This window comes from Taudactylus pleione, unplaced genomic scaffold, assembly GCF_031769625.1.
Source record: "Taudactylus pleione unplaced genomic scaffold, aTauple2 ptg000174l, whole genome shotgun sequence".
Lineage (NCBI taxonomy): Eukaryota > Metazoa > Chordata > Amphibia > Anura > Myobatrachidae > Taudactylus > Taudactylus pleione.
The window spans coordinates 5,647,509-5,719,597 of record NW_028284576.1 but is presented as its reverse complement, the minus strand read 5'-3'; the positions used below and the strand labels follow the sequence as shown (position 1 = coordinate 5,719,597).

General features: G+C 36.3%; 5 non-coding genes across 5 annotated transcripts; all 5 read left to right on the top strand.

Annotated features, from left to right (window-relative positions):
* The first annotated feature begins 17,228 nt into the window (after window positions 1–17,228).
* TRNAA-AGC (transfer RNA alanine (anticodon AGC)) lies at window positions 17,229–17,301 on the top strand. Its single transcript has one exon. It is a non-coding gene; the product is annotated as a tRNA-Ala (tRNA).
* An 11,202-nt stretch (window positions 17,302–28,503) lies between these two features.
* TRNAA-AGC (transfer RNA alanine (anticodon AGC)) lies at window positions 28,504–28,576 on the top strand. The gene has a single exon. It is a non-coding gene; the product is annotated as a tRNA-Ala (tRNA).
* Window positions 28,577–33,346: 4,770 nt separating this feature from the next.
* Window positions 33,347–33,419, top strand: TRNAA-AGC (transfer RNA alanine (anticodon AGC)). Its single transcript has one exon. It is a non-coding gene; the product is annotated as a tRNA-Ala (tRNA).
* A 3,156-nt stretch (window positions 33,420–36,575) lies between these two features.
* TRNAA-AGC (transfer RNA alanine (anticodon AGC)) lies at window positions 36,576–36,648 on the top strand. Its single transcript has one exon. It is a non-coding gene; the product is annotated as a tRNA-Ala (tRNA).
* A 9,603-nt stretch (window positions 36,649–46,251) lies between these two features.
* TRNAA-AGC (transfer RNA alanine (anticodon AGC)) lies at window positions 46,252–46,324 on the top strand. Its single transcript has one exon. It is a non-coding gene; the product is annotated as a tRNA-Ala (tRNA).
* Window positions 46,325–72,089: the final 25,765 nt, after the last annotated feature.

Here is a 72,089-nt window from a genome sequence, read left to right as displayed (position 1 = left end):
GAATTTTTAGCTTATTCTCTATATCTTCTTAGGACTGATCACTTGTTTTCAATTTGTAAAGTTCTTTCTAGTATTATCTAACACTAGCTGGAAAGCCATGGATGTAGAGTTAGTAAAGTCATAGCTGTTAATTTCCATGTAAGTTTGTGTATTGAGGTAAAATGAAGACAAATGCCTGGTAAATTTTGTCAAATAAAGAATCCTCCTCCCACCGAATAACAAACACCATAAAACGTCCCTGGGTGGGCTTGAACCCCCAACCTTTCAATTAACAGCCGAAAACACGCTAACCAATTGCCCCACAGAGACACATGAAAATGCTTCTAATGGATATTATCAGTAAGGGAAGATGAACCAGCAGAACTGAACTTAAACTGCTTTAAAGTTTCTAACTTGGATCATTTCTTACAAATGGACACTATAATATGAACTTGTGCAAAGTAAGAAATAACAGGATTATACCCTGTGAATTGAGAATTTTGTCAGTGTGTGAAAATATCTTAGTCATGACGGGGGCGAATCAATCCAGTTATAAAAGAGTTGAAATAGGGGGATTTCAGTTAGTCCAAGGATCCAAGTATATGAGAACTTATTTGCAATTTTATGAAAAATTCTGGTGATGTATTCATAATGATAAATGTGCCAAATTGTATTTATAATAAAGATAGAGAATGGTGGAACTGAGTTTTTTCAATATAAAGCTATATGGCATTTGGTAGCACTCAAAATATGTGTTATAAATTTGTTGGTATACTTAGGAATATCAGAAATATAATGAGATAAAAGGGAATATGACAGGGAGTTGGGCATTACAATTCCTATGAGAAGGAAAGCAAGACAATGTATGCCTGTCCACAATGGAAGTAAGTTGGGACAGTGCCACCAGATGTGGGACAGTTTCCTCAGCCCCACAAAATCTCCAACACAATGGTGATAAAGAAGGAAACATTTTATGAAATCATTAAGGTACTAAATACCAACGATAATGGGATTTCACTAAACTTGAGGCTAATGGATGTTTTTGAGATGTTATCTCTAAATGTAATCCAGTCCTCCTGGTGTAAGTGGTGTACATGGCTTTAACATCAAAGGGGAATTAGCTCAAATGGTAGAGCGCTCTCTTAGCATGCGAGAGGTGGTGGGAACGATGCCCGCATTCTCCAGATGAGATTTTGAAACCAAAATTTACTGCAATATATTAACTGTGGAATAACATTCCTGACCAAAATTCTTCACTGTTTTTATTTTCTTCTGATGCCCCAGAGGAATGCTGAGTTACATATAGTTATCTTGAAAATTGCATGCAAACAATTTGGGGTTGATTCAAAGAGCTGATACACCACATTTCCTGTGAGTAACTGACTATAAGCCACACTTATGGTAGCTCCAAACTTGCAGCAATTTGTTGTAGCCCCATAATGCTGCATAAAAAAGTGATATCGGGTTGCTAGGGGTCCAATTTCAACTGCTGTAACTGGTGTTACTATACTGTTGCAAGGTTAACTTACCCACTTTGTAAATAATTGAATCAACTTCTCAGAATTAACCCAGTGGATCCCAGTATCTGGTTTATATTAATAAATTTTTCTTATTCTTCTGGCTAAAAGTCACTGTGAATTTTTAGCTTATTCTCTATATCTTCTTAGGACTGATCACTTGTTTTCAATTTGTAAAGTTCTTTCTAGTATTATCTAACACTAGCTGGAAAGCCATGGATGTAGATTTAGTAAAGTCATAGCTGTTAATTTCCATGTAAGTTTGTGTATTGAGGTAAAATGAAGACAAATGCCTGGTAAATTTTGTCAAATAAAGAATCCTCCTCCCACCGAATAACAAACACCAAAAACTTCCCTGGGTGGGCTTGAACCACCAACCTTTCAGTAAACAGCCAAAAAACATGCTAACCAATTGCGCCACAGAGACACATGAAAGTGCTTTCTAATGGATATTATCAGTAAGGGAAGATGAACCAGCAGAACTGAACTTAAACTGCTTAAAAGTTTCTAACTTGGATCATTTCTTACAAATGGACACTATAATATGAACTTGTGCAAAGTAAGAAATAACAGGATTATACCCTGTGAATTGAGAATTTTGTCAGTGTGTGAAAATATCTTAGTCATGATGGGGGTGAATCAATCCAGTTATAAAAGGGTTGAAATAGGGGGATTTCAGTTAGTCCAAGGATCCAAGTATATGAGAACTTATTTGCAGTGTTATGAAAAATTCTGGTGATGTATTCAGAATTATAAATGTGCCAAATTGTATTTATAATAAAGATAGAGAATGGTGGAACTGAGTTTTTTCAATATAAAGCTATATGGCATTTGGTAGCACTCAAAATATGTGTTATAAATTTGTGGGTATACTTAGGAATATCAGAAATATAATGAGATAAAAGAGAATATGACAGGGAGTTGGGCATTACAATTCCTATGAGAAGGAAAGCAAGACAATGTATGCCAGTCCACATTGGAAGTAAGTTGGGACAGTGCCACCAGATGTGGGACAGTTTCCTCAGCCCCACAAAGTCTCCAACACAATGGTGATAAAGAAGGAAACATTTTATGAAATCATTAAGGTACTAAATACCAACGATAATGGGATTTCACTAAACTTGAGGCTAATGGATGTTTTTGAGATGTTATCTCTAAATGTAATCCAGTCCTCCTGGTGTAAGTGGTGTCAATGGCTTTAATATCAGAGGGGAATTAGCTCAAATGGTAGAGCGCTCGCTTAGCATGCGAGAGGTAGCGGAATCGATGCCTGCATTCTCCAGACAAGATTTTGGAACTAAAATTTACTGCAATATATCAAGTGAAGAATAACATTCCTGACCAAAATTCTTCACTGTTTTTATTTTCTTCTGATGCCCCAGAGGAATGCTGAGTTACATATAGTTATCTTGAAAATTGCATGCAAAGAATTTGGGGTTGATTCAAAGAGCTGATACACCACATTTCCTGTGAGTAACTGACTATAAGCCACACTTATGGTAGCTCCAAACTTGCAGCAATTTGTTGTAGCCCCATAATGCTGCATAAAAATGTGATATCGGGTTGCTAGGGGTCCAATTTCAACTGCTGTAACTGGTGTTACTATTCTGTTGCAAGGTTAACTTACCCCCTTTGTAAATAATTGAATCAACTTCTCAGAATTAACCCAGTGGATCCCAGTATCTGGTTTATATTAATAAATTTTTCTTATTCTTCTGGCTAAAAGTCACTGTGAATTTTTAGCTTATTCTCTATATCTTCTTAGGACTGATCACTTGTTTTCAATTTGTAAAGTTCTTTCTAGTATTATCTAACACTAGCTGGAAAGCCATGGATGTAGAGTTAGTAAAGTCATAGCTGTTAATTTCCATGTAAGTTTGTGTATTGAGGTAAAATGAAGACAAATGCCTGGTAAATTTTGTCAAATAAAGAATCCTCCTCCCACCGAATAACAAACACCATAAAACGTCCCTGGGTGGGCTTGAACCCCCAACCTTTCAATTAACAGCCGAAAACACGCTAACCAATTGCCCCACAGAGACACATGAAAATGCTTCTAATGGATATTATCAGTAAGGGAAGATGAACCAGCAGAACTGAACTTAAACTGCCTTAAAGTTTCTAACTTGGATCATTTCTTACAAATGGACACTATAATATGAACTTGTGCAAAGTAAGAAATAAGAGGATTATACCCTGTGAATTGAGAATTTTGTCAGTGTGTGAAAATATCTTAGTCATGATGGGGGTGAATCAATCCAGTTATAAAAGGGTTGAAATAGGGGGATTTCAGTTAGTCCAAGGATCCAAGTATATGAGAACTTATTTGCAGTGTTATGAAAAATTCTGGTGATGTATTCATAATGATAAATGTGCCAAATTGTATTTATAATAAAGATAGAGAATGGTGGAACTGAGTTTTTTCAATATAAAGCTATATGGCATTTGGTAGCACTCAAAATATGTGTTATAAATTTGTTGGTATACTTAGGAATATCAGAAATATAATGAGATAAAAGGGAATATGACAGGGAGTTGGGCATTACAATTCCTATGAGAAGGAAAGCAAGACAATGTATGCCTGTCCACAATGGAAGTAAGTTGGGACAGTGCCACCAGATGTGGGACAGTTTCCTCAGCCCCACAAAATCTCCAACACAATGGTGATAAAGAAGGAAACATTTTATGAAATCATTAAGGTACTAAATACCAACGATAATGGGATTTCACTAAACTTGAGGCTAATGGATGTTTTTGAGATGTTATCTCTAAATGTAATCCAGTCCTCCTGGTGTAAGTGGTGTACATGGCTTTAACATCAAAGGGGAATTAGCTCAAATGGTAGAGCGCTCGCTTAGCATGCGAGAGGTAGCGGGAACGATGCCCGCATTCTCCAGATAAGATTTTGAAACCAAAATTTACTGCAATATATTAAGTGTGGAATAACATTCCTGACCAAAATTCTTCACTGTTTTTATTTTCTTCTGATGCCCCAGAGGAATGCTGAGTTACATATAGTTATCTTGAAAATTGCATGCAAACAATTTGGGGTTGATTCAAAGAGCTGATACACCACATTTCCTGTGAGTAACTGACTATAAGCCACACTTATGGTAGCTCCAAACTTGCAGCAATTTGTTGTAGCCCCATAATGCTGCATAAAAAAGTGATATCGGGTTGCTAGGGGTCCAATTTCAACTGCTGTAACTGGTGTTACTATACTGTTGCAAGGTTAACTTACCCACTTTGTAAATAATTGAATCAACTTCTCAGAATTAACCCAGTGGATCCCAGTATCTGGTTTATATTAATAAATTTTTCTTAATCTTCTGGCTAAAAGTCACTGTGAATTTTTAGCTTATTCTCTATATCTTCTTAGAACTGATCACTTGTTTTCAATTTGTAAAGTTCTTTCTAGTATTATCTAACACTAGCTGGAAAGCCATGGATGTAGAGTTAGTAAAGTCATAGCTGTTAATTTCCATGTAAGTTTGTGTATTGAGGTAAAATGAAGACAAATGCCTGGTAAATTTTGTCAAATAAAGAATCCTCCTCCCACCGAATAACAAACACCAAAAAAGTCCATGGGTGGGCTTGAACCACCAACCTTTCAGTAAACAGCCGAAAACACGCTAACCAATTGCGCCACAGAAACACATGAAAGTGCTTTCTAATGGATATTATCAGTAAGGGAAGATGAACCAGCAGAACTGAACTTAAACTGCTTAAAAGTTTCTAACTTGGATCATTTCTTACAAATGGACACTATAATATGAACTTGTGCAAAGTAAGAAATAAGAGGATTATACCCTTTGAATTGAGAATTTTGTCAGTGTGTGAAAATATCTTAGTCATGATGGGGGTGAATCAATCCAGTTATAAAAGGGTTGAAATAGGGGGATTTCAGTTAGTCCAAGGATCCAAGTATATGAGAACTTATTTGCAGTGTTTTGAAAAATTCTGGTGATATATTCAGAATTATAAATGTGCCAAATTGTATTTATAATAAAGATAGAGAATGATGGAACTGAGTTTTTTCAATATAAAGCTATATGGCATTTGGTAGCACTCAAAATATGTGTTATAAATTTCTGGGTATACTTAGGAATATCAGAAATATAATGAGATAAAAGGGAATATGACAGGGAGTTGGGCATTACAATTCCTATGAGAAGGAAAGCAAGACAATGTATGCCTGTCCACATTGGAAGTAAGTTGGGACAGTGCCACCAGATGTGGGACAGTTTCCTCAGCCCCACAAAGTCTCCAACACAATGGTGATAAAGAAGGAAACATTTTATGAAATCATTAAGGTACTAAATACCAACGATAATGGGATTTCACTAAACTTGAGGCTAATGGATGTTTTTGAGATGTTATCTCTAAATGTAATCAAGTCCTCCTGGTGTAAGTGGTGTAAATGGTTTTAACATCAAAGGGGAATTAGCTCAAAGGGTAGAGCGCTCGCTTAGCCTGCGAGAGATAGCGGGATCGATGCCCGCATTCTCCAGACAAGATTTTGGAACTAAAATTTACTGCAATATATCAAGTGAAGAATATTATTCCTGACCAAAATTCTTCACTGTTTTTATTTTCTTCTGATGCCCCAGAGGAATGCTGAGTTACATATAGTTATCTTGAAAATTGCAGGCAAACAATTTGGGGTTGATTCAAAGAGCTGATACACCACATTTCCTGTGAGTAACTGACTATAAGCCCACTTATGGTAGCTCCAAACTTGCAGCAATTTGTTGTAGCCCCATAATGCTGCATAAAAAAGTGATATCGGGTTGCTAGGGGTCCAATTTCAACTGCTGTAACTGGTGTTACTATACTGTTGCAAGGTTAACTTACCCCCTTTGTAAATAATTGAATCAACTTCTCAGAATTAACCCAGTGGATCCCAGTATCTGGTTTATATTAATAAATTTTTCTTATTCTTCTGGCTAAAAGTCACTGTGAATTTTTAGCTTATTCTCTATATCTTCTTAGGACTGATCACTTGTTTTCAATTTGTAAAGTTCTTTCTAGTATTATCTAACACTAGCTGGAAAGCCATGGATGTAGAGTTAGTAAAGTCATAGCTGTTAATTTCCATGTAAGTTTGTGTATTGAGGTAAAATGAAGACAAATGCCTGGTAAATTTTGTCAAATAAAGCATCCTCCTCCCACCGAATAACAAACACCAAAAACATCTCTGGGTGGGCTTGAACCACCAACCTTTCAGTTAATAGCCAAAAACACGCTAACCAATTGTGCCACAGAGACACATGAAAGTGCTTTCTAATGGATATTATCAGTAAGGGAAGATGAACCAGCAGAACTGAACTTAAACTGCTTAAAAGTTTCTAACTTGGATCATTTCTTACAAATGGACACTATAATATGAACTTGTGCAAAGTAAGAAATTAGAGGATTATACCCTGTGAATTGAGAATTTTGTCAGTGTGTGAAAATATCTTAGTCATGATGGGGGTGAATCAATCCAGTTATAAAAGGGTTGAAATAGGGGGATTTCAGTTAGTCCAAGGATCCAAGTATATGAGAACTTATTTGCAGTGTTATGAAAAATTCTGGTGATGTATTCAGAATTATAAATGTGCCAAATTGTATTTATAATAAAGATAGAGAATGGTGGAACTGAGTTTTTTCAATATAAAGCTATATGGCATTTGGTAGCACTCAAAATATGTGTTATAAATTTGTGGGTATACTTAGGAATATCAGAAATATAATGAGATAAAAGAGAATATGACAGGGAGTTGGGCATTACAATTCCTATGAGAAGGAAAGCAAGACAATGTATGCCAGTCCACATTGGAAGTAAGTTGGGACAGTGCCACCAGATGTGGGACAGTTTCCTCAGCCCCACAAAGTCTCCAACACAATGGTGATAAAGAAGGAAACATTTTATGAAATCATTAAGGTACTAAATACCAACGATAATGGGATTTCACTAAACTTGAGGCTAATGGATGTTTTTGAGATGTTATCTCTAAATGTAATCCAGTCCTCCTGGTGTAAGTGGTGTCAATGGCTTTAATATCAGAGGGGAATTAGTTCAAATGGTAGAGCGCTCGCTTAGCATGCGAGAGGTAGCGGAATCGATGCCTGCATTCTCCAGACAAGATTTTGGAACTAAAATTTACTGCAATATATCAAGTGAAGAATAACATTCCTGACCAAAATTCTTCACTGTTTTTATTTTCTTCTGATGCCCCAGAGGAATGCTGAGTTACATATAGTTATCTTGAAAATTGCATGCAAAGAATTTGGGGTTGATTCAAAGAGCTGATACACCACATTTCCTGTGAGTAACTGACTATAAGCCACACTTATGGTAGCTCCAAACTTGCAGCAATTTGTTGTAGCCCCATAATGCTGCATAAAAATGTGATATCGGGTTGCTAGGGGTCCAATTTCAACTGCTGTAACTGGTGTTACTATTCTGTTGCAAGGTTAACTTACCCCCTTTGTAAATAATTGAATCAACTTCTCAGAATTAACCCAGTGGATCCCAGTATCTGGTTTATATTAATAAATTTTTCTTATTCTTCTGGCTAAAAGTCACTGTGAATTTTTAGCTTATTCTCTATATCTTCTTAGGACTGATCACTTGTTTTCAATTTGTAAAGTTCTTTCTAGTATTATCTAACACTAGCTGGAAAGCCATGGATGTAGAGTTAGTAAAGTCATAGCTGTTAATTTCCATGTAAGTTTGTGTATTGAGGTAAAATGAAGACAAATGCCTGGTAAATTTTGTCAAATAAAGAATCCTCCTCCCACCGAATAACAAACACCATAAAACGTCCCTGGGTGGGCTTGAACCCCCAACCTTTCAATTAACAGCCGAAAACACGCTAACCAATTGCCCCACAGAGACACATGAAAATGCTTCTAATGGATATTATCAGTAAGGGAAGATGAACCAGCAGAACTGAACTTAAACTGCCTTAAAGTTTCTAACTTGGATCATTTCTTACAAATGGACACTATAATATGAACTTGTGCAAAGTAAGAAATAAGAGGATTATACCCTGTGAATTGAGAATTTTGTCAGTGTGTGAAAATATCTTAGTCATGATGGGGGTGAATCAATCCAGTTATAAAAGGGTTGAAATAGGGGGATTTCAGTTAGTCCAAGGATCCAAGTATATGAGAACTTATTTGCAGTGTTATGAAAAATTCTGGTGATGTATTCATAATGATAAATGTGCCAAATTGTATTTATAATAAAGATAGAGAATGGTGGAACTGAGTTTTTTCAATATAAAGCTATATGGCATTTGGTAGCACTCAAAATATGTGTTATAAATTTGTTGGTATACTTAGGAATATCAGAAATATAATGAGATAAAAGGGAATATGACAGGGAGTTGGGCATTACAATTCCTATGAGAAGGAAAGCAAGACAATGTATGCCTGTCCACAATGGAAGTAAGTTGGGACAGTGCCACCAGATGTGGGACAGTTTCCTCAGCCCCACAAAATCTCCAACACAATGGTGATAAAGAAGGAAACATTTTATGAAATCATTAAGGTACTAAATACCAACGATAATGGGATTTCACTAAACTTGAGGCTAATGGATGTTTTTGAGATGTTATCTCTAAATGTAATCCAGTCCTCCTGGTGTAAGTGGTGTACATGGCTTTAACATCAAAGGGGAATTAGCTCAAATGGTAGAGCGCTCGCTTAGCATGCGAGAGGTAGCGGGAACGATGCCCGCATTCTCCAGATAAGATTTTGAAACCAAAATTTACTGCAATATATTAAGTGTGGAATAACATTCCTGACCAAAATTCTTCACTGTTTTTATTTTCTTCTGATGCCCCAGAGGAATGCTGAGTTACATATAGTTATCTTGAAAATTGCATGCAAACAATTTGGGGTTGATTCAAAGAGCTGATACACCACATTTCCTGTGAGTAACTGACTATAAGCCACACTTATGGTAGCTCCAAACTTGCAGCAATTTGTTGTAGCCCCATAATGCTGCATAAAAAAGTGATATCGGGTTGCTAGGGGTCCAATTTCAACTGCTGTAACTGGTGTTACTATACTGTTGCAAGGTTAACTTACCCACTTTGTAAATAATTGAATCAACTTCTCAGAATTAACCCAGTGGATCCCAGTATCTGGTTTATATTAATAAATTTTTCTTAATCTTCTGGCTAAAAGTCACTGTGAATTTTTAGCTTATTCTCTATATCTTCTTAGAACTGATCACTTGTTTTCAATTTGTAAAGTTCTTTCTAGTATTATCTAACACTAGCTGGAAAGCCATGGATGTAGAGTTAGTAAAGTCATAGCTGTTAATTTCCATGTAAGTTTGTGTATTGAGGTAAAATGAAGACAAATGCCTGGTAAATTTTGTCAAATAAAGAATCCTCCTCCCACCGAATAACAAACACCAAAAAAGTCCATGGGTGGGCTTGAACCACCAACCTTTCAGTAAACAGCTGAAAACACGCTAACCAATTGCGCCACAGAAACACATGAAAGTGCTTTCTAATGGATATTATCAGTAAGGGAAGATGAACCAGCAGAACTGAACTTAAACTGCTTAAAAGTTTCTAACTTGGATCATTTCTTACAAATGGACACTATAATATGAACTTGTGCAAAGTAAGAAATAAGAGGATTATACCCTTTGAATTGAGAATTTTGTCAGTGTGTGAAAATATCTTAGTCATGATGGGGGTGAATCAATCCAGTTATAAAAGGGTTGAAATAGGGGGATTTCAGTTAGTCCAAGGATCCAAGTATATGAGAACTTATTTGCAGTGTTTTGAAAAATTCTGGTGATATATTCAGAATTATAAATGTGCCAAATTGTATTTATAATAAAGATAGAGAATGATGGAACTGAGTTTTTTCAATATAAAGCTATATGGCATTTGGTAGCACTCAAAATATGTGTTATAAATTTCTGGGTATACTTAGGAATATCAGAAATATAATGAGATAAAAGGGAATATGACAGGGAGTTGGGCATTACAATTCCTATGAGAAGGAAAGCAAGACAATGTATGCCTGTCCACATTGGAAGTAAGTTGGGACAGTGCCAACAGATGTGGGACAGTTTCCTCAGCCCCACAAAGTCTCCAACACAATGGTGATAAAGAAGGAAACATTTTATGAAATCATTAAGGTACTAAATACCAACGATAATGGGATTTCACTAAACTTGAGGCTAATGGATGTTTTTGAGATGTTATCTCTAAATGTAATCAAGTCCTCCTGGTGTAAGTGGTGTAAATGGTTTTAACATCAAAGGGGAATTAGCTCAAAGGGTAGAGCGCTCGCTTAGCCTGCGAGAGATAGCGGGATCGATGCCCGCATTCTCCAGACAAGATTTTGGAACTAAAATTTACTGCAATATATCAAGTGAAGAATATTATTCCTGACCAAAATTCTTCACTGTTTTTATTTTCTTCTGATGCCCCAGAGGAATGCTGAGTTACATATAGTTATCTTGAAAATTGCAGGCAAACAATTTGGGGTTGATTCAAAGAGCTGATACACCACATTTCCTGTGAGTAACTGACTATAAGCCCACTTATGGTAGCTCCAAACTTGCAGCAATTTGTTGTAGCCCCATAATGCTGCATAAAAAAGTGATATCGGGTTGCTAGGGGTCCAATTTCAACTGCTGTAACTGGTGTTACTATACTGTTGCAAGGTTAACTTACCCCCTTTGTAAATAATTGAATCAACTTCTCAGAATTAACCCAGTGGATCCCAGTATCTGGTTTATATTAATAAATTTTTCTTATTCTTCTGGCTAAAAGTCACTGTGAATTTTTAGCTTATTCTCTATATCTTCTTAGGACTGATCACTTGTTTTCAATTTGTAAAGTTCTTTCTAGTATTATCTAACACTAGCTGGAAAGCCATGGATGTAGAGTTAGTAAAGTCATAGCTGTTAATTTCCATGTAAGTTTGTGTATTGAGGTAAAATGAAGACAAATGCCTGGTAAATTTTGTCAAATAAAGCATCCTCCTCCCACCGAATAACAAACACCAAAAACATCTCTGGGTGGGCTTGAACCACCAACCTTTCAGTTAATAGCCAAAAACACGCTAACCAATTGTGCCACAGAGACACATGAAAGTGCTTTCTAATGGATATTATCAGTAAGGGAAGATGAACTAGCAGAACTGAACTTAAACTGCTTAAAAGTTTCTAACTTGGATCATTTCTTACAAATGGACACTATAATATGAACTTGTGCAAAGTAAGAAATTAGAGGATTATACCCTGTGAATTGAGAATTTTGTCAGTGTGTGAAAATATCTTAGTCATGATGGGGGCGAATCAATCCAGTTATAAAAGGGTTGAAATAGGGGGATTTCAGTTAGTCCAAGGATCCAAGTATATGAGAACTTATTTGCAGTGTTATGAAAAATTCTGGTGATGTATTCACAATGATAAATGTGCCAAATTGTATTTATAATAAAGATAGAGAATGGTGGAACTGAGTTTTTTCAATATAAAGCTATATGGCATTTGGTAGCACTCAAAATATGTGTTATGAATTTGTGGGTATACTTAGGAATATCAGAAATATAATGAGATAAAAGGGAATATGACAGGGAGTTGGGCATTACAATTCCTATGAGAAGGAAAGCAAGACAATGTATGCCTGTCCACAATGGAAGTAAGTTGGGACAGTGCCACCAGATGTGGGACAGTTTCCTCAGCCCCACAAAGTCTCCAACACAATGGTGATAAAGAAGGAAACATTTTATGAAATCATTAAGGTACTAAATACCAACGATAATGGGATTACACTAAACTTGAGGCTAATGGATGTTTTTGAGATGTTATCTCTAAATGTAATCCAGTCCTCCTGGTGTAAGTGGTGTAAATGGCTTTAACATCAAAGGGGAATTAGCTTAAATGGTAGAGCGCTCGCTTAGCATGCGAGAGGTAGTGGGATCGATGCCCGCATTCTCCAGACAAGATTTTGGATCTAAAATTTACTGCAATATATCAAGTGTGGAATAACATTCCTGACCAAAATTCTTCACTGTTTTTATTTTCTTCTGATGCCCCAGGGGAATGCTGAGTTACATAAAGTTATCTTGAAAATTGCATGCAAACAATTTGGGGTTGATTCAAAGAGCTGATACACCACATTTCCTGTGAGTAACTGACTATAAGCCACACTTATGGTAGCTCCAAACTTGCAGCAGTTTGTTGTAGCCCCATAACGCTGCATAAAAAAGTGATATCGGGTTGCTAGCGGTCCAATTTCAACTGCTGTAACTGGTGTTACTATACTGTTGCAAGGTTAACTTACCCCCTTTGCAAATAATAGAATCAACTTCTCAGAATTAACAAAATGGATCCCAGTATCTGGTTTATATTAATACATTTTTCTTATTCTTCTGGCTATAAGTCACTGTGAATTTTTAGCTTATTCTCTATATCTTCTTAGGACTGATCACTTGTTTTCAATTTGTAAAGTTCTTTCTAGTATTATCTAACACTAGCTGGAAAGCCATGGATGTAGAGTTAGTAAAGTCATAGCTGTTAATTTCCATGTAAGTTTGTGTATTGAGGTAAAATGAAGACAAATGCCTGGTAAATTTTGTCAAATAAAGAATCCTCCTCCCACCGAATAACAAACACCAAAAACGTCCCTGGGTGGGCTTGAACCACCAACCTTTCGGTAAACACCCAAAAACACGCTAACCAATTGCGCCACAGAGACACATAAAAGTGCTTTCTAATGGATATTATCAGTAAGGGAAGATGAACCAGCAGAACTGAACTTAAACTGCTTAAAAGTTTCTAACTTGGATCATTTCTTACAAATGGACACTATAATATGAACTTGTGCAAAGTAAGAAATAACAGGATTATACCCTGTGAATTGAGAATTTTGTCAGTGTGTGAAAATATCTTAGTCATGATGGGGGTGAATCAATCCAGTTATAAAAGGGTTGAAATAGGGGGATTTCAGTTAGTCCAAGGATCCAAGTATATGAGAACTTATTTGCAGTGTTATGAAAAATTCTGGTGATGTATTCAGAATTATAAATGTGCCAAATTGTATTTATAATAAAGATAGAGAATGGTGGAACTGAGTTTTTTCAATATAAAGCTATATGGCATTTGGTAGCACTCAAAATATGTGTTATAAATGTGTGGGTATACTTAGGAATCTCTGAAATATAATGAGATAAAAGGGAATATGACAGGGAGTTGGGCATTACAATTCCTATGAGAAGGAAAGCAAGACAATGTATGCCTTTCCACATTGGAAGTAAGTTGGGACAGTGCCACCAGATGTGGGACAGTTTCCTCAGCCCCACAAAGTCTCCAACACAATGGTGATAAAGAAGGAAACATTTTATGAAATCATTAAGGTACTAAATACCAACGATAATGGGATTTCACTAAACTTGAGGCTAATGGATGTTTTTGAGATGTTATCTCTAAATGTAATCCAGTCCTCCTGGTGTAAGTGGTGTAAATGGCTTTAACATCAAAGGGGAATTAGCTCAAATGGTAGAGCGCTCGCTTAGCATGCGAGAGGTAGCGGGATCGATGCCTGCATTCTCCAGACAAGATTTTGGAACTAAAATTTACTGCAATATATCAAGTGAAGAATAACATTCCTGTCCAAAATTCTTCACTGTTTTTATTTTCTTCTGATGCCCCAGAGGAATGCTGAGTTACATATAGTTATCTTGAAAATTGCATGCAAACAATTTGGGGTTGATTCAAAGAGCTGATACACCACATTTCCTGTGAGTAGCTGACTATAAGCCACACTTATGGTAGCTCCAAACTTGCAGCAATTTGTTGTAGCCCCATAATGCTGCATAAAAAAGTGATATTGGGTTGCTAGGGGTCCAATTTCAACTGCTGTAACTGGTGTTACTATTCTATTGCAAGGTTAACTTACCCCCTTTGTAAATAATTGAATCAACTTCTCAGAATTAACCGAGTGGATCCCAGTATCTGGTTAATATTAATAAATTTTTCTTATTCTTCTGGCTAAAAGTCACTGTGAATTTTTAGCTTATTCTATATATCTTCTTAGGACTGATCACTTGTTTTCAATTTGTAAAGTTCTTTCTAGTATTATCTAACACTAGCTGGAAAGCCATGGATGTAGAGTTAGTAAAGTCATAGCTGTTAATTTCCATGTAAGTTTGTGTATTGAGGTAAAATGAAGATAAATGCCTGGTAAATTTTGTCAAATAAAGAATCCTCCTCCCACCGAATAACAAACACCATAAAACGTCCCTGGGTGGGCTTGAACCACCAACCTTTCAATTAACAGCCGAAAACACGCTAACCAATTGCCCCACAGAGACACATGAAAATGCTTCTAATGGATATTATCAGTAAGGGAAGATGAACCAGCAGAACTGAACTTAAACTGCTTAAAAGTTTCTAACTTGGATCATTTCTTACAAATGGATACTATAATATGAACTTGTGCAAAGTAAGAAATAACAGGATTATACCCTGTGAATTGAGAATTTTGTCAGTGTGTGAAAATATCTTAGTCATGATGGGGGCGAATCAATCCAGTTATAAAAGGGTTGAAATAGGGGGATTTCACTTAGTCCAAGGATCCAAGTATATGAGAACTTATTTGCAGTGTTATGAAAAATTCTGGTGATGTATTCATAATGATAAATGTGCCAAATTGTATTTATAATAAAGATAGAGAATGGTGGAACTGAGTTTTTTCAATATAAAGCTATATGGCATTTGGTAGCACTCAAAATATGTGTTATAAATTTGTGGGTATACTTAGGAATCTCTGAAATATAATGAGATAAAAGGGAATATGACAGGGAGTTGGGCATTACAATTCCTATGAGAAGGAAAGCAAGACAATGTATGCCTGTCCACATTGGAAGTAAGTTGGGACAGTGCCACCAGATGTGGGACAGTTTCCTCAGCCCCACAAAGTCTCCAACACAATGGTGATAAAGAAGGAAACATTTTATGAAATCATTAAGGTACTAAATACCAACGATAATGGGATTTCACTAAACTTGAGGCTAATGGATGTTTTTGAGATGTTATCTCTAAATGTAATCAAGTCCTCCTGGTGTAAGTGGTGTAAATGGTTTTAACATCAAAGGGGAATTAGCTCAAAGGGTAGAGCGCTCGCTTAGCCTGCGAGAGATAGCGGGATCGATGCCCGCATTCTCCAGACAAGATTTTGGAACTAAAATTTACTGCAATATATCAAGTGAAGAATATTATTCCTGACCAAAATTCTTCACTGTTTTTTTTTTCTTCTGATGCCCCAGAGGAATGCTGAGTTACATATAGTTATCTTGAAAATTGCATGCAAACAATTTGGGGTTGATTCAAAGAGCTGATACACCACATTTCCTGTGAGTAACTGACTATAAGCCACACTTATGGTAGCAACAAACTTGCAGCAACTTGTTGTAGCCCCATAATGCTGCATAAAAAAGTGATTTCGGGTTGCTAGGGGTCCAATTTCAACTGCTGTAACTGGTGTTACTATTCAGTTGCAAGGTTAACTTACCAACTTTGTAAATAATTGAATCAACTTATCAGAATTAACCGAGTGGATCCCAGTATCTGGTTTATATTAATAAATTTTTCTTATTCTTCCGGCTAAAAGTCACTGTGAATTTTTAGCTTATTCTCTATATCTTCTTAGGACTGATCACTTGTTTTCAATTTGTAAAGTTCTTTCTAGTATTATCAAACACTAGCTGGAAAGCCATGGATGTAGAGTTAGTAAAGTCATAGCTGTTAATTTCCATGTAAGTTTGTGTACTGAGGTAAAATGAAGACAAATGCCTGGTAAATTTTGTCAAATAAAGAATCCTCCTCCCACCGAATAACAAACACCATAAAACGTCCCTGGGTGGGCTTGAACCACCAACCTTTCAATTAACAGCCGAAAACACGCTAACCAATTGCCCCACAGAGACACATGAAAATGCTTCTAATGGATATTATCAGTAAGGGAAGATGAACCAGCAGAACTGAACTTAAACTGCTTAAAAGTTTCTAACTTGGATCATTTCTTACAAATGGACACTATAATATGAACTTGTGCAAAGAAAGAAATAACAGGATTATACCCTGTGAATTGAGAATTTTGTCAGTGTGTGAAAATATCTTAGTCATGACGGGGGCGAATCAATCCAGTTATAAAAGGGTTGAAATAGGGGGATTTCAGTTAGTCCAAGGATCCAAGTATATGAGAACTTATTTGCAATTTTATGAAAAATTCTGGTGATGTATTCATAATGATAAATGTGCCAAATTGTATTTATAATAAAGATAGAGAATGGTGGAACTGAGTTTTTTCAATATAAAGCTATATGGCATTTGGTAGCACTCAAAATATGTGTTATAAATTTGTTGGTATACTTAGGAATATCAGAAATATAATGAGATAAAATGGAATATGACAGGGAGTTGGGCATACAATTCCTATGAGAAGGAAAGCAAGACAATGTATGCCTGTCCACAATGGAAGTAAGTTGGGACAGTGCCACCAGATGTGGGACAGTTTCCTCAGCCCCACAAAGTCTCCAACACAATGGTGATAAAGAAGGAAACATTTTATAACATCATTAAGGTACTAAATACCAACGATAATGGGATTTCACTAAACTTGAGGCTAATGGATGTTTTTGAGATGTTATCTCTAAATGTAATCCAGTCCTCCTGGTGTAAGTGGTGTACATGGCTTTAACATCAAAGGGGAATTAGCTCAAATGGTAGAGCGCTCGCTTAGCATGCGAGAGGTAGTGGGATCGATGCCCGCATTCTCCAGACAAGATTTTGGATCTAAAATTTACTGCAATATATCAAGTGTGGAATAACATTCCTGACCAAAATTCTTCACAGTTTTTATTTTCTTCTGATGCCCCAGAGGAATGCTGAGTTACATATAGTTATCTTGAAAATTGCAGGCAAACAATTTGGGGTTGATTCAAAGAGCTGATACACCACATTTCCTGTGAGTAACTGACTATAAGCCCACTTATGGTAGCTCCAAACTTGCAGCAATTTGTTGTAGCCCCATAATGCTGCATAAAAAAGTGATATCGGGTTTCTAGGGGTCCAATTTCAACTGCTGTAACTGGTGTTACTATACTGTTGCAAGGTTAACTTACCCCCTTTGTAAATAATTGAATCAACTTCTCAGAATTAACCCAGTGGATCCCAGTATCTGGTTTATATTAATAAATTTTTCTTATTCTTCTGGCTATAAGTCACTGTGAATTTTTAGCTTATTCTCTATATCTTCTTAGGACTGATCACTTGTTTTCAATTTGTAAAGTTCTTTCTAGTATTATCTAACACTAGCTGGAAAGCCATGGATGTAGAGTTAGTAAAGTCATAGCTGTTAATTTCCATGTAAGTTTGTGTATTGAGGTAAAATGAAGACAAATGCCTGGTAAATTTTGTCAAATAAAGCATCCTCCTCCCACCGAATAACAAACACCAAAAACATCTCTGGGTGGGCTTGAACCACCAACCTTTCAGTTAATAGCCAAAAACACGCTAACCAATTGTGCCACAGAGACACATGAAAGTGCTTTCTAATGGATATTATCAGTAAGGGAAGATGAACCAGCAGAACTGAACTTAAACTGCTTAAAAGTTTCTAACTTGGATCATTTCTTACAAATGGACACTATAATATGAACTTGTGCAAAGTAAGAAATTAGAGGATTATACCCTGTGAATTGAGAATTTTGTCAGTGTGTGAAAATATCTTAGTCATGATGGGGGCGAATCAATCCAGTTATAAAAGGGTTGAAATAGGGGGATTTCAGTTAGTCCAAGGATCCAAGTATATGAGAACTTATTTGCAGTGTTATGAAAAATTCTGGTGATGTATTCACAATGATAAATGTGCCAAATTGTATTTATAATAAAGATAGAGAATGGTGGAACTGAGTTTTTTCAATATAAAGCTATATGGCATTTGGTAGCACTCAAAATATGTGTTATGAATTTGTGGGTATACTTAGGAATATCAGAAATATAATGAGATAAAAGGGAATATGACAGGGAGTTGGGCATTACAATTCCTATGAGAAGGAAAGCAAGACAATGTATGCCTGTCCACAATGGAAGTAAGTTGGGACAGTGCCACCAGATGTGGGACAGTTTCCTCAGCCCCACAAAGTCTCCAACACAATGGTGATAAAGAAGGAAACATTTTATGAAATCATTAAGGTACTAAATACCAACGATAATGGGATTACACTAAACTTGAGGCTAATGGATGTTTTTGAGATGTTATCTCTAAATGTAATCCAGTCCTCCTGGTGTAAGTGGTGTAAATGGCGTTAACATCAAAGGGGAATTAGCTTAAATGGTAGAGCGCTCGCTTAGCATGCGAGAGGTAGTGGGATCGATGCCCGCATTCTCCAGACAAGATTTTGGATCTAAAATTTACTGCAATATATCAAGTGTGGAATAACATTCCTGACCAAAATTCTTCACTGTTTTTATTTTCTTCTGATGCCCCAGGGGAATGCTGAGTTACATAAAGTTATCTTGAAAATTGCATGCAAACAATTTGGGGTTGATTCAAAGAGCTGATACACCACATTTCCTGTGAGTAACTGACTATAAGCCACACTTATGGTAGCTCCAAACTTGCAGCAGTTTGTTGTAGCCCCATAACGCTGCATAAAAAAGTGATATCGGGTTGCTAGCTGTCCAATTTCAACTGCTGTAACTGGTGTTACTATACTGTTGCAAGGTTAACTTACCCCCTTTGCAAATAATAGAATCAACTTCTCAGAATTAACAAAATGGATCCCAGTATCTGGTTTATATTAATACATTTTTCTTATTCTTCTGGCTATAAGTCACTGTGAATTTTTAGCTTATTCTCTATATCTTCTTAGGACTGATCACTTGTTTTCAATTTGTAAAGTTCTTTCTAGTATTATCTAACACTAGCTGGAAAGCCATGGATGTAGAGTTAGTAAAGTCATAGCTGTTAATTTCCATGTAAGTTTGTGTATTGAGGTAAAATGAAGACAAATGCCTGGTAAATTTTGTCAAATAAAGAATCCTCCTCCCACCGAATAACAAACACCAAAAACGTCCCTGGGTGGGCTTGAACCACCAACCTTTCGGTAAACACCCAAAAACACGCTAACCAATTGCGCCACAGAGACACATAAAAGTGCTTTCTAATGGATATTATCAGTAAGGGAAGATGAACCAGCAGAACTGAACTTAAACTGCTTAAAAGTTTCTAACTTGGATCATTTCTTACAAATGGACACTATAATATGAACTTGTGCAAAGTAAGAAATAACAGGATTATACCCTGTGAATTGAGAATTTTGTCAGGATGGGGGTGAATCAATCCAGTTATAAAAGGGTTGAAATAGGGGGATTTCAGTTTGTCCAAGGATCCAAGTATATGAGAACTTATTTGCAGTGTTATGAAAAATTCTGGTGATGTATTCAGAATTATAAATGTGCCAAATTGTATTTATAATAAAGATAGAGAATGGTGGAACTGAGTTTTTTCAATATAAAGCTATATGGCATTTGGTAGCACTCAAAATATGTGTTATAAATTTGTGGGTATACTTAGGAATCTCTGAAATATAATGAGATAAAAGGGAATATGACAGGGAGTTGGGCATTACAATTCCTATGAGAAGGAAAGCAAGACAATGTATGCCTGTCCACATTGGAAGTAAGTTGGGACAGTGCCACCAGATGTGGGACAGTTTCCTCAGCCCCACAAAGTCTCCAACACAATGGTGATAAAGAAGGAAACATTTTATGAAATCATTAAGGTACTAAATACCAACGATAATGGGATTTCACTAAACTTGAGGCTAATGGATGTTTTTGAGATGTTATCTCTAAATGTAATCCAGTCCTCCTGGTGTAAGTGGTGTAAATGGCTTTAACATCAAAGGGGAATTAGCTCAAATGGTAGAGCGCTCGCTTAGCATGCGAGAGGTAGCGGGATCGATGCCTGCATTCTCCAGACAAGATTTTGGAACTAAAATTTACTGCAATATATCAAGTGAAGAATAACATTCCTGTCCAAAATTCTTCACTGTTTTTATTTTCTTCTGATGCCCCAGAGGAATGCTGAGTTACATATAGTTATCTTGAAAATTGCATGCAAACAATTTGGGGTTGATTCAAAGAGCTGATACACCACATTTCCTGTGAGTAACTGACTATAAGCCACACTTATGGTAGCTCCAAACTTGCAGCAATTTGTTGTAGCCCCATAATGCTGCATAAAAAAGTGATATCGGGTTGCTAGGGGTCCAATTTCAACTGCTGTAACTGGTGTTACTATTCTATTGCAAGGTTAACTTACCCCCTTTGTAAATAATTGAATCAACTTCTCAGAATTAACCGAGTGGATCCCAGTATCTGGTTAATATTAATAAATTTTTCTTATTCTTCTGGCTAAAAGTCACTGTGAATTTTTAGCTTATTCTATATATCTTCTTAGGACTGATCACTTGTTTTCAATTTGTAAAGTTCTTTCTAGTATTATCTAACACTAGCTGGAAAGCCATGGATGTAGAGTTAGTAAAGTCATAGCTGTTAATTTCCATGTAAGTTTGTGTATTGAGGTAAAATGAAGACAAATGCCTGGTAAATTTTGTCAAATAAAGAATCCTCCTCCCACCGAATAACTAACACCATAAAACGTCCCTGGGTGGGCTTGAACCACCAACCTTTCAATTAACAGCCGAAAACACGCTAACCAATTGCCCCACAGAGACACATGAAAATGCTTCTAATGGATATTATCAGTAAGGGAAGATGAACCAGCAGAACTGAACTTAAACTGCTTAAAAGTTTCTAACTTGGATCATTTCTTACAAATGGACACTATAATATGAACTTGTGCAAAGTAAGAAATTAGAGGATTATACCCTGTGAATTGAGAATTTTGTCAGTGTGTGAAAATATCTTAGTCATGATGGGGGCGAATCAATCCAGTTATAAAAGGGTTGAAATAGGGGGATTTCACTTAGTCCAAGGATCCAAGTATATGAGAACTTATTTGCAGTGTTATGAAAAATTCTGGTGATGTATTCATAATGATAAATGTGCCAAATTGTATTTATAATAAAGATAGAGAATGGTGGAACTGAGTTTTTTCAATATAAAGCTATATGGCATTTGGTAGCACTCAAAATATGTGTTATAAATTTGTGGGTATACTTAGGAATATCAGAAATATAATGAGATAAAAGGGAATATGACAGGGAGTTGGGCATTACAATTCCTATGAGAAGGAAAGCAAGACAATGTATGCCTGTCCACATTGAAAGTAAGTTGGGACAGTGCCACCAGATGTGGGACAGTTTCCTCAGCCCCACAAAGTCTCCAACACAATGGTGATAAAGAAGGAAACATTTTATGAAATCATTAAGGTACTAAATACCAACGATAATGGGATTTCACTAAACTTGAGGCTAATGGATGTTTTTGAGATGTTATCTCTAAATGTAATCCAGTCCTCCTGGTGTAAGTGGAGTAAATGGCTTTAACATCAAAGGGGAATTAGCTCAAATGGTAGAGCGCTCGCTTAGCATGCGAGAGGTAGTGGGATCGATGCCAGCATTCTCCAGATAAGATTTTGGAACCAAAATTTACTGCAATATATCAAGTGTGGAATAACATTCCTGACCAAAATTCTTCACTGTTTTTATTTTCTTCTGATGCTCCAGAGGAATGCTGAGTTACATATAGTTATCTTGAAAATTGCATGCAAACAATTTGGGGTTGATTCAAAGAGCTGATACACCACATTTCCTGTGAGTAACTGACTATAAGCCACACTTATGGTAGCTCCAAACTTGCAGCAATTTGTTGTAGCCCCATAATGCTGCATAAAAAAGTGATATCGGGTTGCTAGGGGTCCAATTTCAACTGCTGTAACTGGTGTTACTATACTGTTGCAAGGTTAACTTACCCCCTTTGTAAATAATTGAATCAACTTCTCAGAATTAACCCAGTGGATCCCAGTATCTGGTTTATATTAATAAATTTTTCTTAATCTTCTGGCTAAAAGTCACTGTGAATTTTTAGCTTATTCTCTATATCTTCTTAGGACTGATCACTTGTTTTCAATTTGTAAAGTTCTTTCTAGTATTATCTAAAACTAGCTGGAAAGCCATGGATGTAGAGTTAGTAAAGTCATAGCTGTTAATTTCCATGTAAGTTTGTGTATTGAGGTAAAATGAAGACAAATGCCTGGTAAATTTTGTCAAATAAAGAATCCTCCTCCCACCGAATAACAAACACCAAAAACATCCCTGGGTGGGCTTGAACCACCAACCTTTCAGTAAACAGCTGAAAACACGCTAACCAATTGCGCCACAGTGACACAATAAAGTGCTTTCTAATGGATATTATCAGTAAGGGAAGATGAACCAGCAGAACTGAACTTAAACTGCTTAAAAGTTTCTAACTTGGATCATTTCTTACAAATGGACACTATATTATGAACTTGTGCAAAGTAAGAAATAACAGGATTATACCCTGTGAATTGAGAATTTTGTCAGTGTGTGAAAATATCTTAGTCATGATGGGGGCGAATCAATCCAGTTATAAAAGGGTTGAAATAGGGGGATTTCAGTTAGTCCAAGGATCCAAGTATATGAGAACTTATTTGCAGTGTTATGAAAAATTCTGGTGATGTATTCAGAATGATAAATGTGCCAAATTGTATTTATAATAAAGATAGAGAATGGTGGAACTGAGTTTTTTCAATATAAAGCTATATGGCATTTGGTAGCACTCAAAATATGTGTTATAAATTTGTGGGTATACTTAGGAATATCAGAAATATAATGAGATAAAAGGGAATATGACAGGGAGTTGGGCATTACAATTCCTATGAGAAGGAAAGCAAGACAATGTATGCCTGTACACATTGGAAGTAAGTTGGGACAGTGCCACCAGATGTGGGACAGTTTCCTCAGCCCCACAAAGTCTCCAACACAATGGTAATAAAGAAGGAAACATTTTATGAAATCATTAAGGTACTAAATACCAACGATAATGGGATTTCACTAAACTTGAGGCTAATGGATGTTTTTGAGATGTTATCTCTAAATGTAATCCAGTCCTCCAGGTGTAAGTGGTGTAAATGGTTTTAACATCAGAGGGGAGTTAGCTCAAATGGTAGAGCGCTTGCTTAGCATGCGAGAGGTAGCGGGATCGATGCCCGCATTCTCCAGACAAGATTTTGGATCTAAAATTTACTGCAATATATCAAGTGAAGAATAACATTCCTGACCAAAATTCTTCACTGTTTTTATTTTCTTCTGATGCCCCAGAGGAATGCTGAGTTACATATAGTTATCTTGAAAATTGCATGCAAACAATTTGGGGTTGATTCAAAGAGCTGATACACCACATTTCCTGTGAGTAACTGACTATAAGCCACACTTATGGTAGCTCCAAACTTTCAGCAATATGTTGTAGCCCCATAACGCTGCATAAAAATGTGATATCGGGTTGCTAGCGGTCCAATTTCAACTGCTGTAACTGGTGTTACTATACTGTTGCAAGGTTAACTTACCCCCTTTGCAAATAATAGAATCAACTTCTCAGAATTAACCCAATGGATCCCAGTATCTGGTTTATATTAATAAATTTTTCTTATTCTTCTGGCTAAAAGTCACTGTGAATTTTTAGCTTATTCTCTATATCTTCTTAGGACTGATCACTTGTTTTCAATTTGTAAAGTTCTTTCTAGTATTATCTAACACTAGCTGGAAAGCCATGGATGTAGAGTTAGTAAAGTCATAGCTGTTAATTTCCATGTAAGTTTGTGTATTGAGGTAAAATGAAGACAAATGCCTGGTAAATTTTGTCAAATAAAGAAATCTCCTCCCACCGAATTACAAACACCAAAAACGTCCCTGGGTGGGCTTGAACCACCAACCTTTCAGTAAACAGCCGAAAACAAGCTAACCGATTGCACCACAGAGACACATGAAAGTGCTTTCTAATGGATATTATCAGTAAGGGAAGGTGAACCAGCAGAACTGAACTTAAACTGCTTAAAAGTTTCTAACTTGGATCATTTCTTACAAATGGACACTATAATATAAACTTGAGCAAAGTAAGAAATAAGAGGATTATACCCTGTGAATTGAGAATTTTGTCAGTGTGTGAAAATATCTTAGTCATGATGGGGGTGAATCAATCCAGTTATAAAAGGGTTGAAATAGGGGGATTTCAGTTAGTCCAAGGATCCAAGTATATGAGAACTTATTTGCAGTGTTATGAAAAATTCTGGTGATGTATTCAGAATTATAAATGTGCCAAATTGTATTTATAATAAAGATAGAGAATGGTGGAACTGAGTTTTTTCAATATAAAGCTATATGGCATTTGGTAGCACTTAAAATATGTGTTATAAATTTGTGGGTATACTTAGGAATATCAGAAATATAATGATATAAAAGGGAATATGACAGGGAGTTGGGCATTACAATTCCTATGAGAAGGAAAGCAAGACAATGTATGCCTGTCCACAATGGAAGTAAGTTGGGACAGTGCCACCAGATGTGGGACAGTTTCCTCAGCCCCACAAAGTCTCCAACACAATGGTGATAAAGAAGGAAACATTTTAAGAAATCATTAAGGTACTAAATACCAACGATAATGGGATTTCACTAAACTTGAGGCTAATGGATGTTTTTGAGATGTTATCTCTAAATGTAATCCAGTCCTCCTGGTGTAAGTGGTGAACATGGCTTTAACATCAAAGGGGACTTAGCTCAAATGGTAGAGCGCTCGCTTAGCATGCGAGAGGTAGCGGGAACGATGCCCGCATTCTCCAGATAAGATTTTGGAACCAAAATTTACTGCAATATATTAAGTGTGGAATAACATTCCTGACCAAAATTCTTCACTGTTTTTATTTTCTTCTGATGCCCCAGAGGAATGCTGAGTTACATATAGTTATCTTGAAAATTGCAGGCAAACAATTTGGGGTTGATTCAAAGAGCTGATACACCACATTTCCTGTGAGTAACTGACTATAAGCCACACTTATGGTAGCTCCAATCTTGCAGCAATTTGTTGTAGCCCCATAATGCTGCATAAAAAAGTGATATCGGGTTGCTAGGGGTCCAATTTCAACTGCTGTAACTGGTGTTACTATACTGTTGCAAGGTTAACTTACCCCCTTTGTAAATAATTGAATCAACTTCTCAGAATTAACCCAGTGGATCCCAGTATCTGGTTTATATTAATAAATTTTTCTTATTCTTCTGGCTAAAAGTCACTGTGAATTTTTAGCTTATTCTCTATATCTTCTTAGGACTGATCACTTGTTTTCAATTTGTAAAGTTCTTTCTAGTATTATCTAACACTAGCTGGAAAGCCATGGATGTAGAGTTAGTAAAGTCATAGCTGTTAATTTCCATGTAAGTTTGTGTACTGAGGTAAAATGAAGACAAATGCCTGGTAAATTTTGTCAAATAAAGAATCCTCCTCCCACCGAATAACAAACACCATAAAACATCCCTGGGTGGGCTTGAACCACCAACCTTTCAATTAACAGCCGAAAACACGCTAACCAATTGCCCCACAGAGACACATGAAAATGCTTCTAATGGATATTATCAGTAAGGGAAGATGAACCAGCAGAACTGAACTTAAACTGCTTAAAAGTTTCTAACTTGGATCATTTCTTACAAATGGACACTATAATATGAACTTGTGCAAAGTAAGAAATAACAGGATTATACCCTGTGAATTGAGAATTTTGTCAGTGTGTGAAAATATCTTAGTCATGATGGGGGCGAATCAATCCAGTTATAAAAGGGTTGAAATAGGGGGATTTCAGTTAGTTCAAGGATCCAAGTATATGAGAACTTATTTGCAGTGTTATGAAAAATTCTGGTGATGTATTCATAATGATAAATGTGCCAAAATGTATTTATAATAAAGATAGAGAATGGTGGAACTGAGTTTTTTCAATATAAAGCTATATGGCATTTGGTAGCACTCAAAATATGTGTTATAAATTTGTGGGTATACTTAGGAATATCAGAAATATAATGAGATAAAAGGGAATATGACAGGGAGTTGGGCATTACAATTAATATGAGAAGGAAAGCAAGACAATTTATGCCTGTCCACAATGGAAGAAAGTTGGGACAGTGCCACCAGATGTGGGACAGTTTCCTCAGCCCCACAATGTCTCCAACACAATGGTGATAAAGAAGGAAACATTTTATGAAATCATTAAGGTACTAAATACCAACGATAATGGGATTTCACTAAACTTGAGGCTAATGGATGTTTTTGAGATGTTATCTCTAAATGTAATCCTGTCCTCCTGGTGTAAGTGGTGTGCATGGCTTTAACATCAAAGGGGGATTAGCTCAAATGGTAGAGCGCTCGCTTAGCATGCGAGAGGTAGCGGGATCGATGCCCGCATTCTCAAGATAAGATTTTGGAACTAAAATTTACAGCAATATATCAAGTGTGGAATAACATTCCTGACCAAAATTCTTCACTGTTTTTATTTTCTTCTGATGCCCCAGAGGAATGCTGAGTTACATATAGTTATCTTGAAAATTGCAGGCAAACAATTTGGGGTTGATTCAAAGAGCTGATACATCACATTTCCTGTGGGTAACTGACTATAAGCCACACTTATGGTAGCTCCAAACTTGCAGCAATTTGTTGTAGCCCCATAATGCTGCATAAAAAAGTGATATCGGGTTGCTAGGGGTCCTATTTCAACTGCTGTAACTGGTGTTACTATACTGTTGCAAGGTTAACTTACCCCCTTTGTAAATATTTGAATCAACTTCTCAGAATTAACCCAATGGATCCCAGTATCTGGTTTATATTAATAAATTTTTCTTATTCTTCTGGCTAAAAGTCACTGTGAATTTTTAGCTTATTCTCTATATCTTCTTAGGACTGATCACTTGTTTTCAATTTGTAAAGTTCTTTCTAGTATTATCTAACACTAGCTGGAAAGCCATGGATGTAGAGTTAGTAAAGTCATAGCTGTTAATTTCCATGTAAGTTTGTGTATTGAGGTAAAATGAAGACAAATGCCTGGTAAATTTTGTCAAATAAAGAATCCTCCTCCCACCGAATAACAAACACCAAAAACGTCCCTGGGTGGGCTTGAACCACCAACCTTTCAGTATACAGCCTAAAACACGCTAACCAATTGCGCCACAGAGACACATGAAAGTGCTTTCTAATGGATATTATCAGTAAGGGAAGATGAACCAGCAGAACTGAACTTAAATTGCTTAAAAGTTTCTAACTTGGATCATTTCTTACAAATGGACACTATAATATGAACTTGTGCAAAGTAAGAAATAAGAGGATTATACCCTGTGAATTGAGAATTTTGTCAGTGTGTGAAAATATCTAAGTCATGATGGGGGTGAATCAATCCAGTTATAAAAGGGTTGAAATAGGGGGATTTCAGTTAGTCCAAGGATCCAAGTATATGAGAACTTATTTGCAGTGTTATGAAAAATTCTGGTGATGTATTCAGAATTATAAATGTGCCAAATTGTATTTATAATAAAGATAGAGAATGGTGGAACTGAGTTTTTTCAATATAAAGCTATATGGCATTTGGTAGCACTCAAAATATGTGTTATACATTTGTGGGTATACTTAGGAATATCAGAAATATAATGAGATAAAAGGGAATATGACAAGGAGTTGGGCATTACAATTCCTATGAGAAGGAAAGCAAGACAATGTATGCCTGTCCACAATGGAAGTAAGTTGGGACAGTGCCACCAGATGTGGGACAGTTTCCTCAGCCCCACAAAGTCTCCAACACAATGGTGATTAAGAAGGAAACATTTTATGAAATCATTAAGGTACTAAATACCAACGATAATGGGATTTCACTAAACTTGAGGCTAATGGATGTTTTTGAGATGTTATCTCTAAATGTATTCCAGTCCTCCTGGTGTAAGTGGTGTAAATGGCTTTAACATCAAAGGAGAATTAGCTCAAATGGTAGAGCGCTCGCTTAGCATGCGAGAGGTAGCGGGATCGATGCCCGCATTCTCCAGATAAGATTTTGGAACCAAAATTTACGGCAATATATCAAATGTGGAATAACATTCCTGACAAAAAATTCTTCACTGTTTTTATTTTCTTCTGATGCCCCAGAGGAATGCTGAGTTACATATAGTTATCTTGAAAATTGCATGCAAACAATTTGGGGTTGATTCAAAGAACTGATACACCACATTTCCTGTGAGTAACTGACTATAAGCCACACTTATGGTAGCACCAAACTTGCAGCAATTTGTTGTAGCCCCATAATGCTGCATAAAAAAGTGATATTGGGTTGCTAACGGTCCAATTTCAACTGCTGTAACTGGTGTTACTATACTGTTGCAAGGTTAACTTACCCCCTTTGTAAATAATTGAATCAACTTCTTAGAATTAACCCAGTGGATCCCAGTATCTGGTTTATATTATTAAATTTTTCTTATTCTTTGGGCTAAAAGTCCCTGTGAATTTTTAGCTTATTCTCTATATCTTCTTAGGACTAATCTCTTGTTTTCAATTTGTAAAGTTCTTTCTAGTATTATCTAACACTAGCTGGAAAGCCATGGATGTAGAGTTAGTAAAGTCATAGCTGTTTATTTCCATGTAAGTTTGTGTATTGAGGTAAAATGAAGACAAATGCCTGGTAAATTTTGTCAAATAAAGAATCCTCCTCCCACCGAATAACAAACACCAAAAACATCCCTGGGTGGGCTTGAACCACCAACCTTTCATTAATAAGCTGAAAACATGCTAACCAATTACACCACAGAGACGTATGAAAGTGCTTTCTAATGGATATTATCAGTAAGGGAAGATGAACCAGCAGAACTGAACTTAAACTGCTTAAACGTTTCTAACTTGGATCATTTCTTACAAATGGACACTATAATATGAACTTGTGCAAAGTAAGAAATAACAGGATTATACCCTGTGAATAGAGAATTTTGTTAGGGTGTGAAAATATATTAGTCATGATGGGGGCGAATCAATCCAGTTATAAAAGGGTTGAAATAGGGGGATTTCAGTTAGTCCAAGGATCCAAGTATATGAGAACTTATTTGCAGTGTTATGAAACATTCTGGTGATGTATTCACAATGATAGATGTGCCAAATTGTATTTGTAATAAAGACAGAGAATGGTGGAACTGAGTTTTTTCAATATAAAGCTATATGGCATTTGGTAGCACTCAAAATATGTGTTATAAATTTGTGGGTATACTTAGGAATTTCAGAAATATAATGAGAAAAAAGGGAATATGACAGTGAGTTGGGCATTACAATTCCTATGAGAAGGAAAGCAAGACAATGTATGTCTGTCCACAATGGAAGTAAGTTGGGACAGTGCCACCAGATGTGGGACAGTTTCCTCAGCCCCACAACGTCTCCAACACAATGGTGATAAAGAAGGAAACATTTTATGAAATCATTAAGGTACTAAATACCAACAATAATGGGATTTCACTAAACTTGAGGCTAATGGATGTTTTTGAGATGTTATCTCTAAATGTAATCCAGTCCTCCTGGTGTAAGTGGTGTAAATGGCTTTGACATCAAAGGGGAATTAGCTCAAATGGTAGAGCGCTCGCTTAGCATGCGAGAGGTAGCGTCATCGATGCCCGCATTCTCCAGATAATAATTTGGAACCAAAATTTGCTGCAGTATATCAAGTGAAGAATAACATTACTGACCAAAATTCTTCACTGTTTTTATTTTCTTCTGATGCCCCAGAGGAATGCTGAGTTACATATAGTTGTCTTGAAAATTACATGCAAACAATTTGGGGTTGATTCAAAGAGCTGATACACCACATTTCCTGTGAGTAACTGACTATAAGCCACACTTATGGTAGCTCCAAACTTGCAGCAATTTGTTGTAGCCCCATAATGCTGCATAAAAAAGTGATATCGGGTTGCTAGGGGTTCAATTTCAAATGCTGTAACTAGTGTCACTATACTGTTGCAGCGTTAACTTACCCCCTTTGTAAATAATTGAATCAACTTCTCAGAATTAACCCAGTGGATCCCAGTATCTGGTATATATTAATACATTTTTCTTATTCTTCTGGCTAAAAGTCACTGTGAATTTTCAGCTTATTCTCTATATCTTCTTAGGACTGATCACTTGTTTTCAATTTGTAAAGTTCTTTCTAGTATTATCTAACACTAGCTGGAAAGCCATGGATGTAGAGTTAGTAAAGTCATAGCTGTTAATTTCCATGTAAGTTTGTGTATTGAGGTAAAATGAAGACAAATGCCAGGTAAATTTTGTCAAATAATGAAACCTCCTGCCACAGAATAACAAACACCAAAAACATCCCTGGGTGGGCTTTAACCACCAACCTTTCAGTTAACAGCCGAAAACACGCTAACCAATTGCGCCACAGAGACACATGAAAGCGCTTTCTATTGGATATGATCAGTAAGGGAAGATGAACCAGCAGAACTGAACTTAAACTGCTTAAAAGTTTCTATCTTGGATCATTTCTTACAAATGGACACTATAATATGAACTTGTGCAAAGTAAGAAATAACAGGATTATACCCTGTGAATTGAGAATTTTGTCAGTGTGTGAAAATATCTTAGTCATGATGGGGGCGAATCAATCCAGTTATAAAAGGGTTGAAATAGGGGGATTTCAGTTAGTCCAAGGATCCAAGTATATGAGAACTTATTTGCAGTGTTATGAAAAATTCTGGTGATGTATTCACAATGATAAATGTGCCAAATTGTATTTATAATAAAGATAGAGAATGGTGGAACTGAGTTTTTTCAATATAAAGCTATATGGCATTTGGTAGCACTCAAAATATGTGTTATAAATTTGTGGGTATACTTAGGAATATCAGAAATATAATGAGATAAAAGGGAATATGATAGGGAGTTGGGCATTAAAATTCCTATGAGAAGGAAAGCAAGACAATGTATGTCTGTCCACAATGGAAGTAAGTTGGGACAGTGCCACCAGATGTGGGACAGTTTCCTCAGCCCCACAAAGTCTCCAACACAATGGTGATTAAGAAGGAAACATTTTATGAAATCATTAAGGTACTAAATACCAACGAAAATGGGATTTCACTAAACTTGAGGCTAATGGATGTTTTTGAGATGTTATCTCTAAATGTAATCCAGTCCTCCTGGTGTAAGAGGTGTAAATGGCTTTAATATTAAAGGGGAATTAGCTCAAAAGGTAGAGCGCTCGCTTAGCATGCGAGAGGTAGCGGGATCGATGCCCGCATTCTCCAGATAAGATTTTGGAACCAATATTTGCTGCAGTATATCAAGTGAAGAATAACATTCCTGACCAAAATTCTTCACTGTTTTTATTTTCTTCTGATGCCCCAGAGGAATGCTGAGTTACATATAGTTGTCTTGAAAATGTCATGCAAACAATTTGGGGTTGATTCAAAGAGCTGATACACCACAATTCCTGTGAGTAACTGACTATAAGCCACACTTATGGTAGCTCCAAACTTGCAGCAATTTGTTGTAGCCCCATAATGCTGCATAAAAAAGTGATATTGGGTTGCTAGGGGTCCAATTTCAACTGCTGTAACTGGTGTTACTATACTGTTGCAAGGTTAACTTACCCCCTTTGTAAATAATTGAATCAACTTCTCAGAATTAACCCAGTGGAACCCAGTATCTTGTTTATATTAATAAATTTTTCTTATTCTTCTGGCTAAAAGTCACTGTGAATTTTCAGCTTATTCTCTATATCTTCTTAGGACTGATCACTTGTTTTCAATTTGTAAAGTTCTTTCTAGTATTATCTAACTCAAGCTGGAAAGCCATGGATGTAGAGCTAGTAAAGTCATAGCTGTTAATTTCCATGTAAGTTTGTGTATTGAGGCAAAATGAAGACAAATGCCGGGGAAATTTTTTTTCAAATACAGAATCCTCCTGTCACAGAATAACAAATACCAAACACGTCCCTGGGTGGGCTTGAACCACAAACCTTTCAGTGAACTGCCCAACGCGCTAACCAACTGCGCCACAGAGACAGGTGAAAATGCTTTCTAATGGATATTATCAGTAAGGGAAGATGAACCAGCAGAATTGAACTTAAACTGTTTAAAAGTTTCTAACTTGGATCATTTCTTACAAATGGACACTATAATATGAACTTGTGCAAAGTAAGAAATAACAGGATTATACCCTGTGAATTGAGAATTTTGTCAGTGTGTGAAAATATCTTAGTCATGATGGGGGCGAATCAATCCAGTTATAAAAGAGTTGAAATAGGGGGATTTCAGTTAGTTCAAGGATCCAAGTATATGAGAACTTATTTGCAGTGTTATGAAAAATTCTGGTGATGTATTCATAATGAAAAATGTGCCAAATTGTATTTATAATAAAGATAGAGAATGGTGGAACTGAGTTTTTTCAATATAAAGCTATATGGCATTTGGTAGCACTCAAAATATGTGTTATAAATTTGTGGGTATACTTAGGAATATCAGAAATATAATGAGATAAAAGGGAATATGACAGGGAGTTGGGCATTAGAATTAATATGAGAAGGAAAGCAAGACAATGTATGCCTGTCCACAATGGAAGTAAGTTGGGACAGTGCCACCAGATGTGGGACAGTTTCCTCAGCCCCACAATGTCTCCAACACAATGGTGATAAAGAAGGAAACATTTTATGAAATCATTAAGGTACTAAATACCAACGATAATGGGATTTCACTAAACTTGAGGCTAATGGATGTTTTTGAGATGTTATCTCTAAATGTAATCCTGTCCTCCTGGTGTAAGTGGTGTACATGGCTTTAACATCAAAGGGGGATTAGCTCAAATGGTAGAGCGCTCGCTTAGCATGCGAGAGGTAGCGGGATCGATGCCCGCATTCTCCAGATAAGATTTTGGAACCAAAATTTACTGCAATATATCAAGTGTGGAATAACATTCCTGACCAAAATTCTTCACTGTTTTTATTTTCTTCTGATGCCCCAGAGGAATGCTGAGTTACATATAGTTATCTTGAAAATTGCAGGCAAACAATTTGGGGTTGATTCAAAGAGCTGATACATCACATTTCCTGTGAGTAACTGACTATAAGCCACACTTATGGTAGCTCCAAACTTGCAGCAATTTGTTGTAGCCCCATAATGCTGCATAAAAAAGTGATATCGGGTTGCTAGGGGTCCTATTTCAAATGCTGTAACTGGTGTTACTATACTGTTGCAAGGTTAACTTACCCCCTTTGTAAATATTTGAATCAACTTCTCAGAATTAACCCAATGGATCCCAGTATCTGGTTTATATTAATAAATTTTTCTTATTCTTCTGGCTAAAAGTCACTGTGAATTTTTAGCTTATTCTCTATATCTTCTTAGGACTGATCACTTGTTTTCAATTTGTAAAGTTCTTTCTAGTATTATCTAACACTAGCTGGAAAGCCATGGATGTAGAGTTAGTAAAGTCATAGCTGTTAATTTCCATGTAAGTTTGTGTATTGAGGTAAAATGAAGACAAATGCCTGGTAAATTTTGTCAAATAAAGAATCCTCCTCCCACCGAATAACAAACACCAAAAACGTCCCTGGGTGGGCTTGAACCACCAACCTTTCAGTAAACAGCCGAAAACACGCTAACCAATTGCACCACAGAGACACATGAAAGTACTTTCTAATGGATATTATCAGTAAGGGAAGATGAACCAGCAGAACTGAACTTAAATTGCTTAAAAGTTTATAACTTCGATCATTTCTTACAAATGGACACTATAATATGAACTTGTGCAAAGTAAGAAATAAGAGGATTATACCCTGTGAATTGAGAATTTTGTCAGTGTGTGAAAATGTCTTAGTCATGATGGGGGTGAATCAATCCAGTTATAAAAGGGTTGAAATAGGGGGATTTCAGTTAGTCCAAGGATCCAAGTATATGAGAACTTATTTGCAGTGTTATGAAAAATTCTGGTGATGTATTCAAAATTATAAATGTGCCAAATTGTATTTATAATAAAGATAGAGAATGGTGGAACTGAGTTTTTTCAATATAAAGCTATATGGCATTTGGTAGCACTCAAAATATGTGTTATACATTTGTGGGTATACTTAGGAATATCAGAAATATAATGAGATAAAAGGGAATATGACAAGGAGTTGGGCATTACAATTCCTATGAGAAGGAAAGCAAGACAATGTATGCCTGTCCACAATGGAAGTAAGTTGGGACAGTGCCACCAGATGTGGGACAGTTTCCTCAGCCCCACAAAGTCTCCAACACAATGGTGATAAAGAAGGAAACATTTTATGAAATCATTAAGGTACTAAATACCAACAATAATGGGATTTCACTAAACTTGAGGCTAATGGATGTTTTTGAGATGTTATCTCTAAATGTAATCCAGTCCTCCTGGTGTAAGTGGTGTAAATGGATTTAACATCAAAGGAGAATTAGCTCAAATGGTAGAGCGCTCGCTTAGCATGCGAGAGGTAGCGGGATTGATGCCCGCATTCTCCAGATAAGATTTTGGAACCAAAATTTACTGCAATATATCAAGTGTGGAATAACATTCCTGACAAAAAATTCTTCACTGTTTTTATTTTCTTCTGATGCCCCAGAGGAATGCTGAGTTACATATAGTTATCTTGAAAATTGCATGCAAACAATTTGGGGTTGATTCAAAGAACTGATACACCACATTTCCTGTGAGTAACTGACTATAAGCCACACTTATGGTAGCTCCAAACTTGCAGCAATTTGTTGTAGCCCCATAATGCTGCATAAAAAAGTGATATCGGGTTGCTAGCGGTCCAATTTCAACTGCTGTAACTGGTGTTACTATACTGTTGCAAGGTTAACTTACCCACTTTGTAAATAATTGAATCAATTTCTTAGAATTTACCCAGTGGATCCCAGTATCTGGTTTATATTAATACATTTTTCTTATTCTTCGGGCTAAAAGTCACTGTGAATTTTTAGCTTATTCTCTATATCTTCTTAGGACTGATCTCTTGTTTTCAATTTGTAAAGTTCTTTCTAGTATTATCTAACACTAGCTGGAAAGCCATGGATGTAGAGTTAGTAAAGTCATAGCTGTTTATTTCCATGTAAGTTTGTGTATTGAGGTAAAATGAAGACAAATGCCTGGTAAATTTTGTCAAATAAAGAATCCTCCTCCCACCGAATAACAAACACCAAAAACATCCCTGGGTGGGTTTGAACCACCAACCTTTCATTAATAAGCCGAAAACATGCTAACCAATTACACCACAGAGACACATGAAAGTGCTTTCTAATGGATATTATCAGTAAGGGAAGATGAACCAGCAGTACTGAACTTAAACTGCTTAAAAGTTTCTAACTTGGATCATTTCTTACAAATGGACACTATAATATGAACTTGTGCAAAGTAAGAAATAACAGGATTATACCCTGTGAATTGAGAATTTTGTCAGTGTGTGAAAATATCTTAGTCATGATGGTGGCGAATCAATCCAGTTATAAAAGGGTTGAAATAGGGGGATTTCAGTTAGTCCAAGGAGCCAAGTATATGAGAACTTATTTGCAGTGTTATGAAAAATTCTGGTGATGTATTCACAATGATAAATGTGCCAAATTGTATTTATAATAAAGATAGAGAATGGTGGAACTGAGTTTTTTCAATATAAAGCTATATGGCATTTGGTAGCACTCAAAATATGTGTTATAAATTTGTGGGTATACTTAGGAATATCAGAAATATAATGAGATAAAAGGGAATATGATAGGGAGTTGGGCATTAAAATTCCTATGAGAAGGAAAGCAAGACAATGTATGTCTGTCCACAATGGAAGTAAGTTGGGACAGTGCCACCAGATGTGGGACAGTTTCCTCAGCCCCACAATGTCTCCAACACAATGGTGATAAAGAAGGAAACATTTTATGAAATCGTTAAGGTACTAAATACCAACGATAATGGGATTTCACTAAACTTGAGGCTAATGGATGTTTTTGAGATGTTATCTCTAAATGTAATCCTGTCCTCCTGGTGTAAGTGGTGTACATGGCTTTAACATCAAAGGGGGATTAGCTCAAATGGTAGAGCGCTCGCTTAGCATGCGAGAGGTAGCGGGATCGATGCCCGCATTCTCCAGATAAGATTTTGGAACCAAAATTTACTGCAATATATCAAGTGTGGAATAACATTCCTGACCAAACTTCTTCACTGTTTTTATTTTCTTCTGATGCCCCAGAGGAATGCTGAGTTACATATAGTTATCTTGAAAATTGCAGGCAAACAATTTGGGGTTGATTCAAAGAGCTGATACATCACATTTCCTGTGAGTAACTGACTATAAGCCACACTTATGGTAGCTCCAAACTTGCAGCAATTTGTTGTAGCCCCATAATGCTGCATAAAAAAGTGATATCGGGTTGCTAGGGGTCCTATTTCAAATGCTGTAACTGGTGTTACTATACTGTTGCAAGGTTAACTTACCCCCTTTGTAAATATTTGAATCAACTTCTCAGAATTAACCCAATGGATCCCAGTATCTGGTTTATATTAATAAATTTTTCTTATTCTTCTGGCTAAAAGTCACTGTGAATTTTTAGCTTATTCTCTATATCTTCTTAGGACTGATCACTTGTTTTCAATTTGTAAAGTTCTTTCTAGTATTATCTAACACTAGCTGGAAAGCCATGGATGTAGAGTTAGTAAAGTCATAGCTGTTAATTTCCATGTAAGTTTGTGTATTGAGGTAAAATGAAGACAAATGCCTGGTAAATTTTGTCAAATAAAGAATCCTCCTCCCACCGAATAACAAACACCAAAAACGTCCCTGGGTGGGCTTGGACCACCAACCTTTCAGTAAACAGCCGAAAACACGCTAACCAATTGCACCACAGAGACACATGAAAGTACTTTCTAATGGATATTATCAGTAAGGGAAGATGAACCAGCAGAACTGAACTTAAATTGCTTAAAAGTTTATAACTTCGATCATTTCTTACAAATGGACACTATAATATGAACTTGTGCAAAGTAAGAAATAAGAGGATTATACCCTGTGAATTGAGAATTTTGTCAGTGTGTGAAAATGTCTTAGTCATGATGGGGGTGAATCAATCCAGTTATAAAAGGGTTGAAATAGGGGGATTTCAGTTAGTCCAAGGATCCAAGTATATGAGAACTTATTTGCAGTGTTATGAAAAATTCTGGTGATGTATTCAAAATTATAAATGTGCCAAATTGTATTTATAATAAAGATAGAGAATGGTGGAACTGAGTTTTTTCAATATAAAGCTATATGGCATTTGGTAGCACTCAAAATATGTGTTATACATTTGTGGGTATACTTAGGAATATCAGAAATATAATGAGATAAAAGGGAATATGACAAGGAGTTGGGCATTACAATTCCTATGAGAAGGAAAGCAAGACAATGTATGCCTGTCCACAATGGAAGTAAGTTGGGACAGTGCCACCAGATGTGGGACAGTTTCCTCAGCCCCACAAAGTCTCCAACACAATGGTGATAAAGAAGGAAACATTTTATGAAATCATTAAGGTACTAAATACCAACAATAATGGGATTTCACTAAACTTGAGGCTAATGGATGTTTTTGAGATGTTATCTCTAAATGTAATCCAGTCCTCCTGGTGTAAGTGGTGTAAATGGATTTAACATCAAAGGAGAATTAGCTCAAATGGTAGAGCGCTCGCTTAGCATGCGAGAGGTAGCGGGATTGATGCCCGCATTCTCCAGATAAGATTTTGGAACCAAAATTTACTGCAATATATCAAGTGTGGAATAACATTCCTGACAAAAAATTCTTCACTGTTTTTATTTTCTTCTGATGCCCCAGAGGAATGCTGAGTTACATATAGTTATCTTGAAAATTGCATGCAAACAATTTGGGGTTGATTCAAAGAACTGACACACCACATTTCCTGTGAGTAACTGACTATAAGCCACACTTATGGTAGCTCCAAACTTGCAGCAATTTGTTGTAGCCCCATAATGCTGCATAAAAAAGTGATATCGGGTTGCTAGCGGTCCAATTTCAACTGCTGTAACTGGTGTTACTATACTGTTGCAAGGTTAACTTACCCACTTTGTAAATAATTGAATCAATTTCTTAGAATTAACCCAGTGGATCCCAGTATCTGGTTTATATTAATACATTTTTCTTATTCTTCGGGCTAAAAGTCACTGTGAATTTTTAGCTTATTCTCTATATCTTCTTAGGACTGATCTCTTGTTTTCAATTTGTAAAGTTCTTTCTAGTATTATCTAACACTAGCTGGAAAGCCATGGATGTAGAGTTAGTAAAGTCATAGCTGTTTATTTCCATGTAAGTTTGTGTATTGAGGTAAAATGAAGACAAATGCCTGGTAAATTTTGTCAAATAAAGAATCCTCCTCCCACCGAATAACAAACACCAAAAACATCCCTGGGTGGGTTTGAACCACCAACCTTTCATTAATAAGCCGAAAACATGCTAACCAATTACACCACAGAGACACATGAAAGTGCTTTCTAATGGATATTATCAGTAAGGGAAGATGAACCAGCAGAACTGAACTTAAACTGCTTAAAAGTTTCTAACTTGGATCATTTCTTACAAATGGACACTATAATATGAACTTGTGCAAAGTAAGAAATAACAGGATTATACCCTGTGAATTGAGAATTTTGTCAGTGTGTGAAAATATCTTAGTCATGATGGGGGCGAATCAATCCAGTTATAAAAGGGTTGAAATAGGGGGATTTCAGTTAGTCCAAGGAGCCAAGTATATGAGAACTTATTTGCAGTGTTATGAAAAATTCTGGTGATGTATTCACAATGATAAATGTGCCAAATTGTTTTTATAATAAAGATAGAGAATGGTGGAACTGAGTTTTTTCAATATAACGCTATATGGCATTTGGTAGCACTCAAAATATGTGTTATAAATTTGTGGGTATACTTAGGAATATCAGAAATATAATGAGATAAAAGGGAATATGATAGGGAGTTGGGCATTAAAATTCCTATGAGAAGGAAAGCAAGACAATGTATGTCTGTCCACAATGGAAGTAAGTTGGGACAGTGCCACCAGATGTGGGACAGTTTCCTCAGCCCCACAAAGTCTCCAACACAATGGTGATAAAGAAGGAAACATTTTATGAAATCATTAAGTTACTAAATACCAATGAAAATGGGATTTCACTAAACTAAGGGATGTTTTTGAGATGTTATCTCTAAATGTAATCCAGTCCTCCTGGTGTAAGTGGTGTAAATGGCTTTAACATCAAAGGGGAATTAGCTCAAAAGGTAGAGCGCTAGCTTAGCATGCGAGAGGTAGCGGGATCGATGCCCGCATTCTCCAGATAAGATTTTGGAACCAATATTTGCTGCAGTATATCAAGTGAAGAATAACATTCCTGACCAAAATTCTTCACTGTTTTTATTTTCTTCTGATGCCCCAGAGGAATGCTGAGTTACATATAGTTGTCTTGAAAATTACATGCAAACAATTTGGGGTTGATTCAAAGAGCTGATACACCACAATTCCTGTGAGTAACTGACTATAAGCCACACTTATGGTAGCTCCAAACTTGCAGCAATTTGTTGTAGCCCCATAATGCTGCATAAAAAAGTGATATCGGGTTTCTAGGGGTCCAATTTCAACTGCTGTAACTGGTGTTACTATACTGTTGCAAGGTTAACTTACCCCCTTTGTAAATAATTGAATCAACTTCTCAGAATTAACCCAGTGGAACCCAGTATCTTGTTTATAATAATACATTTTTCTTATTCTTCTGGCTAAAAGTCACTGTGAATTTTTAGCTTATTCTCTATATCTTCTTAGGACGGATCACTTGTTTTCAATTTGTAAAGTTCTTTCTAGTATTATCTAACTCTAGATGGAAAGCCATGGATGTAGAGCTAGTAAAGTCATAGCTGTTAATTTCCATGTAAGTTTGTGTATTGAGGCAAAATGAAGACAAATGCCTGGTAAATTTTGTCAAATACAGAATCGTCCTGTCACAGAATAACAAATACCAAACACATCCCTGGGTGAGCTTGAACCACAAACCTTTCAGTGAACTGCCGAACGCGCTAACCAACTGCGCCACAGAGACAGGTGAAAATGCTTTCTAATGGATATTATCAGTAATGGAAGATGAACCAGCAGAATTGAACTTAAACTGTTTAAAAGTTTCTAACTTGGATCATTTCTTACAAATGGACACTATAATATGAACTTGTGCAAAGTAAGAAATAACAGGATTATACCCTGTGAATTGAGAATTTTGTCAGTGTGTGAAAATATCTTAGTCATGATGGGGGCGAATCAATCCAGTTATAAAAGGATTGAAATAGGGGGATTTCAGTTAGTCCAAGGATCCAAGTATATGAGAACTTATTTGCAGTGTTATGAAAAATTCTGGTGATGTATTCACAATGATAAATGTGCCAAATTGTATTTATAATAAAGATAGAGAATGGTGGAACTGAGTTTTAACAATATAAAGCTATATGGCATTTGGTAGCACTCAAAATATGTGTTATGAATTTGTGGGTATACTTAGGAATATCAGAAATATAATGAGATAAAAGGGAATAAGACAGGGAATTGGGCATTACAATTCCTATGAGAAGGAAAGCAAGACAATGTATGCCTGTCCACAATGGAAGTAAGTTGGGACAGTGCCACCAGATGTGGGACAGTTTCCTCAGCCCCACAAAGTCTCCAACACAATGGTGATAAAGAAGGAAACATTTTATGAAATCATTAAGGTACTAAATACCAACGATAATGGGATTTCACTAAACTTGAGGCTAATGGATGTTTTTGAGATGTTATCTCTAAATGTAATCCAGTCCTCCTGGTGTAAGTGGTGTAAATGACTTTAACCTCAAAGGGGAATTAGCTCAAATGGTAGAGTGCTCGCTTAGCATGGGAGAGGTAGCGGGATCGATGCCCGCATTCTCCAGATAAGATTTTGGAACCAAAATTTACAGCAATATATCAATTGTGGAATAACATTCCTGACAAAAAAATTCTTCACTGTTTTTATTTTCTTCTGATGCCCCAGAGGAATGCTGAGTTACATATAGTTATCTTGAAAATTGCATGCAAACAATTTGGGGTTGATTCAAAGAGCTGATACACCACATTTCCTGTGAGTAACTGACTATAAGCCACACTTATGGTAGCTCCAAACTTGCAGCAATTTGTTGTAGCCCCATAATGCTGCATAAAAAAGTGATATCGGGTTGCTAGCGGTCCAATTTCAACTGCTGTAACTGGTGTTACTATACTGTTGCAAGGTTAACTTACCCCCTTTGTAAATAATTGAATCAACTTCTTAGAATTAACCCAGTGGATCCCAGTATCTGGTTTATATTAATACATTTTTCTTATTCTTCTGGCTAAAAGTCACTGTGAATTTTTAGCTTATTCTCTATATCTTCTTAGGACTGATCACTTGTTTTCAATTTGTAAAGTTCTTTCTAGTATTATCTAACACTAGCTGGAAAGCCATGGATGTAGAGTTAGTAAAGTCATAGCTGTTAATTTCCATGTAAGTTTGTGTATTGAGGTAAAATGAAGACAAATGCCTGGTAAATTTTGTCAAATACAGAATCCTCCTGCCACAGAATAACAAACACCAAAAAAGTCCATGGGTGGGCTTGAACCACCAACCTTTCAGTTAACAGCCGAAAACACGCTAACCAATTGCGCCACAGAGACACATGAAAGTGCTTTCTAATGGATATTATCAGTAAGGGAAGATGAACCAGCAGAACTGAACTTAAACTGCTTAAACGTTTCTAACTTGGATCATTTCTTACAAATGGACACTATAATATGAACTTGTGCAAAGTAAGAAATAACAGGATTATACCCTGTGAATAGAGAATTTTGTTAGGGTGTGAAAATATATTAGTCATGATGGGGGCGAATCAATCCAGTTATAAAAGGGTTGAAATAGGGGGATTTCAGTTAGTCCAAGGATCCAAGTATATGAGAACTTATTTGCAGTGTTATGAAACATTCTGGTGATGTATTCACAATGATAGATGTGCCAAATTGTATTTGTAATAAAGACAGAGAATGGTGGAACTGAGTTTTTTCAATATAAAGCTATATGACATTTGGTAGCACTCAAAATATGTGTTATAAATTTGTGGGTATACTTAGGAATTTCAGAAATATAATGAGATAAAAGGGAATATGACAGTGAGTTGGGCATTACAATTCCTATGAGAAGGAAAGCAAGACAATGTATGTCTGTCCACAATGGAAGTAAGTTGGGACAGTGCCACCAGATGTGGGACAGTTTCCTCAGCCCCACAAAGTCTCCAACACAATGGTGATAAAGAAGGAAACATTTTATGAAATCATTAAGGTACTAAATACCAACAATAATGGGATTTCACTAAACTTGAGGCTAATGGATGTTTTTGAGATGTTATCTCTAAAAGTAATCTAGTCCTCCTGGTGTAAGCGGTGTAAATGGCTTTAACATCAAAGGGGAATTAGCTCAAATGGTAGAGCGCTCGCTTAGCATGCGAGATGTAGCGTCATCGATGCCCGCATTCTCCAGATAAGAATTTGGAACCAAAATTTGCTGCAGTATATCAAGTGAAGAATAACATTCCTGACCAAAATTCTTCACTGTTTTTATTTTCTTCTGATGCCCCAGAGGAATGCTTAGTTACATATAGTTGTCTTGAAAATTACATGCAAACAATTTGGGGTTGATTCAAAGAGCTGATACACCACATTTCCTGTGAGTAACTGACTATAAGCCACACTTATGGTAGCTCCAAACTTGCAGCAATTTGTTGTAGCCCCATAATGCTGCATAAAAAAGTGATATCGGGTTGCTTGGGGTTCAATTTCAAATGCTGTAACTAGTGTTACTATACTGTTGCAGCGTTAACTTACCCCCTTTGTAAATAATTGGATCAACTTCTCAGAATTAACCCAGTGGATCCCAGTATATGGTATATATTAATACATTTTTCTTATTCTTCTGGCTAAAAGTCACTGTGAATTTTTAGCTTATTCTCTATATCTTCTTAGGACTGATCACTTGTTTTCAATTTGTAAAGTTCTTTCTAGTATTATCTAACACTAGCTGGAAAGCCATGGATGTAGAGTTAGTAAAGTCATAGCTGTTAATTTCCATGTAAGTTTGTGTATTGAGGTAAAATGAAGACAAATGCCTGGTAAATTTTGTCAAATAGAGAAACCTCCTGCCACAGAATAACAAACACCAAAAACATCCCTGGGTGGGCTTGAACCACCAACCTTTCAGTTAACAGCCGAAAACACGCTAACCAATTGCGCCACAGAGACACATGAAAGCGCTTTCTATTGGATATTATCAGTAAGGGAAGATGAACCAGCAGAACTGAACTTAAACTGCTTAAAAGTTTCTAACTTGGATCATTTCTTACAAATGGACACTATAATATGAACTTGTGCAAAGTAAGAAATAACAGGATTATACCCTGTGAATTGAGAATTTTGTCAGTGTGTGAAAATATCTTAGTCATGATGGGGGCGAATCAATCCAGTTATAAAAGGGTTGAAATAGGGGGATTTCAGTTAGTCCAAGGAGCCAAGTATATGAGAACTTATTTGCAGTGTTATGAAAAATTCTGGTGATGTATTCACAATGATAAATGTGCCAAATTGTATTTATAATAAAGATAGAGAATGGTGGAACTGAGTTTTTTCAATATAAAGCTATATGGCATTTGGTAGCACTCAAAATATGTGTTATGAATTTGTGGGTATACTTAGGAATATCAGAAATATAATGAGATAAAAGGGAATATGATAGGGAGTTGGGCATTAAAATTCCTATGAGAAGGAAAGAAAGACAATGTATGTCTGTCCACAATGGAAGTAAGTTGGGACAGTGCCACCAGATGTGGGACAGTTTCCTCAGCCCCACAAAGTCTCCAACACAATGGTGATAAAGAAGGAAACATTTTATGAAATCATTAAGTTACTAAATACCAATGAAAATGGGATTTCACTAAACTTGAGGCTAAGGGATGTTTTTGAGATGTTATCTCTAAATGTAATCCAGTCCTCCTGGTGTAAGTGGTGTAAATGGCTTTAACATCAAAGGGGAATTAGCTCAAAAGGTAGAGCGCTAGCTTAGCATGCGAGAGGTAGCGGGATCGATGCCCGCATTCTCCAGATAAGATTTTGGAACCAATATTTGCTGCAGTATATCAAGTGAAGAATAACATTCCTGACCAAAATTCTTCACTGTTTTTATTTTATTCTGATGCCCCAGAGGAATGCTGAGTTACATATAGTTGTCTTGAAAATTACATGCAAACAATTTGGGGTTGATTCAAAGAGCTGATACACCACAATTCCTGTGAGTAACTGACTATAAGCCACACTTATGGTAGCTCCAAACTTGCAGCAATTTGTTGTAGCCCCATAATGCTGCATAAAAAAGTGATATCGGGTTGCTAGGGGTCCAATTTCAACTGCTGTAACTGGTGTTACTATACTGTTGCAAGGTTAACTTACCCCCTTTGTAAATAATTGAATCAACTTCTCAGAATTAACCCAGTGGAACCCAGTATCTTGTTTATATTAATACATTTTTCTTATTCTTCTGGCTAAAAGTCACTGTGAATTTTTAGCTTATTCTCTATATCTTCTTAGGACTGATCACTTGTTTTCAATTTGTAAAGTTCTTTCTAGTATTATCTAACTCTAGCTGGAAAGCCATGGATGTAGAGCTAGTAAAGTCATAGTTGTTAATTTCCATGTAAGTTTGTGTATTGAGGCAAAATGAAGACAAATGCCTGGTAAATTTTGTCAAATACAGAATCGTCCTGTCACAGAATAACAAATACCAAACACATCCCTGGGTGGGCTTGAACCACAAACCTTTCAGTGAACTGCCGAACACGCTAACCAACTGCGCCACAGAGACAGGTGAAAATGTTTTCTAATGGATATTATCAGTAATGGAAGATGAACCAGCAGAATTGAACTTAAACTGTTTAAAAGTTTCTAACTTGGATCATTTCTTACAAATGGACACTATAATATGAACTTGTGCAAAGTAAGAAATAAGAGGATTATACCCTGTGAATTGAGAATTTTGTCAGTGTGTGAAAATATCTTAGTCATGATGGGGGCGAATCAATCCAGTTATAAAAGGATTGAAATAGGGGGATTTCAGTTAGTCCAAGGATCCAAGTATATGAGAACTTATTTGCAGTGTTATGAAAAATTCTGGTGATGTATTCACAATGATAAATGTGCCAAATTGTATTTATAATAAAGATAGAGAATGGTGGAACTGAGTTTTTTCAATATAAAGCTATATGGCATTTGGTAGCACTCAAAATATGTGTTATGAATTTGTGGGTATACTTAGGAATATCAGAAATATAATGAGATAAAAGGGAATAAGACAGGGAATTGGGCATTACAATTCCTATGAGAAGGAAAGCAAGACAATGTATGCCTGTCCACAATGGAAGTAAGTTGGGACAGTGCCACCAGATGTGGGACAGTTTCCTCAGCCCCACAAAGTCTCCAACACAATGGTGATAAAGAAGGAAACATTTTATGAAATCATTAAGGTACTAAATACCAACGATAATGGGATTTCACTAAACTTGAGGCTAATGGATGTTTTTGAGATGTTATCTCTAAATGTAATCCAGTCCTCCTGGTGTAAGTGGTGTAAATGACTTTAACCTCAAAGGGGAATTAGCTCAAATGGTAGAGCGCTCGCTTAGCATGCGAGAGGTAGCGGGATCGATGCCCGCATTCTCCAGATAAGATTTTGGAACCAAAATTTACAGCAATATATCAATTGTGGAATAACATTCCTGACAAAAAAATTCTTCACTGTTTTTATTTTCTTCTGATGCCCCAGAGGAATGCTGAGTTACATATAGTTATCTTGAAAATTGCATGCAAACAATTTGGGGTTGATTCGAAGAGCTGATACACCACATTTCCTGTGAGTAACTGACTATAAGCCACACTTATGGTAACTCCAAACTTGCAGCAATTTGTTGTAGCCCCATAATGCTGCATAAAAAAGTGATATCGGGTTGCTAGCGGTCCAATTTCAACTGCTGTAACTGGTGTTACTATACTGTTGCAAGGTTAACTTACCCCCTTTGTAAATAATTGAATCAACTTCTTAGAATTAACCCAGTGGATCCCAGTATCTGGTTTATATTAATAAATTTTTCTTATTCTTCTGGCTAAAAGTCACTGTGAATTTTTAGCTTATTCTCTATATCTTCTTAGGACTGATCACTTGTTTTCAATTTGTAAAGTTCTTTCTAGTATTATCTAACACTAGCTGGAAAGCCATGGATGTAGAGTTAGTAAAGTCATAGCTGTTAATTTCAATGTAAGTTTGTGTATTGAGGTAAAATGAAGACAAATGCCTGGTAAATTTTGTCAAATACAGAATCCTCCTGTCACAGAATAACAAATACCAAACACGTCCCTGGGTGGTCTTGAACCACCAACCTTTCAGTTAACAGCCAAAAACACACTAACCAACAGTGCCACAGAGACAGGTGAAAATACTTTCTAATGGATATTATCAGTAAGGGAAGATGAACCAGCAGAATTGAACTTAAACTGTTTAAAAGTTTCTAACTTGGATCATTTCTTACAAATGGACACTATAATATGAACTTGTGTAAAGTAAGAAATAACAGGATTATACCCTGTGAATTGAGAATTTTGTCAGTGTGTGAAAATATCTTAGTCATGATGGGGGCGAATCAATCCAGTTATAAAAGGGTTGAAATAGGGGGATTTCAGTTAGTCCAAGGATCCAAGTACATGAGAACTTATTTGCAGTGTTATGAAAAATTCTGGTGATGTATTCACAATGATAAATGTGCCAAATTGTATTTATAATAAAGATAGAGAATGGTGGAACTGAGTTTTTTCAATATAAAGCTATATGGCATTTGGTAGCACTCAAAATATGTGTTATAAATTTGTGGGTATACTTAGTAATATCAGAAAGATAATGAGATAAAAGGGAATATGAAAGGGAGTTGGGCATTACAATACCTATGAGAAGGAAAGCAAGACAATGTATGTCTGTCCACAATGGAAGTAAGTTGGGACAGTGCCACCAGATGTGGGACAGTTTCCTCAGCCCCACAATGTCTCCAACACAATGGTGATAAAGAAGGAAACATTTTATGAAATCATTAAGGTACTAAATACCAACGATAATGGGATTTCACTAAACTTGAGGCTAATGGATGTTTTTGAAATGTTATCTCTAATTGTAATCCAGTCCTCTTGGTGTAAGTGGTGTAAATGGTTATAACATCAAAGGGAATTAGCTGAAATGGTAGAGCGCTCGCTTAGCATGCGAGAGGTAGCGGCATCGATGCCCGCATTCTCCAGTTAAGATTTTGGAACCAAAATTTGCTGCAGTATATCAAGTGAAGAATAACGTTCCTGACCAAAATTCTTCACTGTTTTCAATTTCTTCTGATGCCCCAGAGGAATGCTGAGTTGCATATAGTTGTCTTGAAAATTACATGCAAACAATTTGGGGTTGATTCAAAGAGCTGATACACCACATTTCCTGTGAGTAACTGACTATAAGCCACACTTATGGTAGCTCCAAAATTGCAACAATTTGTTGTAGCCCCATAATGCTGCATAAAAAAGTGATATCAGGTTGCTAGGGGTTCAATTTCAACTGCTCTAACTGGTGTTACTATACTGTTGCAGCGTTAACTTACCCCCTTTGTAAATAATTGAATAAACTTCTCAGAATTAACCCAGTGGATGCCAGTATCTGGTATATATTAATACATTTTTCTTATTCTTCTGGCTATAAGTCACTGTGAATTTTTAGCTTATTCTCTATATCTTCTTAGGACTGATCACTTGTTTTCAATTTGTAAAGTTCTTTCTAGTATTATCTAACACTAGCTGGAAAGCCATGGATGTAGAGTTAGTAAAGTCATAGCTGTTAATTTCCATGTAAGTTTGTGTATTGAGGTAAAATGAAGACAAATGCCTGGTAAATTTTGTCAAATAAAGAAACCTCCTGCCACAGAATAACAAACACGAAAAACGTCCCTGGGTGGGCTTGAACCACCAACCTTTCAGTTAACAGACGAAAACACGCTAACCAATTGCGCCACAGAGACACATGAAAGTGCTTTCTTTTGGATATTATCAGTAAGGGAAGATGAACCAGCAGAACTGAACTTAAACTGCTTAAAAGTTTCTAACTTGGATCATTTCTTACAAATGGACACTATAATATGAACTTGTGCAAAGTAAGAAATAACAGGATTATACCCTGTGAATTGAGAATTTTGTCAGTGTGTGAAAATATCTTAGTCATGATGGGGGCGAATCAATCCAGTTATAAAAGGGTTGAAATAGGGGGATTTCAGTTAGTCCAAGGATCCAAGTATATGAGAGCTTATTTGCAGTGTTATGAAAAAGTCTGGTGATGTATTCACAATGATAAATGTGCCAAATTGTATTTACAATAAAGATAGAGAATGGTGGAACTGAGTTTTTTCAATATAAAGCTATATGGCATTTGGTAGCACTCAAAATATGTGTTATAAATTTGAGGGTATACTTAGGAATATCAGAAATATAATGAGATAAAAGGGAATATGACAGGGAGTTGGGCATTACAATTCCTATGAGAAGGAAAGCAAGACAATGTATGTCTGTCCACAATGGAAGTAAGTTGGGACAGTGCCACCAGATGTGGGACAGTTTCCTCAGCCCCACAAAGTCTCCAACACAATGGTGATAAAGAAGGAAACATTTTATGAAATCATTAAGGTACTAAATACCAACGATAATGGGATTTCACTAAACTTGAGGCTAATGGATGTTTTTGAGATGTTATCTCTAAATGTAATCCAGTCCTCTTGGTGTAAGTGGTGTATATGTTTTTAACATCAAAGGGGAATTAGCTCAAATGGTAGAGCTGTTGCTTAGCATGCGAGAGGTATCGGCATCAATGCCCGCATTCTCCAGATAATATTTTGGAACCAAAATTTGCTGCAGTATATCAAGTGAAGAATAACATTCCTGACCAAAATTCTTCACTGTTTTTATTTTCTTCTGATGCCCCAGAGGAATGCTGAGTTACATATAGTTGTCTTGAAAATTACATGCAAACAATTTGGGGTTGATTCAAAGAGCTGATACACCACATTTCCTGTGAGTAACTGACTATAAGCCACACTTATGGTAGCTCCAAACTTGCAGCAATTTGTTGTAGCCCCATAATGCTGCATAAAAAAGTGATATCGGGTTGCTAGGGGTTCAATTTCAACTGCTGTAACTGGTGTTACTATACTGTTGCAAGGGTAACTTACCCCCTTTGTAAATAATTGAATCAACTTCTCAGAATTAACCCAGTGGAACCCAGTATCTTGTTTATATTAATAAATTTTTCTTATTCTTCTGGCTAAAAGTCACTGTGAATTTTTAGCTTATTCTCTATATCTTCTTAGGACTGATCACTTGTTTTCAATTTGTAAAGTTCTTTCTAGTATTATCTAACACTAGCTGGAAAGCCATGGATGTAGAGCTAGTAAAGTCATAGCTGTTAATTTCAATGTAAGTTTGTGTATTGAGGTAAAATGAAGACAAATGCCTGGTAAATTTTGTCAAATACAGAATCCTCCTGTCACAGAATAACAAATACCAAACACGTCCCTGGGTGGGCTTGAACCACCAACCTTTCAGTTAACAGCCAAAAACACACTAACCAACAGTGCCACAGAGACAGGTGAAAATACTTTCTAATGGATATTATCAGTAAGGGAAGATGAACCAGCAGAATTGAACTTAAACTGTTTAAAAGTTTCTAACTTGGATCATTTCTTACAAATGGACACTATAATATGAACTTGTGCAAAGTAAGAAATAACAGGATTATACCCTGTGAATTGAGAATTTTGTCAGTGTGTGAAAATATCTTAGTCATGATGGGGGCGAATCAATCCAGTTATAAAAGGGTTGAAATAGGGGGATTTCAGTTAGTCCAAGGATCCAAGTACATGAGAACTTATTTGCAGTGTTATGAAAAATTCTGGTGATGTATTCACAATGATAAATGTGCCAAATTGTATTTATAATAAAGATAGAGAATGGTGGAACTGAGTTTTTTCAATATAAAGCTATATGGCATTTGGTAGCACTCAAAATATGTGTTATAAATTTGTGGGTATACTTAGTAATATCAGAAAGATAATGAGATAAAAGGGAATATGAAAGGGAGTTGGGCATTACAATACCTATGAGAAGGAAAGCAAGACAATGTATGTCTGTCCACAATGGAAGTAAGTTGGGACAGTGCCACCAGATGTGGGACAGTTTCCTCAGCCCCACAATGTCTCCAACACAATGGTGATAAAGAAGGAAACATTTTATGAAATCATTAAGGTACTAAATACCAACGATAATGGGATTTCACTAAACTTGAGGCTAATGGATGTTTTTGAAATGTTATCTCTAATTGTAATCCAGTCCTCTTGGTGTAAGTGGTGTAAATGGTTATAACATCAAAGGGGAATTAGCTGAAATGGTAGAGCGCTCGCTTAGCATGCGAGAGGTAGCGGCATCGATGCCCGCATTCTCCAGTTAAGGTTTTGGAACCAAAATTTGCTGCAGTATATCAAGTGAAGAATAACGTTCCTGACCAAAATTCTTCACTGTTTTCAATTTCTTCTGATGCCCCAGAGGAATGCTGAGTTGCATATAGTTGTCTTGAAAATTACATGCAAACAATTTGGGGTTGATTCAAAGAGCTGATACACCACATTTCCTGTGAGTAACTGACTATAAGCCACACTTATGGTAGCTCCAAAATTGCAACAATTTGTTGTAGCCCCATAATGCTGCATAAAAAGTGATATCAGGTTGCTAGGGGTTCAATTTCAACTGCTGTAACTGGTGTTACTATACTGTTGCAGCGTTAACTTACCCCCTTTGTAAATAATTGAATCAACTTCTCAGAATTAACCCAGTGGATGCCAGTATCTGGTATATATTAATACATTTTTCTTATTCTTCTGGCTATAAGTCACTGTGAATTTTTAGCTTATTCTCTATATCTTCTTAGGACTGATCACTTGTTTTCAATTTGTAAAGTTCTTTCTAGTATTATCTAACACTAGCTGGAAAGCCATGGATGTAGAGTTAGTAAAGTCATAGCTGTTAATTTCCATGTAAGTTTGTGTATTGAGGTAAAATGAAGACAAATGCCTGGTAAATTTTGTCAAATAAAGAAACCTCCTGCCACAGAATAACAAACACGAAAAACGTCCCTGGGTGGGCTTGAACCACCAACCTTTCAGTTAACAGACGAAAACACGCTAACCAATTGCGCCACAGAGACACATGAAAATGCTTTCTATTGGATATTATCAGTAAGGGAAGATGAACCAGCAGAACTGAACTTAAACTGCTTAAAAGTTTCTAACTTGGATCATTTCTTACAAATGGACACTATAATATGAACTTGTGCAAAGTAAGAAATAACAGGATTATACCCTGTGAATTGAGAATTTTGTCAGTGTGTGAAAATATCTTAGTCATGATGGGGGCGAATCAATCCAGTTATAAAAGGGTTGAAATAGGGGGATTTCAGTTAGTCCAAGGATCCAAGTACATGAGAACTTATTTGCAGTGTTATGAAAAATTCTGGTGATGTATTCACAATGATAAATGTGCCAAATTGTATTTATAATAAAGATAGAGAATGGTGGAACTGAGTTTTTTCAATATAAAGCTATATGGCATTTGGTAGCACTCAAAATATGTGTTATAAATTTGTGGGTATACTTAGGAATATCAGAAAGATAATGAGATAAAAGGGAATATGAAAGGGAGTTGGGCATTACAATACATATGAGAAGGAAAGCAAGACAATGTATGTCTGTCCACAATGGAAGTAAGTTGGGACAGTGCCACCAGATGTGGGACAGTTTCCTCAGCCCCACAAAGTCTCCAACACAATGGTGATAAAGAAGGAAACATTTTATGAAATCATTAAGGTACTAAATACCAACGAAAATGGGATTTCACTAAACTTGAGGCTAATGGATGTTTTTGAGATGTAATCTCTAAATGTAATCCAGTCCTATTGGTGTAAGTGGTGTAAACGGCTTTAACATCAAAGGGGAATTAGCTCAAAAGGTAGAGCGCTCGCTTAGCATGCGAGAGGTAGCGGGATCGATGCCCGCATTCTCCAGATAAGATTTTGGAACCAATATTTGCTGCAGTATATCAAGTGAAGAATAACATTCCTGACCAAAATTCTTCACTGTTTTTATTTTCTTCTGATGCCCCAGAGGAATGCTGAGTTACATATAGTAGTCTTGAAAATTACATGCAAACAATTTGGGGTTGATTCAAAGAGCTGATACACCACAATTCCTGTGAGTAACTGACTATAAGCCACACTTATGGTAGCTCCAAACTTGCAGCAATTTGTTGTAGCCCCATAATGCTGCATAAAAAAGTGATATCGGGTTGCTAGGGGTCCAATTTCAACTGCTGTAACTGGTGTTACTATACTGTTGCAGCGTTAACTTACCCCCTTTGTAAATAATTGAATCAACTTCTCAGAATTAACCCAGTGGATGCCAGTATCTGGTATATATTAATACATTTTTCTTATTCTTCTGGCTATAAGTCACTGTGAATTTTTAGCTTATTCTCTATATCTTCTTAGGACTGATCACTTGTTTTCAATTTGTAAAGTTCTTTCTAGTATTATCTAACACTAGCTGGAAAGCCATGGATGTAGAGTTAGTAAAGTCATAGCTGTTAATTTCCATGTAAGTTTGTGTATTGAGGTAAAATGAAGACAAATGCCTGGTAAATTTTGTCAAATAAAGAAACCTCCTGCCACAGAATAACAAACACGAAAAACGTCCCTGGGTGGGCTTGAACCACCAACCTTTCAGTTAACAGACGAAAACACGCTAACCAATTGCGCCACAGAGACACATGAAAGTGCTTTCTATTGGATATTATCAGTAAGGGAAGATGAACCAGCAGAACTGAACTTAAACTGCTTAAAAGTTTCTAACTTGGATCATTTCTTACAAATGGACACTATAATATGAACTTGTGCAAAGTAAGAAATAACAGGATTATTCCCTGTGAATTGAGAATTTTGTCAGGGTGTGAAAATATCTTAGTCATGATGGGGGCGAATCAATCCAGTTATAAAAGGGTTGAAATAGGGGGATTTCAGTTAGTCCAAGGATCCAAGTATATGAGAACTTATTTGCAGTGTTATGAAAAATTCTGGTGATGTATTCACAATGATAAATGTGCCAATTTGTATTTATAATAAAGATAGAGAATGGTGGAACTGAGTTTTTTCAATATAAAGCTATATGGCATTTGGTAGCACTCAAAATATGTGTTATGAATTTGTGGGTATACTTAGGAATATCAGAAATATAATGAGATAAAAGGGAATATGACAGGTAGTTGGGCATTACAATTCCTATGAGAAGGAAAGCAAGACAATGTATGTCTGTCCACAATGGAAGTAAGTTGGGACAGTGCCACCAGATGTGGGACAGTTTCCTCAGCCCCACAAAGTCTCCAACACAATGGTGATAAAGAAGGAAACATTTTATGAAATCATTAAGGTACTAAATACCAACGAAAATGGGATTTCACTAAACTTGAGGCTAATGGATGTTTTTGAGATGTTATCTCTAAATGTAATCCAGTCCTACTGGTGTAAGTGGTGTAAACAGCTTTAACATCAAAGGGGAATTAGCTCAAAAGGTAGAGCGCTCGCTTAGCATGCGAGAGGTAGCGGGATCGATGCCCGCATTCTCCAGATAAGATTTTGGAACCAATATTTGCTGCAGTATATCAAGTGAAGAATAACATTCCTGACCAAAATTCTTCACTGTTTTTATTTTCTTCTGATGCCCCAGAGGAATGCTGAGTTACATATAGTTGTCTTGAAAATTACATGCAAACAATTTGGGGTTGATTCAAAGAGCTGATACACCACATTTCCTGTGAGTAACTGACTATAAGCCACACTTATGGTAGCTCCAAACTTGCAGCAATTTGTTGTAGCCCCATAATGCTGCATAAAAAAGTGATATCGGGTTGCTAGGGGTTCAATTTCAACTGCTGTAACTGGTGTTACTATACTGTTGCAAGGGTAACTTACCCCCTTTGTAAATAATTGAATCAACTTCTCAGAATTAACCCAGTGGAACCCAGTATCTTGTTTATATTAATACATTTTTCTTATTCTTCTGGCTAAAAGTCACTGTGAATTTTTAGCTTATTCTCTATATCTTCTTAGGACTGATCACTTGTTTTCAATTTGTAAAGTTCTTTCTAGTATTATCTAACACTAGCTGGAAAGCCATGGATGTAGAGCTAGTAAAGTCATAGCTGTTAATTTCAATGTAAGTTTGTGTATTGAGGTAAAATGAAGACAAATGCCTGGTAAATTTTGTCAAATACAGAATCCTCCTGTCACAGAATAACAAATACCAAACACGTCCCTGGGTGGGCTTGAACCACCAACCTTTCAGTTAACAGCCAAAAACACACTAACCAACAGTGCCACAGAGACAGGTGAAAATACTTTCTAATGGATATTATCAGTAAGGGAAGATGAACCAGCAGAATTGAACTTAAACTGTTTAAAAGTTTCTAACTTGGATCATTTCTTACAAATGGACACTATAATATGAACTTGTGCAAAGTAAGAAATAACAGGATTATACCCTGTGAATTGAGAATTTTGTCAGTGTGTGAAAATATCTTAGTCATGATGGGGGCGAATCAATCCAGTTATAAAAGGGTTGAAATAGGGGGATTTCAGTTAGTCCAAGGATCCAAGTACATGAGAACTTATTTGCAGTGTTATGAAAAATTCTGGTGATGTATTCACAATGATAAATGTGCCAAATTGTATTTATAATAAAGATAGAGAATGGTGGAACTGAGTTTTTTCAATATAAAGCTATATGGCATTTGGTAGCACTCAAAATATGTGTTATAAATTTGTGGGTATACTTAGTAATATCAGAAAGATAATGAGATAAAAGGGAATATGAAAGGGAGTTGGGCATTACAATACCTATGAGAAGGAAAGCAAGACAATGTATGTCTGTCCACAATGGAAGTAAGTTGGGACAGTGCCACCAGATGTGGGACAGTTTCCTCAGCCCCACAATGTCTCCAACACAATGGTGATAAAGAAGGAAACATTTTATGAAATCATTAAGGTACTAAATACCAACGATAATGGGATTTCACTAAACTTGAGGCTAATGGATGTTTTTGAAATGTTATCTCTAATTGTAATCCAGTCCTCTTGGTGTAAGTGGTGTAAATGGTTATAACATCAAAGGGGAATTAGCTGAAATGGTAGAGCGCTCGCTTAGCATGCGAGAGGTAGCGGCATCGATGCCCGCATTCTCCAGTTAAGATTTTGGAACCAAAATTTGCTGCAGTATATCAAGTGAAGAATAACGTTCCTGACCAAAATTCTTCACTGTTTTCAATTTCTTCTGATGCCCCAGAGGAATGCTGAGTTGCATATAGTTGTCTTGAAAATTACATGCAAACAATTTGGGGTTGATTCAAAGAGCTGATACACCACATTTCCTGTGAGTAACTGACTATAAGCCACACTTATGGTAGCTCCAAAATTGCAACAATTTGTTGTAGCCCCATAATGCTGCATAAAAAAGTGATATCAGGTTGCTAGGGGTTCAATTTCAACTGCTGTAACTGGTGTTACTATACTGTTGCAGCGTTAACTTACCCCCTTTGTAAATAATTGAATCAACTTCTCAGAATTAACCCAGTGGATGCCAGTATCTGGTATATATTAATACATTTTTCTTATTCTTCTGGCTATAAGTCACTGTGAATTTTTAGCTTATTCTCTATATCTTCTTAGGACTGATCACTTGTTTTCAATTTGTAAAGTTCTTTCTAGTATTATCTAACACTAGCTGGAAAGCCATGGATGTAGAGTTAGTAAAGTCATAGCTGTTAATTTCCATGTAAGTTTGTGTATTGAGGTAAAATGAAGACAAATGCCTGGTAAATTTTGTCAAATAAAGAAACCTCCTGCCACAGAATAACAAACACGAAAAACGTCCCTGGGTGGGCTTGAACCACCAACCTTTCAGTTAACAGATGAAAACACGCTAACCAATTGCGCCACAGAGACACATGAAAATGCTTTCTATTGGATATTATCAGTAAGGGAAGATGAACCAGCAGAACTGAACTTAAACTGCTTAAAAGTTTCTAACTTGGATCATTTCTTACAAATGGACACTATAATATGAACTTGTGCAAAGTAAGAAATAACAGGATTATACCCTGTGAATTGAGAATTTTGTCAGTGTGTGAAAATATCTTAGTCATGATGGGGGCGAATCAATCCAGTTATAAAAGGGTTGAAATAGGGGGATTTCAGTTAGTCCAAGGATCCAAGTACATGAGAACTTATTTGCAGTGTTATGAAAAATTCTGGTGATGTATTCACAATGATAAATGTGCCAAATTGTATTTATAATAAAGATAGAGAATGGTGGAACTGAGTTTTTTCAATATAAAGCTATATGGCATTTGGTAGCACTCAAAATATGTGTTATAAATTTGTGGGTATACTTAGGAATATCAGAAAGATAATGAGATAAAAGGGAATATGAAAGGGAGTTGGGCATTACAATACATATGAGAAGGAAAGCAAGACAATGTATGTCTGTCCACAATGGAAGTAAGTTGGGACAGTGCCACCAGATGTGGGACAGTTTCCTCAGCCCCACAAAGTCTCCAACACAATGGTGATAAAGAAGGAAACATTTTATGAAATCATTAAGGTACTAAATACCAACGAAAATGGGATTTCACTAAACTTGAGGCTAATGGATGTTTTTGAGATGTAATCTCTAAATGTAATCCAGTCCTATTGGTGTAAGTGGTGTAAACGGCTTTAACATCAAAGGGGAATTAGCTCAAAAGGTAGAGCGCTCGCTTAGCATGCGAGAGGTAGCGGGATCGATGCCCGCATTCTCCAGATAAGATTTTGGAACCAATATTTGCTGCAGTATATCAAGTGAAGAATAACATTCCTGACCAAAATTCTTCACTGTTTTTATTTTCTTCTGATGCCCCAGAGGAATGCTGAGTTACATATAGTAGTCTTGAAAATTACATGCAAACAATTTGGGGTTGATTCAAAGAGCTGATACACCACAATTCCTGTGAGTAACTGACTATAAGCCACACTTATGGTAGCTCCAAACTTGCAGCAATTTGTTGTAGCCCCATAATGCTGCATAAAAAAGTGATATCGGGTTGCTAGGGGTCCAATTTCAACTGCTGTAACTGGTGTTACTATACTGTTGCAGCGTTAACTTACCCCCTTTGTAAATAATTGAATCAACTTCTCAGAATTAACCCAGTGGATGCCAGTATCTGGTATATATTAATACATTTTTCTTATTCTTCTGGCTATAAGTCACTGTGAATTTTTAGCTTATTCTCTATATCTTCTTAGGACTGATCACTTGTTTTCAATTTGTAAAGTTCTTTCTAGTATTATCTAACACTAGCTGGAAAGCCATGGATGTAGAGTTAGTAAAGTCATAGCTGTTAATTTCCATGTAAGTTTGTGTATTGAGGTAAAATGAAGACAAATGCCTGGTAAATTTTGTCAAATAAAGAAACCTCCTGCCACAGAATAACAAACACGAAAAACGTCCCTGGGTGGGCTTGAACCACCAACCTTTCAGTTAACAGACGAAAACACGCTAACCAATTGCGCCACAGAGACACATGAAAGTGCTTTCTATTGGATATTATCAGTAAGGGAAGATGAACCAGCAGAACTGAACTTAAACTGCTTAAAAGTTTCTAACTTGGATCATTTCTTACAAATGGACACTATAATATGAACTTGTGCAAAGTAAGAAATAACAGGATTATACCCTGTGAATTGAGAATTTTGTCAGGGTGTGAAAATATCTTAGTCATGATGGGGGCGAATCAATCCAGTTATAAAAGGGTTGAAATAGGGGGATTTCAGTTAGTCCAAGGATCCAAGTATATGAGAACTTATTTGCAGTGTTATGAAAAATTCTGGTGATGTATTCACAATGATAAATGTGCCAAATTGTATTTATAATAAAGATAGAGAATGGTGGAACTGAGTTTTTCCAATATAAAGCTATATGGCATGTGGTAGCACTCAAACTATGTGTTATGAATTTGTGGGTATACTTAGGAATATCAGAAATATAATGAGATAAAAGGGAATATGACAGGGAGTTGGGCATTACAATTCCTATGAGAAGGAAAGCAAGACAATGTATGTCTGTCCACAATGGAAGTAAGTTGGGACAGTGCCACCAGATGTGGGACAGTTTCCTCAGCCCCACAAAGTCTCCAACACAATGGTGATAAAGAAGGAAACATTTTATGAAATCATTAAGGTACTAAATACCAACGATAATGGGATTTCACTAAACTTGAGGCTAATGGATGTTTTTGAGATGTTATCTCTAAATGTAATCCAGTCCTCTTGGTGTAAGTGGTGTAAATGTTTTTAACATCAAAGGGGAATTAGCTCAAATGGTAGAGCTGTCGCTTAGCATGCGAGAGGTAGCGGCATCAATGTCCGCATTCTCCAGATAAGATTTTGGAACCAAAATTTGCTGCAGTATATCAAGTGAAGAATAACATTCCTGACCAAAATTCTTCACTGTTTTTATTTTCTTCTGATGCCCCAGAGGAATGCTGAGTTACATATAGTTGTCTTGAAAATTACATGCAAACAATTTGGGGTTGATTCAAAGAGCTAATACACCACATTTCCTGTGAGTAACTGACTATAAGCCACACTTATGGTAGCTCCAAACTTGCAGCAATTTGTTGTAGCCCCATAATGCTGCATAAAAAAGTGATATCGGGTTGCTAGGGGCTCAATTTCAACTGCTGTAACTGGTGTTACTATACTGTTGCAAGGGTAACTTACCCCCTTTGAAAATAATTGATTCAACTTCTCAGAATTAACCCAGTGGATGCCAGTATCTGGTATATATTAATACATTTTTCTTATTCTTCTGGTTATAAGTCACTGTGAATTTTTAGCTTATTCTCTATATCTTCTTAGGACTGATCACTTGTTTTCAATTTGTAAAGTTCTTTCTAGTATTATCTAACACTAGCTGGAAAGCCATGGATGTAGAGTTAGTAAAGTCATAGCTGTTAATTTCCATGTAAGTTTGTGTATTGAGGTAAAATGAAGACAAATGCCTGGTAAATTTTGTCAAATAAAGAAACCTCCTGCCACAGAATAACAAACACGAAAAACGTCCCTGGGTGGGCTTGAACCACCAACCTTTCAGTTAACAGACGAAAACACGCTAACCAATTGCGCCACAGAGACACATGAAAGTGCTTTCTTTTGGATATTATCAGTAAGGGAAGATGAACCAGCAGAACTGATCTTAAACTGCTTAAAAGTTTCTAACTTGGATCATTTCTTACAAATGGACACTATAATATGAACTTGTGCAAAGTAAGAAATAACAGGATTATACCCTGTGAATTGAGAATTTTGTCAGTGTGTGAAAATATCTTAGTCATGATGAGGGCAAATCAATCCAGTTATAAAATGGTTGAAATACGGGGATTTCAGTTAGTCCAAGGATCCAAGTATATGAGAACTTATTTGCAGTGTTATGAAAAATTCTGGTGATGTATTCACAATGATAAATGTGCCAAATTGTATTTATAATAAAGATAGAGAATGGTGGAACTGAGTTTTTCCAATATAAAGCTATATGGCATGTGGTAGCACTCAAAATATGTGTTATGAATTTGTGGGTATACTTAGGAATATCAGAAATATAATGAGATAAAAGGGAATATGACAGGGAGTTGGGCATTACAATTCCTATGAGAAGGAAAGCAAGACAATGTATGTCTGTCCACAATGGAAGTAAGTTGGGACAGTGCCACCAGATGTGGGACAGTTTCCTCAGCCGCACAAAGTCTCCAACACAATGGTGATAAAGAAGGAAACATTTTATGAAATCATTAAGGTACTAAATACCAACGATAATGGGATTTCACTAAAGTTGAGGCTAATGGATGTTTTTGAGATGTTATCTCTAAATGTAATCCAGTCCTCTTGGTGTAAGTGGTGTAAATGTTTTTAACATCAAAGGGGAATTAGCTCAAATGGTAGAGCTGTCGCTTAGCATGCGAGAGGTAGCGGCATCAATGCCCGCATTCTCCAGATAAGATTTTGGAACCAAAATTTGCTGCAGTATATCAAGTGAAGAATAACATTCCTGACCAAAATTCTTCACTGTTTTTATTTTCTTCTGATGCCCCAGAGGAATGCTGAGTTACATATAGTTGTCTTGAAAATTACATGCAAACAATTTGGGGTTGATTCAAAGAGCTAATACACCACATTTCCTGTGAGTAACTGACTATAAGCCACACTTATGGTAGCTCCAAACTTGCAGCAATTTGTTGTAGCCCCATAATGCTGCATAAAAAAGTGATATCGGGTTGCTAGGGGCTCAATTTCAACTGCTGTAACTGGTGTTACTATACTGTTGCAAGGGTAACTTACCCCCTTTGAAAATAATTGATTCAACTTCTCAGAATTAACCCAGTGGATGCCAGTATCTGGTATATATTAATACTTTTTTCTAATTCTTCTGGCTATAAGTCACTGTGAATTTTTAGCTTATTCTCTATATCTTCTTAGGACTGATCACTTGTTTTCAATTTGTAAAGTTCTTTCTAGTATTATCTAACACTAGCTGGAAAGCCATGGATGTAGAGTTAGTAAAGTCATAGCTGTTAATTTCCATGTCAGTTTGTGTATTGAGGTAAAATGAAGACAAATGCCTGGTAAATTTTGTCAAATAAAGAAACCTCCTGCCACAGAATAACAAACACGAAAAACGTCCCTGGGTGGGCTTGAACCACCAACCTTTCAGTTAACAGACGAAAACACGCTAACCAATTGCGCCACAGAGACACATGAAAGTGCTTTCTTTTGGATATTATCAGTAAGGGAAGATGAACCAGCAGAACTGAACTTAAACTGCTTAAAAGTTTCTAACTTGGATCATTTCTTACAAATGGACACTATAATATGAACTTGTGCAAAGTAAGAAATAACAGGATTATACCCTGTGAATTGAGAATTTTGTCAGTGTGTGAAAATATCTTAGTCATGATGGGGGCGAATCAATCCAGTTATAAAAGGGTTGAAATAGGGGGATTTCAGTTAGTCCAAGGATCCAAGTATATGAGAACTTATTTGCAGTGTTATGAAAAAGTCTGGTGATGTATTCACAATGATAAATGTGCCAAATTGTATTTACAATAAAGATAGAGAATGGTGGAACTGAGTTTTTTCAATATAAAGCTATATGGCATTTGGTAGCACTCAAAATATGTGTTATAAATTTGTGGGTATACTTAGGAATATCAGAAATATAGTGAGATAAAGGGGAATATGACAGGGAGTTGGGCATTACAATTCCTATGAGAAGGAAAGCAAGACAATGTATGTCTGTCCACAATGGAAGTAAGTTGGGACAGTGCCACCAGATGTGGGACAGTTTCCTCAGCCCCACAAAGTCTCCAACACAATGGTGATAAAGAAGGAAACATTTTATGAAATCATTAAGGTACTAAATACCAACGAAAATGGGATTTCACACAACTTGAGGCTAATGGATGTTTTTGAGATGTTATCTCTAAATGTAATCCAGTCCTACTGGTGTAAGTGGTGTAAACGGCTTTAACATCAAAGGGGAATTAGCTCAAAAGGTAGAGCGCTCGCTTAGCATGTGAGAGGTAGCGGGATCGATGCCCGCATTCTCCAGATAAGATTTTGGAACCAATATTTGCTGCAGTATATCAAGTGGAGAATAACATTCCTGACCAAAATTCTTCACTGTTTTTATTTTCTTCTGATGCCCCAGAGGAATGCTGAGTTACATATAGTAGTCTTGAAAATTACATGCAAACAATTTGGGGTTGATTCAAAGAGCTGATACACCACAATTCCTGTGAGTAACTGACTATAAGCCACACTTATGATAGCTCCAAACTTGCAGCAATTTGTTGTAGCCCCATAATGCTGCATAAAAAAGTGATATCGGGTTGCTAGGGGTCCAATTTCAACTGCTGTAACTGGTGTTACTATACTGTTGCAAGGTTAACTTACCCCCTTTGTAAATAATTGAATCAACTTCTCAGAATTAACCCAGTGGATCCCAGTATCTGGTATATATTAATACATTTTTCTTATTCTTCTGGCTATAAGTCACTGTGAATTTTTAGCTTATTCTCTATATCTTCTTAGGACTGATCACTTGTTTTCAATTTGTAAAGTTCTTTCTAGTATTATCTAACACTAGCCGGAAAGCCATGGATGTAGAGTTAGTAAAGTCATAGCTGTTAATTTCCATGTAAGTTTGTGTATTGAGGTAAAATGAAGACAAATGCCTGGTAAATTTTGTCAAATAATGAAACCTCCTGCCACAGAATAACAAACAACAAAAACGTCCCTGGGTGGGCTTGAACCACCAACCTTTCAGTTAACAGCCGAAAACACGCTAACCAATTGCGCCACAGAGACACAAGAAAGTGCTTTCTATTGGATATTATCAGTAAGGGAAGATGAACCAGCAGAACTGAACTTAAACTGCTTAAAAGTTTCTAACTTGGATCATTTCTTACAAATGGACACTATAATATGAACTTGTGCAAAGTAAGAAATAACAGGATTATACCCTGTGAATTGAGAATTTTGTCAGTGTGTGAAAATATCTTAGTCATGATGAGGGCAAATCAATCCAGTTATAAAATGGTTGAAATACGGGGATTTCAGTTAGTCCAAGGATCCAAGTATATGAGAACTTATTTGCAGTGTTATGAAAAATTCTGGTGATGTATTCACAATGATAAATGTGCCAAATTGTATTTATAATAAAGATAGAGAATGGTGGAACTGAGTTTTTCCAATATAAAGCTATATGGCATTTGGTAGCACTCAAAATATGTGTTATGAATTTGTGGGTATACTTAGGAATATCAGAAATATAATGAGATAAAAGGGAATATGACAGGGAGTTGGGCATTACAATTCCTATGAGAAGGAAAGCAAGACAATGTATGTCTGTCCACAATGGAAGTAAGTTGGGACAGTACCACCAGATGTGGGACAGTTTCCTCAGCCGCACAAAGTCTCCAACACAATGGTGATAAAGAAGGAAACATTTTATGAAATCATTAAGGTACTAAATACCAACGATAATGGGATTTCACTAAACTTGAGGCTAATGGATGTTTTATGAGATGTTATCTCTAAATGTAATCCAGTCCTCTTGGTGTAAGTGGTGTAAATAGTTTTAACATCAAAGGGGAATTAACTCAAATGGTAGAGCTGTCGCTTAGCATGCGAGAGGTAGCGGCATCAATGCCCGCATTCTCCAGATAAGATTTTGGAACCAAAATTTGCTGCAGTATATCAAGTGAAGAATAACATTCCTGACCAAAATTCTTCACTGTTTTTATTTTCTTCTGATGCCCCAGAGGAATGCTGAGTTACATATAGTTGTCTTGAAAATTACATGCAAACAATTTGGGGTTGATTCAAAGAGCTGATACACCACATTTCCTGTGAGTAACTGACTATAAGCCACACTTATGGTAGCTCCAAACTTGCAGCAATTTGTTGTAGCCCCATAATGCTGCATAAAAAAGTGATATCGGGTAGCTAGGGGCTCAATTTCAACTGCTGTAACTGGTGTTACTATACTGTTGCAAGGGTAACTTACCCCCTTTGAAAATAATTGATTCAACTTCTCAGAATTAACCCAGTGGATCCCAGTATCTGGTGTATATATTAATACATTTTTGTTATTCTTCTGGCTATAAGTCCCTGTGAATTTTTAGCTTATTCTCTATATCTTCTTAGGACTGATCACTTGTTTTCAATTTGTAAAGTTCTTTCTAGTATTATCTAACACTAGCTGGAAAGCCATGGATGTAGAGTTAGTAAAGTCATAGCTGTTAATTTCCATGTAAGTTTGTGTATTGAGGTAAAATGAAGACAAATGCCTGGTAAATTTTGTCAAATAAAGAAACCTCCTGCCACAGAATAACAAACACGAAAAACATCCCTGGGTGGGCTTGATCCACCAACCTTTCAGTTAACAGACGAAAACACGCTAACCAATTGCGCCACAGAGACACATGAAAGTGCTTTCTATTGGATATTATCAGTAAGGGAAGATGAACCAGCAGAACTGAACTTAAACTGCTTAAAAGTTTCTAACTTGGATCATTTCTTACAAATGGACACTATAATATGAACTTATGCAAAGTAAGAAATAACAGGATTATACCCTGTGAATTTAGAATTTTGTCAGTGTGTGAAAATATCTTAGTCATGATGGGGGCGAATCAATCCAGTTATAAAAGGTTTGAAATAGGGGGATTTCAGTTAGTCCAAGGATCCAAGTATATGAGAACTTATTTGCAGTGTTATGAAACATTCTGGTGATGTATTCACAATGATAAATGTGCCAAATTGTATTTATAATAAAGATAGAGAATGGTGCAACTGAGTTTTTTCAATATAAAGCTATATGGCATTTGGTAGCACTCAAAATATGTGTTATAAATTTGTGGGTATACTTAGGAATATCAGAAATATAATGAGATAAAATTGAATATGACAGGGAGTTGGGCATTACAATTCCTATGAGAAGGAAAGCAAGACAATGTATGTCTGTCCACAATGGAAGTAAGTTGGGACAGTGCCACCAGATGTGGGACAGTTTCCTCAGCCCCACAAAGTCTCCAACACAATGGTGATAAAGAAGGAAACATTTTATGAAATCATTAAGGTACTAAATACCAACGAAAATGGGATTTCACTAAACTTGAGGCTAATGGATGTTTTTGAGATGTTATCTCTAAATGTAATCCAGTCCTACTGGTGTAAGTGGTGTAAACGGTTTTAACATCAAAGGGGAATTAGCTCAAAAGGTAGAGCGCTCGCATAGCATGCGAGGGGTAGCGGGATCGATGCCCGCATTCTCCAGATAAGATTTTGGAACCAATATTTGCTGCAGTATATCAAGTGAAGAATAACATTCCTGACCAAAATTCTTCACTGTTTATATTTTCTTCTGATGCCCCAGAGGAATGCTGAGTTACATATAGTAGTCTTGAAAATTACATGCAAACAATTTGGGGTTGATTCAAAGAGCTGATACACCACAATTCCTGTGAGTAACTGACTATAAGCCACACTTATGGTAGCTCCAAACTTGCAGCAATTTGTTGTAGCCCCATAATGCTGCATAAAAAAGTGATATCGGGTTGCTAGGGGTCCAATTTCAACTGCTGTAACTGGTGTTACTATACTGTTGCAAGGTTAACTTACCCCCTTTGTAAATAATTGAATCAACTTCTCAGAATTAACCCAGTGGATCCCAGTATCTGGTATATATTAATACATTTTTCTTATTCTTCTGGCTATAAGTCACTGTGAATTTTTAGCTTATTCTCTATATCTTCTTAGGACTGAACACTTGTTTTCAATTTGTAAAGTTCTTTCTAGTATTATCTAACACTAGCCGGAAAGCCATGGATGTAGAGTTAGTAAAGTCATAGCTGTTAATTTCCATGTAAGTTTGTGTATTGAGGTAAAATGAAGACAAATGCCTGGTAAATTTTGTCAAATAATGAAACCTCCTGCCACAGAATAACAAACAACAAAAACGTCCCTGGGTGGGCTTGAACCACCAACCTTTCAGTTAACAGCCGAAAACATGCTAACCAATTGCGCCACAGAGACACATGAAAGCGCTTTCTATTGGATATTATCAGTAAGGGAAGATGAACCAGCAGAACTGAACTTAAACTGCTTAAAAGTTTCTAACTTGGATCATTTCTTACAAATGGACACTATAATATGAACTTGTGCAAAGTAAGAAATAACAGGATTATACCCTGTGAATTGAGAATTTTGTCAGTGTGTGAAAATATCTTAGTCATGATGGGGGCGAATCAATCCAGTTATAAAAGGGTTGAAATAGGGGGATTTCAGTTAGTCCAAGGATTCAAGTATATGAGAACTTATTTGCAGTGTTATGAAAAATTCTGGTGATGTATTCACAATGATAAATGTGCCAATTTGTATTTATAATAAAGATAGAGAATGGTGGAACTGAGTTTTTTCAATATAAAGCTATATGGCATTTGGTAGCACTCAAAATATGTGTTATAAATTTGTGGGTATACTTAGGAATATCAGAAATATAATGAGATAAAAGGGAATATGATAGGGAGTTGGGCATTAAAATTCCTATGAGAAGGAAAGCAAGACAATGTATGTCTGTCCACAATGGAAGTAAGTTGGGACAGTGCCACCAGATGTGGGACAGTTTCCTCAGCCCCACAAAGTCTCCAACACAATGGTGATAAAGAAGGAAACATTTTATGAAATCATTAAGGTACTAAATACCAACGAAAATGGGATTTCACTAAACTTGAGGCTAATGGATGTTTTTGAGATGTTATCTCTAAATGTAATCCAGTCCTCCTGGTGTAAGTGGTGTAAATGGCTTTAACATCAAAGGGGAATTAGCTCAAAAGGTAGAGCGCTCGCTTAGCATGCGAGAGGTAGCGGGATCGATGCCCGCATTCTCCAGATAAGATTTTGGAACCAATATTTGCTGCAGTATATCAAGTGAAGAATAACATTCCTGACCAAAATTCTTCACTGTTTTTATTTTCTTCTGATGCCCCAGAGGAATGCTGAGTTACATATAGTTGTCTTGAAAATTACATGCAAACAATTTGGGGTTGATTCAAAGAGCTGATACACCACAATTCCTGTGAGTAACTGACTATAAGCCACACTTATGGTAGCTCCAAACTTGCAGCAATTTGTTGTAGCCCCATAATGCTGCATAAAAAAGTGATATCGGGTTGCTAGGGGTCCAATTTCAACTGCTGTAACTGGTGTTACTATACTGTTGCAAGGTTACCTTACCCCTTTTGTAAATAATTGAATCAAATTCTCAGAATTAACCCAGTGGATCCCAGTATCTGGTATATATTAATACATTTTTGTTATTCTTCTGGCTATAAGTCACTGTGAATTTTTAGCTTATTCTCTATATCTTCTTAGGACTGATCACTTGTTTTCAATTTGTAAAATTCTTTCTAGTATTATATAACACTAGCTGGAAAGCCATGGATGTAGAGTTAGTAAAGTCATAGCTGTTAATTTCCATGTAAGTTTGTGTATTGAGGTAAAATGAAGACAAATGCCTGGTAAATTTTGTCAAATACAGAATCCTCCTATCACAGAATAACAAATACCGAACACGTCCCTGGGTGGGCTTGAACCACCAACCTTTTTAGTTAACAGCCGAACACGCTAACCAATTGCGCCACAGAGACACGTGAAAATGCTTTCTAATTGATATTATCAGTAAGGGAAGATGAACCAGCAGAATTGAACTTAAACTGCTTAAAATTTCTAATTTGGATCATTTCTTACAAATGGACACTATAATATGAACTTGTGCAAAGTAAGAAATAACAGGATTATACCCTGTGAATTGAGAATTTTGTCAGTGTGTGAAAATATCTTAGTCATGATGGGGGCAAATCAATCCAGTTATAAAAGGGTTGAAATAGGGGGATTTCAGTTAGTCTAAGGAACAAAGTATATGAGAACTTATTTGCAGTGTTATGAAAAATTCTGGTGATGTATTCACAATGATAGATGTGCCAAATTGTATTTATAATAAAGATAGAGATTGGTGGAACTGAGTTTTTTCAATATAAAGCTATATGGCATTTGGTAGCACTCAAAATATGTGTTATAAATTTGTGGGTATACTTAGGAATATCAGAAATATAATGAGATAAAAGGGAATATGACAGGGAGTTGGGCATTACAATTCCTAAGAGAAGGAAAGCAAGACAATGTATGTCTGTCCACAATGGAAATAAGTTGGGACAGTGCCACCAGATGTGGGACAGTTTCCTCAGCCGCACAAAGTCTCCAACACAATGGTGATAAAGAAGGAAACATTTTATGAAATCATTAAGGTACTAAATACCAACGATAATGGGATTTCACTAAACTTGAGGCTAATGGATGTTTTTAAGATGTTATCTCTAAATGTAATCCAGTCCTCTTGGTGTAAGTGGTGTAAATGGTTTTAACATCAAAGGGGAATTAGCTCAAATGGTTGAGCGCTCGCTTAGCATGCGAGAGGTAGCGGCATCGATGCCCACATTCTTCAGATAAGATTTTGGAACCAAAATTTGCTGCAGTATATCAAGTGAAGAATAACATTCCTGACCAAAATTCTTCACTGTTTTTATTTTCTTCTGATGCCCCAGAGGAATGCTGAGTTACATATAGTTGTCTTGAAAATTACATGCATTCAGTTTGGGGTTGATTCAAAGAGCTGATACACCACATTTCCTGTGAGTAACTGACTATAAGCCACACTTATGGTAGCTCCAAACTTGCAGCAATTTGTTGTAGCCCCATAATGCTGCATAAAAAAGTGATATCGGGTTGCTATTGGTCCAATTTCAACTGCTGTAACTGGTGTTACTATACTGTTGCAAGGTTAACTTACCCCCTTTGTAAATAATTGAATCAACTTCTCAGAATTAACCCAGTGGATCCCAGTATCTGGTATATGTTAATACATTTTTGTTATTCTTCTGGTTATAAGTCACTGTGAATTTTTAGCTTATTCTCTATATCTTCTTAGGACTGACCACTTGTTTTCAATTTGTAAAGTTCTTTCTAGTATTATCTAACACTAGCTGGAAAGCCATGGATGTAGAGTTAGTAAAGTCATAGCTGTTAATTTCCATGTAAGTTTGTGTATTGAGGTAAAATGAAGACAAATGCCTGGTAAATTTTGTCAAATACAGAATCCTCCTGTCACAGAATAACAAATACCGAACACGTCCCAGGGTGGGCTTGAACCACCAACCTTTCAGTTAACAGCCGAACACACTAACCAATTGCGCCACAGAGACACATGAAAATGCTTTCTAATGGATATTATCAGTAAGGGAAGATGAACCAGCAGAACTGAACTTAAACTGCTTAAAAGTTTCTAACTTGGATCATTTCTTACAAATGGACACTATAATATGAACTTGTGCAAAGTAAGAAATAACAGGATTATACCCAGTGAATTGAGAATTTTGTCAGGGTGTGAAAATATCTTAGTCATGATGGGGGCGAATCAATCCAGTTATAAAAGGGTTGAAATAGGGGAATTTCAGTTAGTCCAAGGATCCAAGTATATGAGAACTTATTTGCAGTGTTATGAAAAATTCTGGTGATGTATTCACAATGATAGATGTGCCAAATTGTATTTATAATAAAGATAGAGAATGGTGGAACTGAGTTTTTTCAATGTAAAGCTATATGGTATTTGGTAGCACTCAAAATATGTGTTATAAATTTGTGGGTATACTTAGGAATATCAGAAATATAATGAGATAAAAGGGAATATGAAAGGGAGTTGGGCATTACAATTCCTATGAGATGGAAAGCAAGACAATGTATGTCTGTCCACAATGGAAGTAAGTTGGGACAGTGCCACCAGATGTGGGACAGTTTCCTCAGCCCCACAAAGTCTCCAACACAATGGTGATAAAGAAGGAAACATTTTATGAAATCATTAAGGTACTAAATACCAACGATAATGGGATTTCACTAAACTTGAGGCTAATGGATGTTTTTGAAATGTTATCTCCAAATGTAATCCAGTCCTCTTGGTGTAAGTGGTGTAAATGGTTTTAACATCAAAGGGGAATTAGCTCAAATGGTAGAGCGCTCGCTTAGCATGCGAGAGGTAGCGGCATCGATGCCCGCATTCTCCAGATAAGATTTTGGAACCAAAATTTGCTGCAGTATATCAAGTGAAGAATAACATTCCTGACCAAAATTCTTCACTGTTTTTATTTTCTTCTGATGCCCCAGAGGAATGCTGAGTTACATATAGTTGTCTTGAAAATTACATGCAAACAATTTGGGGTTGATTCAAAGAGCTGATACACCACATTTCCTGTGAGTAACTGACTATAAGCCACACTTATGGTAGCTCCAAAATTGCAGCAATTTGTTGTAGCCCCATAATGCTGCATAAAAAAGTGATATCGGGTTGCTAGGGGTCCAATTTCAACTGCTGTAACTGGTGTTACTATACTGTTGCAAGGATAACTTACCACATTTGTAAATAATTGAATCAACTTCTCAGAATTAACCCAGTGGATCCCAGTGTCTGGTATATATTAATACATTTTTGTTATTCTTCTGGCTATAAGTCACTGTGAATTTTTAGCTTACTCTCTATATCTTCTTAGGACTGATCACTTGTTTTCAATTTGTAAAGTTCCTTCTAGTATTATCTAACACTAGCTGGAAAGCCATGGATGTAGAGTTAGTAAAGTCATAGCTGTTAATTTCCATGTAAGTTTGTTTATGGAGGAAAAATGAAGACAAATGCCTGGTAAATTTTGTCAAATACAGAATCCTCCTCTCACAGAATAATAAATACCAAACACGTCCCTGGGTGGGCTTGAACCACCAACCTTTCAGTTAACAGCTGAACACGCTAACCAATTGCACCACAGAGACACATGAAAATGCTTTCTAATGGATATTATCAGTAAGGGAAGGTGAACCAGCAGAATTGAACTTAAACTGCTTAAAAGTTTCTAACTTGGATCATTTCTTACAAATGGACACTATAATATGAACTTGTGCAAAGTAAGAAATAACAGGATTATACCCTGTGAATTGAGAATTTTGTCAGGGTGTGAAAATATCTTAGTCATGATGGGGGCGAATCAATCCAGTTATAAAAGGGTTGAAATAGGGGGATTTCAGTTACTCCAAGGATCCAAGTATATGAGAACTTATTTGCAGTGTTATGAAAAATTCTGGTGATGTATTCACAATGATAGATGGCTATATGGCATGTGGTAGCACTCAAAATATGTGTTATAAATTTGAGGGTATACTTAGGAATATCAGAAATATAATGAGATAAAAGGGAATATGACAGGGAGTTGGGCATTACAATTCCTATGAGATGGAAAGCAAGACAATGTATGTCTGTCCACAATGGAAATAAGTTGGGACAGTGCCACCAGATGTGGGACAGTTTCCTCAGCCCCACAAAGTCTCCAACACAATGGTGATAAAGAAGGAAACATTTTATGAAATCATTAAGGTGCTAAATACCAACGATAATGGGATTTCACTAAACTTGAGGCTAATGGATGTTTTTAAGATGTTATCTCTAAATGTAATCCAGTCCTCTTGGTGTAAGTGGTGTAAATGTTTTTAACATCAAAGGGGAATTAGCTCAAATGGTTGAGCGCTCGCTTAGCATGCGAGAGGTAGCAGCATCGATGCCCACATTCTCCTTATA